This window comes from Pseudorca crassidens, chromosome 15 (genome assembly GCF_039906515.1).
Source record: "Pseudorca crassidens isolate mPseCra1 chromosome 15, mPseCra1.hap1, whole genome shotgun sequence".
NCBI classification, from domain to species: Eukaryota; Metazoa; Chordata; class Mammalia; order Artiodactyla; family Delphinidae; genus Pseudorca; species Pseudorca crassidens.
In genome coordinates, this window is record NC_090310.1 from 9,337,151 (window position 1) to 9,406,452 (window position 69,302).

At 55.0% G+C, this 69,302-nt stretch overlaps 3 protein-coding genes and 1 long non-coding RNA gene across 4 annotated transcripts; 3 read left to right on the forward strand and 1 right to left on the reverse strand.

The window, feature by feature from the left end:
- Positions 1-5,666: 5,666 nt before the first annotated feature.
- Positions 5,667-7,414, forward strand: CLDN4 (claudin 4). Its single transcript, XM_067705911.1, has one exon. It carries the CDS (start codon positions 5,949-5,951, stop codon positions 6,576-6,578), a length of 630 nt encoding a protein of 209 aa, XP_067562012.1. The 5' UTR covers positions 5,667-5,948; the 3' UTR covers positions 6,579-7,414.
- Positions 7,415-8,304: 890 nt separating this feature from the next.
- Positions 8,305-12,521, reverse strand: METTL27 (methyltransferase like 27). Its single transcript, XM_067705910.1, is given in 7 exon segments — positions 8,305-8,593; positions 8,595-8,715; positions 10,492-10,584; positions 10,957-11,092; positions 11,306-11,434; positions 11,987-12,113; positions 12,426-12,521. Coding segments are annotated over 6 exon segments (729 nt in total). The 5' UTR covers positions 12,110-12,113; positions 12,426-12,521; the 3' UTR covers positions 8,305-8,466.
- LOC137206809 (uncharacterized) lies at positions 11,900-25,386 on the forward strand. The gene is made up of 3 exons (XR_010934836.1): positions 11,900-11,965; positions 13,300-13,453; positions 25,252-25,386. It is a non-coding gene; the product is annotated as an uncharacterized lncRNA (long non-coding RNA).
- Positions 25,387-31,037: 5,651 nt separating this feature from the next.
- Positions 31,038-33,585, forward strand: TMEM270 (transmembrane protein 270). Its single transcript, XM_067705104.1, has 3 exons — positions 31,038-31,169; positions 32,727-33,146; positions 33,289-33,585. Exons 1-3 carry the CDS (start codon positions 31,038-31,040, stop codon positions 33,583-33,585), a joined length of 849 nt encoding a protein of 282 aa, XP_067561205.1.
- The last annotated feature ends 35,717 nt before the right edge of the window (positions 33,586-69,302 follow it).

Genomic DNA, 69,302 nt, shown 5'->3' on the forward strand with positions numbered 1-69,302 from the left:
AAAGGCCCCTAGTCTCTGCCCCTTGCCGCTCCCCTTTTTAGAGAACTCTCTCCTTTCCATAGGATTCTAAGCTTTTACTCACCTTTCACAGCTCTCCTTCCCTCTCCCTCCTCCAGGAAGCCCGCCTTGGGCCCAGGATGCTGCTGACCCTTTCCTCCGGAGCCCACACAGAGCTGCCTTCTCTGGTCTAGGGAGTTGTCTGTTTAGATCAGGGGGTCTCGAGGGCAGGCACTGGCTCAATTCCCACTGTTCTCATGATTCTCATGGCCCTGGAATGTCACATCAGTTCTCCGAGGCTTAGTTTTCTCATCTCTAGAATGGGACAGATGGTGCCCTGCATGGTTTTGTAGTGAGAAAAAATGATGTCTCATAATACTAAGGCACCTTAGCAGGCCCAACTCCTGCTGACCAGTGACCTGGCTGGGGGGTGTGGGCTGGGCAGGACTGATCCCTCCAAAAGATTAGAAGGTCCTCGGGGATCCCCTGGCCTTTAAGTCCTCTTCTTCCTCTGCCTCTGGAAAATGGATGTATCATACAATCAAGAGACAGGGGCTGCTCTGAAGTTAGGTAGGGGGAGCAGGAGGGAGGGATGGGGGGGCGGGAAGGAGTTCTCCTGTCCCTGGGATGGACCCCTCTGAGAAGCAGGGCAGTGGCTTGTGAACGGTGCACAGGAGGGTGGGCGGTGAGGATGGCTCCGGTCTTGCATAAATATGGGCTCTTTGAAACTGCCAGGCAGAAGCTGGACTCAGAAGCACTAATTTCATGGAAACTAATTAAAAACTCACTCAGTCCCATCCTGTCTTTCAGTCTCCCTCTCTTCACAGAGCCCTTCCCCCGCTGAGCCCCTCTCTCTAGCCAAGCCCATTCAGAGCACCCACATCCCCCCACCCACCTCCCGCTCCCGCTCAGCCCCTCCCTCTCTCTGAACCCAGCTCCATCCCCGCCATCCCTCCATCCCATTCCCAGAAGTGCCTGGGCCGTGGGGCTGCAGCCAGCAGCGTGGCCTCGCTTCTCTTCCTTGGAGATGCCACCCCACCCCACCTTCTCCCTCCATGTATGTGGGGAACCAGGCCTGTCATTACCCCCTCCGGGGCCAAGTGGGGAGCGTGGCCACCGGTGTGGGCTGCCAGGCTACGGGCAGGGGGCTACCCACTCAGCCCAGGGCCTGGCCTCCACTTCTGAGCCCAGGGCCCGTGGCTTTCTAGGGCCTGGACTGGGCCCGCCGGACCCCTGTCAAGGCGGCGAGAAGAATCTCAGTGGACTGAGTGGGCCTTGCTTCCGTGTTTTCACGGAGCATCCCACTGCCTCAGAGGGAGATGTTGTCCTCCTTCCCCGGATGAGGAAATTGGTTGAGAGAGTTTAATTCTATTGCCCAGTGTCGCAGAATTGGTAGTGACAGAGCTGGGATTCAACCCGGGGACGGCTGGGGTCATCTCAGAAGAGAGCCATAAAAGGACCACGACATTCTGCCCCAGATTCTGAAAGTCCCAGCCTGGGGCCCAGCCCTCCCAGCCAGGGCTGGGCCTGCCCTAGTGAAATCCCCACTGTTGCCAGAGCCAGCAGGAGGCGGCCAGTGCATACCGGCCCAGGGTCTGGAAGTGACCGCCTGTTTGCTGGAAGCATCCAGGAGATCTTCCTCCTGGGACCATCCAGGACGATGGCTCTGAAGTGACTCGAGACACAATCTTTACACTCACGGAGAATTATGACACCCCACTGCAGATTATTCACTAAAATTTAAACAAATTTTTAACTTAATGACATTGTCTCTGGTTAAAAAAGAACAGGATCTTAACTTGTGTCTGTGGGCAGAGAAGTTAGTGAACTCCTGCAGAAATAAATCGTTTTGAGCCAACTTCCAGCTAGACTGATTTCTGAGCTGAGAGTGAGGCTTCTTCCTTTTTCTTTTTTTTTTTTTCAGAAAAGCCATTTGGTTTTTTTTTTTCTCGGTACGCGGGCCTCTCACCGCTGTGGCTTCTCCCGTTGCGGAGCACAGGCTCCGGACGCACAGGCTCAGCGGCCATAGCTCACGGGCCCAGCCGCTCCGTGGCATGTGGGATCTTCCCGGACCGGGGCACGAACCCGTGTCGCCTGCATCGGCAGGCGGACTCTCAACCACTGCATGACCAGGGAAGCCCTAGCCATTTGGTTTTATACAGATCAAAACGTATGTTTGGTGGGGAAGAATAATTTTAAGTTGACACCTGGCCTTAGAGTTCCTGGTCCCAGCGGAGACGAGTGAAGGGTCCCGGGACTCGGGTCCGCTCAGCCCTCAGAGATCCCTCTGGCCGCCTCGGCAGGGGTCTGGTGGACCCGCACAGACCAGAGAAGGACAAAGAAGGCTCAGATGGCAGCAGGGTGCCTCAAGGTTGGATGCGAGACTTTATCTGCCACTTTCCCAGGGACATGCAGGGAGCTGGGCACAAGGCTGTGTGTGTGTGTATGTGTGCGTTGTGATCAAAGACTTGGCTGAGCCCCTGGGGCCCTGGGGACCAGGGTCTGAGAAGTCCCAGCTCCCCTTCGGTGCGAGGGTAGAACCAGAGCTGAGGGCCTGATGCTTTGTGACATGAACTTGGCTCTTTCCTCCTCACGGTCCCAAGCTTTTCAGCTCGCAAAGCACTTTCACATCCTCGTCTTATTTCACATCTGTCTTAGATCGGGAAATGTGCTAATGTCTTCAATTTACAGAGAGAAGTTGAGGCCCAGAGATGGAGCTGGCTTCCCCCGAGGTCACGGGGCTGGTGAGAGGGTTATGGGCGGAGATGGGTGACCTGATCTGGCTGGGGAGAGCGCTGTCCTTGATAAAAACCAGCGTGTAAGATACAATTCTATTGGCGTCAAATTAGTGTATGTTGGGAGAAAGAAAAAGAAATAAGTGCTAACCCTGCCCTCTCAGCCCCCAAAGCAAAAGTCATGAATGGCAGACACACTAGTAAAGTGTCACAGTGAAAGACTGTCTAAGCTGTTGGGAGGACCAGGCCCAGGGAGCCAGAGTGGGTGTAGGAAAATTGTTCCGGCTTTGCCGGTGTTTTTCCTGCAGCAGGTGCGTGGGACCCAGCCAGTGTCTCCTGGTGTAAACGAATCCTCAGCAAATATTTCTCCAGCTCCACTCATGTGCAGAGGGCTCACAGCTCCCCCAGGACTGGCTCCTGTTTCTCCTTCACACCTGAGCACCTCGAGCTCCACCTGAGCTCCCCGAGCTCCACCTGAGCTCCCCTGCCCTGGGCCTGCCCTTTGCCTTGGGCCCTCTTGCACCTGTCCTCCCCCTAGCTTTCAGCCCCTCCCCTGCCTCTGAAGTGCTTGGCTGAGCTGGGCAGGGAAGGACAGCTTCTTAGTCACTTCTGTTGGGCCACAGGTGGAAAGCTCTAGGGCCTGTGTGCTCCCCCTCCCCCACTGCTGCTTCTCCAAGTGCCAGTCGGCTGTGTCCCAGAACAAGAGCAGGAAGTTGAGGGAGGGGCGTGTAGGGGGTGAGTGAGGGTCTCTGTAGGCAGAAACCTTACTGAAGGGCTGGAATGACCAGCCCACCCCGTTCTGGGCAAGCCCCACACGGCCCTCCCTGGGCCTCAGTTCACCCATCTGTGCAAAGGCAGTAAGAGTCCTTGCCCTGCTTAATGATAGGCAGGCTGTGATGAGGTCACTGCAGGGAAGCACTTATCGTCCCTCTGGAAGGGCAGTATCTCCGTTGCTCAGTCCACAGGCCTGTTTGCGTGCTGTTCCTCGAAGCCTGGTAAGGAGAACGCCAGGGAGGCGTGGTCCTGGCAGGAACTATTCCTGTTTGTGTTGGTGTGTGTGTCTGGGGCTGAGGGGGAGTGGGGGAGGGCAGCTGGGAACCGGGATAATGCCTCCTGCCTTGTTGAGCACCTAGTAGGTGTCAACCCCTGCGCTGAGCTCTGAGGCTGAGTATCTATCCTTCAGGAGCCCCCAGCCTTGTAGGGGAGACCGAAGTGTTTACAGTCAACCACAGTACAAGGACCTCAGTTTCCCCATCGCGCTAGCTTATTCCTGCCAGCCCTATGGTTCCACAGGCTGTCAGCACGTTTTAAATAGCTCACAGAAAGCTTCTACCCAAATCACCCACACAGGATAGCTCTCTTTCTCGGGAAGCTCAGGGACCACTGCCAGGGTCAGATTAGACACCCAGCTGCCCCAGGGCACCAGGCACGGGGCTGGACAATGCTGGGGGCTCAGGGATGAGCTCCCCAGCACGTGGGGAAGAAAGGGGGTGGGGTTCCCTTGATCCAGCCAGGATGAGCCTGGCCATTCTCTCTCCCCACCACAGTGACTCCTTCCTTTAGGTTCCCAAAGCCCCTGCCCTGAATCAGGCCCTTCCTAATCCTTGCCCTCTGCCCGGCTTTCACCTCCATCCTGTTTCCAGAGACCCCTTTCTCAACCTGGCATCCGATGCCCTTGCTGGTCTCACAGCCTCTGTGCACAGCCCAGGGCTCCGAGATGCCTGAGGCAGAAATTTCTGGCTCTTTTCCTCTGGCCCCTCCCCCACTACCCCGTCTCTGGTCAGACTGGATTCCTCTGAATCTGTTCTGGTTCCCAGAACTAGCTGCATCTCCCCACCTTGGGCACCTTGGCGCTCGCCGTTCCCTCTCCCTGAAGCTCTCCTTCACCTAGTCCTGCTGTCTTGCCCAACTCCAGAGGGCCCCGTCCATGGCGATTTCTGTCATCAGTGCCTCTGCAGCACAACCCAGTTGCCTGGAGTTATGCCAGGCAACTCCCCTTCCCTGTCAGGCCCCCTCCCAGGCACCACCCCCAACACCCCAGCTGAGTTTTTCCTCCCCTTCCGAGTCTCATGGGACTTTGCTCCCATTCTGGCTTTATCAGAGGACGGTTCTGTGTATCTTCACTAAGTAAACACCTGTTTGCTGGACTGATGTCCCCAGGGTCTGGCCCATGGCTTTCTCTTGGTGACCTCCCCGACCTAATTCTGGCCAAGCCGGCTTTGCCCCAGCAGAAACTGGCTGAAACTTCTGAGGTTGGGGGCAGGCTTCCTTCTCTCTTTGGCCAAAAGGGCATCACCTCCGAGACCCCTCCTCCGGCAGGGCTGGGAAGCCAGGTGATGGTGGTGACAGATGGGGAGGGCACGTGATGGACCCAGGAGTCCGGGCCCCCCAGCTCCTTGGTCCTTAAAACTGGACCACATCAGGCCAATGTCCAGACGCGGGTAATGCAGATGCATGGATGGCGAGACGCTTAACAGTAATTGTCAGGCCAGTGATGCAGCTGATGAGGACTCTGACATCAGTAATCATGGTGGGGCTGCTCTTTGATGTTCCCAGGACTCTATCCTCAGACCCTCTCCCTGAAGGTAGCCACCTTCCATCCAACCACCCAAGCCTGGAATGAGGGAGCCCTGGGGTGTGGGGACCCTGGTCTTCAGGCCCCAAACCTGGCTGGGCCCGGCTCCCCGCTCCGGCCCCCCAGGTATGTCCAGGTGTTTGCAGGCTGTGACTCAGTGTCTATCTCCCGGATGACCTCAGCACGGGCCTGGGGGCAGGGGGAAAGGGCAGTTTCCTCTGAGACTGGCTCTCCAGCGTGGTGACTCAGGGGCCGAGGGCTGGGGCCTGAAAGTTCTTTTGTTGGCAGGCTCAGGAATCTAGAGAAACTGGTCAGGGGGCGGCTCCAGGGACTGAAACCCCTCCCTCGGCCCCCGCCCCTCCCGCGGAGCCCTATAACCGCTCCAGTCTTTAGCCTGAGAGCTTGCGGCAGCTGTTGGCAGGAAGGAACTGGTTGTGTTACACTCTGACTCTCGCTGGGTTTGTGCCTTTGACCCTCAGGAAAGGCACCCGGAGCTGCTCCAACTGGCTTTGCCTCTGGACTTGCCGTGAAAGACCTCCCTGCGAACGCTGAGTGTTCATCCTCGGCACTTGGACTCCTACAGCCTCCAGGGCCGGATCCCCACAGCCTTCCAGGTCCTAGACCCCAGCAGACGCTAAGCTATGGCTTCCATGGGGCTGCAGGTGATGGGTATCGCTTTGGCCGTGCTGGGCTGGCTGGGCGCCATACTGAGCTGCGCACTGCCCATGTGGCGCGTGACGGCCTTCATCGGCAGCAACATCGTCACGTCCCAGACCATCTGGGAGGGCCTGTGGATGAACTGCGTGGTGCAGAGCACGGGCCAAATGCAGTGCAAGGTGTACGACTCGCTGCTGGCGCTGCCGCAGGACCTGCAGGCGGCCCGCGCCCTCATCGTCATCTGCATCATCTTGGCCGTGCTCGGTGTGCTGCTCTCGGTGGTGGGCGGCAAGTGCACCAACTGCGTGGAGGATGAGAGCGCCAAGGCCAAGACCATGATTGTGGCCGGCGTGGTGTTCCTGCTGGCCGGCTTGCTGGTGATGGTGCCCGTGTCCTGGACGGCCCACAATATCATCCGCGACTTCTATAACCCACTGGTGGCCTCGGGCCAGAAGCGGGAGATGGGTGCCTCGCTCTACATTGGCTGGGCCGCCTCTGGCCTGCTGATGCTCGGTGGGGCCTTGCTTTGCTGCAACTGCCCACCCCGTACCGACAAGCCCTACTCTGCCAAGTACTCTGCCGCCCGCTCCGCTCCAGCCAGCAACTACGTGTAAGGCGCTACCGTTGACTCTTTTCCTTTCAGCTTTGTTTCTCCCTGGACTGAGCTTACTGTGACCCCAGGATGGCCTGCCAAGCAGAGACTGAGCCAGGCCGTTGGCCAGCAGCCCTCAGCCCCTCCTGGCCCTGTCGGACATTTTCTCAAGGTCACCTCCAACACTAGCAAGGATGGATGGAAAGAGACTCCTGTACCACCCTCCTCAGAATGGCTGTGGATACGGGGGGCTGGCTCCTGCTGGCCCGGACAGCTCAGCCCTGACTTTGCTTGGGCTCTGCCTCTGAGTGGGTGTTCAGCGGACCATGGGACTATGCCCGTGTTGATCACGGCCCCCTTCTTTGATCCTCCCCACTCCATCTGCCAGCATCCTCTGGGTGGGTCAGCGAGCGCTTGGGCTGCGCCTTGCCCATGGAAACCTGTGGCCACGAGAACGGCCGCCTTGCTCACCCACCTGCCCTTGGAGCATAGTTGCCGAGCAGAGAGTGGACGGACAGGTTTAGAGGGGAGGGGCAGAGGTGCTACAAACTGGTTTGGGTAGTGGTGGGGGAGGGGGCTACATGTGGCCCAGGCTGCCCACACCCCTTCCAGCCCCTGTCCTGCAGGCTCCGAAGAAGGACCCCGGGCCCCTTGAGACTGGCCACCTCTGGATCCTCACCCCTGCCAAGGTCACTGGAGAGCCTGGGAGAGGCAGGGGGAATGCTCTTTCTCTGGTCCTAACCCCAGGAAGTCCTGGGGCTTTCCCCTGCTGCTACGTGGTTTCTGTTTTGTAATTTAAACTATTTGTCACGGTAATTGCTATTATTTTCTACAATAAATGGGACCTGTGCACAGGAAGACTGTATCGTTTCTGATTTCAGCTGCGGAGGTGGAGGGGAGGGCAGGGTTGGAAGCCTGGGCAGGGGGGTGGTGAGGGGCAGGACGACCGTGTGGTGGCCAGGACCAGAAGACTTACAAAACTGGTTCTGGGGAATTGTGAGACGTCGAAACTGGCCCCGAGCTTTGGAGTCACCTTGCTCAAGCCCTCCATTTGTCAGAGCGTAAAGCCCAGGACCTTAGGAAAGTGCTGGGGACTGTAGGAGGGAGGAAAGATGAGAACAGCCAGCCCTGGGGGATGGGCCACCTGCCCTCCCCTCCTTTTGTTCCAGCTCCGTCTGGGCCTCCAGGCTGGTCTGCTCACCCCCCAGGTCCCTTCTCCCAGGCTTTGCTCAGGCTGTCTCTGCCCTCAGCCTGGAACGTCCCTCTTCCTTTCTCCACCCTTCTGAATTCTAGTCCCAAAGGCTCAGCTCTGCGCCTCCTCCTCCATGAAGCCTTCCCTGGCTCCTGTCTGGAGGCATTATCATCAGCCCTGTTCACATCCCCACCTGGTGCTGGTGCGGACAGTCACCGAGGCCCTTTCACCTGCCCAGCTCTGGGGCAGCCTCCAAGCTACGCCCTGAGCCCCTCGGCTCCGCGTTCCGATCCCTTTAGAGATGAGGAAACCGAATCCTGGACACGTGAAAGTGTTTGGCCAAGGCCCAGATGCGTGAGCACGGGTTCCTGGTCTGTGAGTTAGAGGGAGAGGGCCCTCCACCCCGGGAGGGGTCAGAGTCACATCTGTGGCCCTATCGTGCCTGGCACAGGGACAGCCAGGGATGGGGCCCCTCTCTGTCCTGTTTCTTCTCTTCTGTCCTCCATAGGGACAGATGTCACTCTTTGCAGGGGTGAGAAAACCGCCGAGCCAGAGCTCTGCTGCCGCTTCTGGGACTCATTTAATAGGCATAGCTCTCCTGAGGGGCAGGGCTGGTGCAGCGGCCTCGTTTTACAGGCAAAGCAGAGGAGGCCCAGCCATGGGCCTGGCCAAGGCCTCATGGAGGCTCGGAGGCCAGCTGGGGGCTAGGCACTGGGCCTCACTCCCTCAGCCTGGGCTGCCTCCTGCTTTCGGTACAGGTAGACGATGCCGGAGATGAAGCCGTCGCTGTCAGAGGTGCCAGGCCCCACCTCGAGCTCGGAGGTGGCCAGTTCCCACTGGTCCACAGGCCAGGCCACCAGGCGTTCCCAAGCCCTGGCCTGCTCCAGCCTGGCCAGGGTGGCCTCCAGCGCCTCTTTGTAACGCAGGTTGGATGGGTTGGTCCTGGTGGTCAGACACAGCAGCCCACCTGGGGAGGGGTGGGGAAGGAGCAGGCGAGTGAGGGAGGGGCAGGAGCCAGGGACAGGAAGGTTGTCCCCTTCCTGCTCACATCCTCAAGGGAGGAAGTTCTCCCAGCTTTGCCCCCGGGCCAGCCTTTCCCACCTCCAAGCCCCTGGTGCTCACTGATCCCTCCCCCAGGAATACCCTCTGCTTCCTCAGCTTACCAGCCTCCTACACACCTTTCAAGGCTTGAGTGTCCTTTATGCTGGGAATTTTTGGCTGAATTCCCTTGACAGAGGGGGCTCCCTTCTCACTGTTCACCCAGCCCCTCTCCTGGAGGATATGGCTGTGTCTGAATGCTCATGGGCTTTGGACCTTGGGCAACTCCCTTCACCTCTTGGAGCCTCAGTTTCCTAGCTTGCAGGCATGGTTACCCTGTCTCACAGGAAGGCCAGCACAGTCAGTAAGCACTGGCTGAATGAATGAACGACCTTGTCACTCCAGGTCTTCTCCAGGCACCTAGCGTATGCGGGCTCAGATATACTCAGGAGAGACAGGAGTCTGGAAGGCTTCCTGGAGGAGGAGGTAAGGAGAAGCAGGGTGCTACCGGCAGAGAGGGGCTTCGTGAGAGGAAAGGCTCTGAAGCAAGGAGGCTGTGACATGTGGGCGGGCAGTCTGGCCGGCTGAGGGGACTGGGAAGCACAGGCTGGGCGAGGAGGTCTGGTCCTTACTTGTTCAGGTGATGGGAGTTTCCTGCCCTCCCGAGCCTGATCACTACCTCTCTCTCTGATGCCACCAATGTCCCTGCAACTGTCAGCCTCTGCGGTTCCCTGAGGATGAGGCCTGCCTAGACCTGTCTTGACTTAGCCAGAGCCCCTGCTGAGCCCAGCAGGGGTGAAGGGGCAGGGACCAGATGCAATCTTGCTGTGATGGGGCACCCTCGGGGCTTCCAGATCCTGTCCTGCAGCCAGGTCTGAGCCTCGTGGTCCTCACACGCCACCACTCTCCTTCCTACCTGGGACTTCACTTAGGCTGTGTTCCTGCGTGGACTGCCCCTCACTCCCCATCCCAGCTGTCCCAAATGCCTCTCTTGTCTGAATTCTCAGGGCATTGAGCACCCACAGCCTGTGGGCCCACCTCGGGCTTGGTCTTTTTCCCCTGGCCCCTTTCCGGGGCATGTGGGTTGGGTGTGTACCTTCTCCCCAGGGCAGAAGCAAGCACGGGGCAAGGCACACAGTAGCAGCACAGTAAACACAACCCTCACCTGCACATCAGCCCCACTTGTGGAGTTTATAGAAAAGCACTCACATCTATCATCTCACCTGAGCAGCCCCATTTCACAGATGAGGAAACTGAGGTCACGAAAGAGAAAGAGACTCCCCCTAGGTTAGTGGGGAAGCTGGAAGATGAGGGAACTCAACGGAGCCCCTACTATGTGCCAGGATTGAAACACAGGCCTTACAGACACTACTTGACCCAATTCTCACTGTAATCCTACGGGGAAGGGACTGTGCCACTCTGCTTACTGATGAGGAAATAGAGGCTGGAGAGGAGAGTGGAGTTGCTTCCGGTTTCCCAGTGGATAAGAGGCAAGCTGGCAACCTGCCCGCCCTGCCTGTTTGCCTGGGTCTGTTGATGGTGACGGCTGCAGCCGAGCCTGGGACGGCAGCTGTGGCTGGGATGCCAGGCTGTGTGACCCTGGGCATAACCCTACTCTCGCTTGGCCTGAGGCTTTCTGAGGCTTGCGTCTGTGGGTGTGGAGAAGGGAAGGTGCCTGCGTGTGGCTGGATGGGCTGCTTCTCACCTGGCTTGGTAACCCGCAGGAGCTCAGATAGGGCACTGCAGGGCACCTGGCCGTCACTGAGGGCGCCCACCACCAGCACCGCGTCGAAGGTCCCTGTGTGGAGGTGCGGACATGGTGTGGTGGTTTGTCTTCAGTGTGGCCTCAGACCACCCTGGGGGAGGGTGCGCATGACAGGGCCTGGGGAGGGACCAGGCCTGCCACTGGTGTCTGTGGGACCCAGATCCCGTGGGGGATATGGCAGATGTGGCCCAGTCCTGGACTGAGGTCAGATCATGGGACGGAAGTTTCGGAGAAAGCGTCTCAGTGAGGGATTGGGGGGCTCGAAAAGAGAATAGGACTCAGTGTGGGAGGGGGCTTGTGGAGGGCTAGGCAAGGGGGATGGAGTCTTGGCAAAAGAAAGGGGCTACGTCAGGTGGGCTTGGTCAGAGGGTGTGCCTTCGGGTGCTGAAGGGGGTAGGGGAGTACCTTCAGAGCTGGGTAGAGGCTCCTGACCCAGGGTGCAGAGGCTGAGGCGCTGGTAGAGGCCACGGGCCCGGGCCTGTTCCAGCATCCCTGGGCTCCCATCCACCCCATGCAGCTGGAGGAAGCCCCGAGCCTGCAGCTGGGGTGGGGGGACCCAGTCACAATTCATACCTGCCGCCTCCCACTTAGGTCCCTGCACCTCGGGGAGGACAGTGGTCCCCGCAGTGGATGTAGCCCAAGTGTTTGGAACCAGTGAGTCTGAGCAGGGAGGCGGGGATCTGGGGCCTGGGGTAGTAGGAATTTTGAGTAAGTGGGGGCTGAAGGGAGGGCAGGGGATCTAGGGTGGTCTCACCTCTGCAGCCACTAGGCCAGTACCACAGGCCACGTCCAGGATCAGGGCAGCGTGGGGTGGACCTGGAAGGGCTTGGGTGAGGCAGTCCACTGCGAGCTGGGGAGCGCGGTACTGCAGGGCGGCCACATCCTGGGGACAGAGTGCTGCACCAAGAGCCACCCCGTGCCCCAGTGTTTGGGGGACCTCCTTTTGGGTGGTCTAGGAGTCAGCCCGGCCTAGCTGTGTGCATCGGGGGCCCAGGGCCTGCTGGGACTACAGTGAGGGGAGAACCAGGTATGAGGTGCTTTCCTCTGTCAAGGGGCGGGGACTGGAGAGTAGCCCTCAGCCCACGGCTGGGGTCTTTTCTGTGGGCCTTGGCATGGCTCTCTGCTTAGTTCATACTGACCCCTCAGTGGCACCTCTGCCTGGACTGCAGTCCCAGGGTGGGGATGTCTTGGCCCCTGATCTCTAGGGTCTGCCAGTCTGGAAGATGGGGCTGGTGAGAGGGCAGGGCCCCTGTGGATGCGCTGAAGAGGAGCCAGTCCCAGAAGAGACAGGACTGCAGGGCTGCACCCAGGTCTTCCTTCCCTCTCACATTCGTTGCCCTGCGATGATGCAAGGCTCACTATTCCGGCTTTACAGACACGCAAACTGAGGCCGGGCAAGCAGATGGAAGCAGAGGTGAGGACCCGGCCGGTTTACCTGGTCATAATCCGGAGCCCATTGGTCATAGAAGTGAAGCTTGTGGGCCAGGTCGGTGATGCCATGCGAAGCCCCCACTCGCGCCCGCACCTCGGGCAGGCTCCGGCCCTCTTCCAGAGCCATCCTCCTGTGGGACACGGCTTCCGTGTCCTGAGGCCCACCTCAGTCTCACCTCCCTCCCACCCATCATGCCCAGCAGAGGAGGCTGTCAGGAGGGGGCCTCTCCCGGCCACCGGCACAATGCAATCCTATTTCACTGGGGGTGGGGGTGGGGACACTGAGCGCAGGGAGGGCGAGGCTGGACACCTGGGGACTCAAGGCTGCTGGAAGGGGTGTTCCCCTCGGCGGGAGGGAGGACCTGCCCCACCTCCTTGTCGGCCAACGCGAGCGGGATTCCAGGGTGGAAGGGCCCCTTAGGTGGTAGGGGTTCAGAACTCACCACCAATCTGACACGCCAGCGGGGTGGGTGGGCGCTGGAACTCGCGGAAGGGCCTGTAGGCGAGCCTGGCCACGCCCCCACCTCCCTCGATGATTGGTTTTCTGCTAAGAGAAAATGTCCAATCAGAGGAAAGCGCTGGCAACTCGCCCACCCCTCCACCACCAGCCAATGAGCTCAAAGTTCTTGGTCCGCCTTCAGTCCGGGAAGATCCCAGAATCTTGCTGAGAAGTTTGGAAGGTATCTGGGTTGAGTAATGTTCTCTGTGCCCTCCCGACTCCCGACGTCCTTTATGCTTCTCCAAAGCATCAGCTTTTAGGCAGTAGGAGCCTCAGAATTCTTGCGGACCAAAGAGGGACCTAGGATTAGCCTTCATTTTTAGAACAGTCACCAAGATCCATGCAAGGCTGTCCAGTAGAACTTTCTTTGGTGATGGAAATGTTTTATAAATACACGCTGTTCAAGTGGCTGTTGAGCGCTTGAAATGTGCCTAGTGCTGCTGAAAACAAACACTATAGGTTGGGACTTGAAGCCAGTCGCACTTCAGATGGGACTTGAACCCACAATCTCTGGCTTAGGAGGGGACTTGAACTCACAATCTCCCTGGTGAAATCACATACCTGGTCTCAGGACTTAATGAAGCTCAGGTTCTTTATGTGTTGTTGCGGAAGGAATTCAGCAAGAGGCAAAGTGATCGGTAAGAAGTGGACTTACTGAGAGTGATACATACTCCATAGACAGAGTGTGGGCCATCTCAGAAAGTGACAGGTTGCCCTGAAATATGGGGAGGTTAGTTTTTCTTGTTTTTTGTTTGTTTGTTTGTTTGTTTTTTTTGCGGTACGCGGGCCTCTCACTGTTGTGGCCTCTCCCGTTGCAGAGCACAGGCTCCGGACATGCAGGCTCAGCGGCCATGGCTCACGGGCGCAGCCGCTCCGCAGCATGTGGGATCCTCCCGGACCGGGGCACGAACCCGTGTCCCCTGCATCGGCAGGCGGACTCTCAACCACTGCGCCACCAGGGAAGCCCGGGAGGTTAGTTTTTATGGGCTGGATAATTTCATACGCTGATGAGTGGGGGGGATATTCTGACTATCTTGGAGGAGGGGTGGGGATTTAATGGTTGTGCCCTGCCCCCTTCCTGCCTGTTTCAGCACTGAGGAATGAATTTTAAAATTTATTTAAATAATTTAAACAGCCATCTGTGGCTAGTGGCCTCTGAGTTGGACAGAGCAGGGAGCCTTGCTACTCAAAGTATGGTCCACAGACTTGCAGCACCTGCATCAGCATCATTAGCTTGGGTTGCTCCAGGGGAGGACCTTAGGGGAAATGCAATTGTTAGAAAAGCAAATTTGTTAGAAATGCAAATTCTTGAGTCTTATCCCAGGCCTATCGAATGGGGTGGTCGTAGGGCCCAGGGATCTGCTTTTTAACAAACTCTCCGGGTGATTTCTATGCAGATGAATTTTCAGAGGCACTAGCCTAGAGAACCCTTGTAGGGGATTGAAGTGTGGTCAGGCAGTTTGGGAGACTGTTGCAGTTAGCCAGGCAGGAGGTTGATGTCCAGGGTTGATGGTGCCATTCGTAGTGGGGGAACCCAGGAAGAGGAGTAGGTTTGGGGTGAAGAGGATACTAACAGTTTGGGAGTGTTGACTTTGAGATGCGTACTTGAAGATGTCTACTTGATGCCAGAGTCTTGAGCTCAGGAGAGAAGCCAGGCTGGAGACAGATTCAAGGTCATGAGTACAACCTGTGGTGAGTGAAGCATCTGGCACAGGTGAGATTGCTCAGAGAAGAGAAAGGGGAGGGGAGAGCCCTCAGGATCCAGCTTGAGGACCTCCAACACTTCAGTGTTTCAGAGTGTAAGCAGATCGGTTAGGGGGTCCCCAGAGAAACAGAACCAGGAATGGTTTTCTGGACAGAAGAGAAGCCATTTTGTGGTCTAAGCCTGGCCACAGTGCTTGCCCTTGAACAGGTCTCAGTAACCAGTGATCTTAAAGGAACAAAGGAATGCAGGAACAGAGAAAAAGCAGTCAGACAATAGTGCAGTGATAAAGCAGAGTCCTAGTTCATCCTCAAAGCATGTACATAATAATATATCTTTGAGTTCTATGGGAACTAAGGCCCCCACCCAAGTGGAGGACAACAATGACCCTCTAAATGACCAACTAAATGACCAACTAAAGCCTGGACTCTGTGGGCCTTTGCTCCAATTCTGTGCTGAATTCTCCTCTGCTCAGGCCCCTTCACGAATATGCGTATACCGTTAGCTTAAAACTCCCCCAATTTTGCCATTCAGGGAGACGCTGCTTTGGGAAAGATCCCAGGTGTCCTCCTTACTTGCTGCAGGTAATGAATCCTTCCTTCTTCCTGTCTTTGGCTTGGTTGTGTCTTTTGTCTCAACACCCACCAAGAGGTGAATCCAGTTTTCAGGTAACAAGAGGAGCGTCTAGCAGTGTTGAAGAAAACCCCGAGAAAGTAAGGATGCCAAGAGCAGAGTGTTTCAAAAAGATGGGGGAAAAAAAAAAGAAAAAGGACTTTCCTGGTGGTCCAGTGGTTAAGACTCGGCATTCCCAATGCAGGGAGCAGAGGTTCGACCCCCGGTCAAGGAACTAAGATCCCACATGCCACATGGTGTTGTCAAAAAAAAAAAAAAAAAAAATCTGCAAAACAAAAAGATGGGGGATGGCCAACGTTGCCCGATGTGCTGGTAGGTGGTGTAAAATGAGGCTGAAGAACTGAGCACTGGATGTAGGGACATGGAGACCTTTGGTGGCTGAGGTAGACCCTGATAGCGCACACTAGTTACCAAGTTTGCCTCTTCTCCCTGAGTTAGACTACACATCCCAGCTTCCCTTACCTGTAGGTGTGGCCGAGTGGCCAAATTCAGGCCAATAGACTGTGGGTGGTGGTGAAGTGCTCCATTTACAGACCTGGACCATAAACGCCTCCCATAGGACCCTCTATGGAGTGGGCTTCAAGCACCCAGAGGAGAGTGGGTCTGTAGACGGAGGAGTCTGGAGCCCTAAATGATTGTGGGGAGCCATGCCCTCCCCACCAACCTGCACTGCACGGTAACATGGGCAAAAATAAACCCATAGTGTTAGGCTACTGAGATTTTAGGATTTGTCTGTTACAATAGCTATTGTCATTTCCCTTAATGACCTTGGCAAGAGCAGTTTGGGGGGAGTAGGAGTGGGGGAGACCCAGATTTCAGCTGTTATCTGTGTAGGGGAGCAAAACTTGCCACCCCAAAATGTCTCTTTGGCATGTAGATTATGTTGAGCTGGAAATGATGATGGCCAAAAAGACTCAGAAAGAAACTTTTTTTAAAAAATCTGTTTTGTTGTAGTTGATTTACAATGTTGCGTTAATGTCTGCTGTACATCAAAGTGATTCAGTTATATGTGTATACACACACACACACACACACACACACATATTCTTTTCCAGATTCTTTTCCATTATGGTTTATCACAGGATATTGAATATAGTTCCCTGTGCTATAGATTGTGGGTGGTGGTGAAGTGCTCCATTTACAGACCTGTAAACACCTCCTATAAGATCCTCTATGGAGTGGACTCCAAGGATCTTGTTGTTTATCCATTCTATATATAATAGTTTACATCTGCAAATCCCAAACTCCCAACCCATGCCTCCCCTCCCCCCGTCCCCCCTGGCAACCACAAGTCTGTTCTCTATGTCTGTGAGTCTGTTTCTGTTTCATAGATAAGTTCATTTGTGTCATATTTTAGATTCCACATATAAGTGATAGCATATGGTATTTGTCTTTCCCTTAATGAAACAGGAGGGAAGGGGGCAGGGCACAACCTTTAAAAGAATGACATAGCCGTTGAGGATATGACACAAACTGGTTAGAACCAACTAGGTTCAAGATGGCAGAAGATTCGACCACCAATAGAACTTGAGTCTCACTATATACTCATTGTAATTCATTAGCATATGCTAAATGACACATCCACAGGCACCATGACAGTTCTGAGACCAACCATAAAAGGCCAAAAGTGAGTGGGGCCCAATGCCTGGAAGTCTCCTCCCCTTCTCCAAAATAGTTGGAATAATCTTCCCCTTGTGAAATTACCCAGCCCATAAAAACTAAGCACCCCAGGGCTTCCCTGGTGGCGCAGTTGTTGAGAGTCCGCCTGCCTATGCAGGGGACATGGGTTCGTGCCCCGGTCCGGGAAGATCCCACATGCCACGGAGTGGCTGGGCCCATGAGCCATGGTCGCTGAGCCTGCGCGTCCGGAGCCTGCGTTCCGCAACAGGAGAGGCCACAACAGTGAGAGGCCCGCGTACCGCCAAAAAAAAAAACAAACAAAGAAAACGAAAAAAAACCCTAAGCACCCCATATTTCGGGGCTCTTGCCTTCTGAGATAGCCGACACTCTGTCTATGGAGTGTGTTTCTCTCTAAATAAATCCACTTCTTACCTATCACTTTGTCTCTCACTGAATTCTTTCTGCAATGAGACATCAAGAACCTGAGCGTCATTAAGTCCTGAAACCAGGTGTGTGATCTCAGTTAAAAGACAGTGGGTTCTGGCTGGGTTAGAGTCCCAGCCCATGGGTTCAAGTTCCAATCTGAGTTTAGGCTGGGTTTGAGTCCAGGCACGTGGGTTCAAGTCCCAATCCGAGGTGCACAGTTTCATTGACTCAGAAAGAAACTTTGACCTTCCCCCTTACTGCCTAAATCATTTAGATAGAGGGGCTGTTCCTGGAATAGAGCTATCACCAGAGGTATCTGCAAAGAATGTGGGCTAGGTGTGGTGGGAGGAAATTCTAGGAGGGGTCTAGAGATCAGAGTCCACTCTGCATCCCATTGTCTCTGCCTGGTTCATGAACATTTGTTTACCAAACATTTACTTTTTTATCTGTGTCAACTGCCTTCCTCCTTTCTGAAATTCCAACCCCCCACCCTAACATCCTCCTTTGTCTTTAGCTGAAGATGATATTTAAGGTGAGTGTTTCTGCCATTTTGGCAAGTTAATCAGTCTTCCTGGGTCTCTTCCATGCATACATGTTATTACATTTTGTTTGGTTTTCTCCTGTTAATCTGTCTCATGTCAATTTAATCCTTAGGTCAGCCAGGAGAACCTAGAAGGGTAGAGGAAATTTCTTCCTCCCCTGAAACCGAATCCCCCTGAAACCGAGCTCTCCCACCAAGTTTATGATTAACCTCTATCCAAAACGTTATTCTCTTTCTTGTCCTGTACCTGTCCCCCTCAGGATTGAGGAGTATCAAAGAAAAGGGGGGAATGAAACCCTCCTGAGTACAAAAGCCTCTCCGTGTTGCCCATTTCCTGTTTATAGAAAATGGCTTTTGTCTCTCAGGCCGCCTCTGAGTTCCAAAGAGCAGGCACGAGCATTGCTTATTAGGGAAGTGAGGGAATGCTGAAACAAAGAAAAAGCAGTTAAGTGAGAAAAAAATGACAATAATTCAGTGATAAAACAGAGTCCTAGTTCCTCTTCAAGGGATATATTGACATAACCGTCTGACACATAATTTGGTGTTGTTCTGCAGGAAGTAAGGCCCTCACCAAGGTGGAGGATGGTGACTACATGCTGAGTATAATCAGTAGATCCCAAACCAGTTGGTCAGAACCAGAAGGTTGATGATGTCCCTGGGACACCATCCTGTTATCTCACTACCAACCAACCAGAAGAAAATCATGTACTCTGCAGCCCTCAACGCAAGTGTTGCCTTTAAAAACCCTTCCCTGAGGACCGTCGGGGAAGTTCAGGTCTTTTGAGCACAAGCCACCCATTCTCCTTGCTGGGCTCTGCAATACACGCTGTACTTTCCTTGACAACAACCCCTTGTCAGTAAATTGGTTTTGCTTCACATGGGTGAGCAAACCCAAGTTTGGTTCGATAACACCCTGACACCAGCCAAGATCCAAACCCCAGTCTATCTTAGTCTAAAGCTGTACCAAGAACATGCTGTGAACCCACTGTGTTCAGCTGCAAATAACAGAACACCTGTATAGCTGTGGCTTAAACAGAGAGGGGTTTGCAGGTCTCAGAGAGGAAGCTGAGACTGGGCAGCATGGTCTGGGGCTCGGTTATGCCATCAGGGACCCAGGCTCTTATCCTCTTTCCTCTTCTGCCACCTTTTACATGGAGACCTTTGTCCTCATGTCTGTCATCTTGTCACAGCTGCTACACCTCCCAGTAGGACAAAGGAGAAAGTGCAAAAACCTAGGCCATCTGAGCTTACTCTGTTTATGACAATAAACAAAAGCTTTATTGGAAGCCCCTCCCCATGACTTCTGCATCATCTTATTGGCCAGACTGGGTCACACGGCCACCCCTGAATCATCGCTGGAAGGTGAGTGGGAAGGGGGGCTGGAGATGGGGGCTAGTTCAACCAGCTGATGTCTGGGCCCCATCTCTGCAGCCTCATGTTCCATTTAGGTCAATAAATATTTATTGTGCACCTTCTGTTTGCCAGGTCCTGTGCAGGACACTGGAGGCAGTCATAGAGATGAATCAGAAGTAGCCACCACTCCACCCTGTTCTAGTGGAGGAGGTGAGGCTGGGGTGTCTTCTCCTGTCCAGGCTCTGGTCACCCACACCCTCCACATCCAGAGCCACTGCTTTGTCTGGGGTGGGGGTGGATGGGTGCTATGATGTTGAGGAATGTCACTGTGGGGAGTGACCCTTCAAGTAAGGTGGATACCCCAGTAAAGGCAGTCCTGTTGGACCATCTGAGGGTGGCTTGGGTTGTCCCAGGAGAGGCCCTGGTTGGGGGGAGGGTCCCGGGGGGACCTGCCTATCCGATCTGTCCTCGTAGGCCCTCAGTGGTGTCCTGCTCACCGACCAGGGCATGCAAGGTGTGTGGGCACCTGTAGCTAAGGCTCCTGATGGAGGACGAGACTTGCCGTGTAAGACACTGGTAGGGGTGCTGGTGGCCTCTGGACACTGCTTTGCACCCCCCAGACGTGGACCCCAGGCCCCACAGACTTCTCTCTCCACAACCCACTACATTCCTTCCCCTCCGGAGCCCAGGAAGCTGTCCCAGCCTCGGGGTGAGAGGCCTTTCTCTGACCTATCACATTTCTGTCTCCTCTAAGTCAGTCTTCTCAAGTTTCTGTAACTGTTGCCAGAAACCATCTTCCCCCCGGGCAGTGGATAACACTGGGTCCCGCAGCTGTCAAAATGGGGGAAAGGGTCAGGTAACAGAAAATAGTTTTGGGGTGAGGAAGGGGTCACAATGATCTCGGGTGGCCTCGGCCTGCAGCGGCTTGAAGCAGGGTTTCGGTTCCTGGCCGGAGACTGAGGTCTGGCCACGGCAGTAAGAAAGCTGAATCCAAGCCACTAGACCACCAGGGACCAGGGGCCAGTGACAAGGCCCTGGCCCATCAGCTGCGTAGAGATGAATTTCCACATAGAGATGGAAAGTAGTGAAACAAGTAAAGTGTTTATTAGGAGGAAATAGGGTACATGTGGATAGACACACAGGTGGGCTCAGAGAGCGAGTCACACACTCATGGCAGTTTGAATCACTCTTACGGGGCATTTCTTCTGGGTTTCCTTTGGCCAATCATCTTGCTTTGCCTGGTTCTGAGTCCATATTTGGTATATCTCAGGGTCCTCTCCTGTGTGCACACACATCTCTTAGCCAAGATGGATTCCAGCGGAGAGGCTTATGGGTAGGTTGACATCACTTATTATGAGGTGACGCCCCCTCCCTTTCGACCTCTGAGGAGCCTTTCTGTGCACGTGTAGTCGGGAAGGTCTCCTTGACCTCGAGAATGAGAAGTATGTGGTCTCTGTCTTTTATCTGGGCGGAATCCAGCTCTCCTCTCTTGCTATTTTGGACAGACTCTAGCTGCTCAGCCTGGGGCCCCATCTATCTCCTGCCCCAGTCATAGCAGCTATTCATGTTTCAAAGCTATTGTCGGATCTCAGATGTACAAAGGCCAAGGGTTGCCGGTGGTGGAGGAGAGGGCAGAGTCATCCTGTGGCCAGAAGGAGTGGACAACGGCGAGGGCATGACGGGGCAAGACCCGGCAACGCCAACGGGCATGAGTTCTGGTGGGAGGCACGACTTTCAGGGCATCAGGCGTGCGAGGGTGGGGTGTGCGCATGTGTGAGTATATGGGGGTCAGTTGGGATGTTTCTGAATGCAATTGTCAGAAACCCAAAGCCACCCGAGGCGGTGTTAACAGTAGGGGTTGCTGTTTCCTCTTACAGGAAGTCCGGCGGTCACCAGAACCAAGTCTGAGCCTACCAATTTCACTAAGGACCCAAACTCTATTCTCTGGTTTGCCATGCTGTACGTTTGCTCTGTTGGCCCCTTCTGGTCAGAAGATGGTGACAGCAGCTCAGGCAATCATGTGTCCTCACAGACAAAGCCCCAAGGCACACTAGGGTTGGCCTTGTCTCCTGGTCTCTCTCTTTTCCTTCGGGGATGGAGGATATTTTCCCGGAAGTCCCAGAGGCTGGGAAAGCGAGGTCTGGTACTTCCAGGCTCAGGTGTGGGAGGTGAGCATGGTCTCCAGGAAGGAGGGAGAGGCGAATGGCTGTTGGTACAAGCTGCAGCACCTGCTCCTTGGGTGTATGCAGACGTGTGCAGAGGGGTGGGAGCGTCTGCAGGTGTAGCTGCTGCCTTGGGCAGGACCCGGGCCACAGGGAGTGTGGTCACCAGGCTGTGGACTTGGTTTCTTACCCTGAATGAGCTACGGGGAGTTACAGCATCAGATCTGCATTTTACAAAGATGGTGAGAGTGGACCCGGTGGACTGCAAGGGCAGAGCCTGTTGCAATCATTTAGGCAAGAGCTGGAGCCCTGAGCAGTGTCAGGGGCTGCCCTGGGGTTAAGGCTGTGGCGTTTTGAGGGATGAGGAGAGAGCAACTCCCCTTCTGCTGAGCTTCCTCCTGCCCCAGGAGCTGCTCATTTTGATCTCCTTTGCCGCCTCCTTCTCCTTTCCTCTCCTTCACCTGTACCCAAAGGCGGGCCCCCGGGCTCAGTCCTGGGTCCTCTTTCTTCTCCATCAACGCCCACTTCCCAGGTGATCTCATCCAGTCCCGTGGTTTTAAATGCTATTTATATGCCAGTGATTCCCAAATGGGTGACCAGCCCTGATTCTTCCCTGAACTCTGGACTTGTTCGCCTGACATCTCCCCTCGGAGGCCACTCCCAAACCCCTTCCCGTCTCCACGGTCCTCTGAACCACTAGGCATCCGGAGGCTCAGCCCGAGCTAATTTTCTCCCATCCCTCGTTCTGTCCACGGGCAAATCCCATGGCTGCTCCACTCCACCCCTGACACTCTGGTTCCGCTCACCTTCCCCTCTCGCCCAGACCCCTGTGGTGGCCCCCAAACTGGCCTCCCTGCCTCCCCCCATTGTCCCCACACCCAGTCCGTTTCCCTCACAGCAGCCAGGGATCATATTATTGTTTTTTTAAACTTCTTATGGGAAATTTCAAACACACCCAAAAAAAGAGATTAGTACAATAACCTTAGTGTTTGTTTATCACTCAATTTTAGTTGTTAATAAAACATGCCCAGCCAGAATGATGTCTTTACAGTATAAGTTTGGTGGGTTTACCCTCCTGCTTTAAACCTAAAATCCAATTCCTTACCAACCTCATCCTTAACCTCTCTCCTCCTCGCTCTGGCCTCCTGGCCTCTGCTGATCCTGGAACGTGCCACGGTGACCTCAGGGCCTTTGCACTGCTGTTTTCTAATGGCCTGGATCACTTCTTTCAGATCTTTGCTTGACTGACTTGTTCTCAACCTTGAGGTATCCACCATTTAGAATGAACAAATGTTAGAATTTTGCCATTATGGCTTCTTAATCTTTGAAAGTAGAAAAAAGGAAAAAGCATGACAGATGACTGACATTCTCTCTGACTTTCTCCCTCCTCCATCTGCTGCTCCAGGGAACCAGCTACCATCACAAATGGGCAGGGACCTTCTAGGTCTTGTATTTTAAGAAAGATTTTCACTGTATATGTGTTCAGAACAACATATAATATGGCTTAATGGGCTTGAAAAAATTATACAAATGCTACCATTCCACAGCTATGACTCTGTAACTTTCCCTTTTCACGTAACACCGTGTTTTTGAGATCTGTCCACATGGATACACACAGATTGCATTCATTTTAATCACTGCTTAGTCATTCCTGAGACAGATACACCCAGTTTATTTATTTCCCAATTGATGGAAAAATGCTACCACACGCAGTCTTGCACATGTTTTTTCATTCACAGGTGGATGCTTCTGGAAGGAGTGCTTTTCAGACTGGGGTTTGCAACCCATTAGGGGGTAGTGAAAACAATTCAATCAGTTGTGAAATAGAATAGATAGAGAATAAATGCACACGTTGCACGTAATAAGGGTAATTACTGTTTTGTTAACTTTGTGTTTCAGTTTCACATGTCTGAGTAGTGGGCAGCTTTGTACAGCACACTCCTTACTGTGGGTGGCTCTCAAAGTCTGAAAACCAAGTCTGAGAGCCACCCACGGTAAGATGTGCTGGGTCAGGGCATGGGCAGTGTCTGATGCTCTGGTCAACCATGAACTCATCCACGCACGCACGGTGAAGCGTCAGACTTTTTTTGTTTTCTCAAATGAGTATGAGATAGTATCTAATTGTGGTTTTAATTTGCATTTCCCTCGCTTACTAACGAAGTTGAACATCTTTTCCTACGTTCATTGGCTCTCTGGTTTTTCTCTTCTGTGAAGTGCCTTTATCTATGCGTTCTGCTGCGTCATTTGATTTTATCTTACTGATTTGTAGGTGTTCCTTAGATATTCCATGTATTCTGGCTACTGGTCCTTGGACTGTTTCATGGGTTGCATACATTTCTTCCAGGCTGTCACTACCTTTTGGCTTTGCTCCTGCTGTCTCTACACCAGATTCAGCAACAAGGAGTTTACCAGTGACTTGGGCCAGGACAGTGGCCATGGAAGTGGGGAGGCAGGGGCTGAAGCTGTATGGCCAGTGGCTGGTGACTGCATGACTTCTTTCAACAATATCGTTTAAATGGTCAAGTGAAGGGGCATTGAGGAACTTTTTTTTTCTTTTAATAAAAATTGTATACATTTTTTTGGGCTGTACCTTGCGGCTTGGGGTATCTCAGTTCCCCGACCAGGGATTGAACCCCAGCCACGGCAGTGAAAGCGCCAAATCCTAACCACTAGGCCACCAGGGAACTCCCCACGTTGTATACATTTAATGTGTACAACTTGATGTTTTGATACACATATACGTTGTGAAATGATCGCCAAAAACCAGTTAAACAACAATTTCTGTCACCTCTACATAGTTACCGTGTGTGTGTGTGTGTGTGTGTGTGTTGAGAAGATTTAATAAAACCTATCCTCTTAGCATATTTCAAGTATACAGTGCAGCACTGTCAGCTGTCATCACCATGCTGTACATTAGATCTTTATACCTTATTCATCCTGTATAACTGAAACTTTGTACCCTTTGATCACTATCACCCAACTTCCTGAGCCTCTGACCACCACCATACTACTTTCTGTTTCTAAGGGTTCAACTTTTTTTTAGATTCCACATATAACTGAGGTCATGCGGTATTTCTCTTTCTGTGTTTTGCTTATTCCACTGAGCCTAATGTCCTCCAGCTCCATCCATGTTGTTACATCTCACGTGTGGGAATGTAAATTAGTACAGCCATTATGGAAAACAGAGTGGAAATTCCTCAAAAAATTACAAATAGAACTACCTTAGGATCCAGCAAGCCCACTTCTGGGTATATATTCAAAGGAATTGAAATCAGTATCTTGAAGAGCTATTGGCACTCCCATGTTCACTGCAGCATTATTCACAGAAGCCAAGATATGGAAACACCCTAAATGTCCTTTGATGGGTGGAGGAACGTTTTCTTTAGGACACAAGGAACAAGCAGGAAGAGGAGTAGTTGAGGATGGGTGTGGGTGTGGGTGTGTGGAAGATCCCAGAGGGAGGTATAAGTGAGCTGGCAGAAAACAAACGCATGAAACACATTGGTTTTGAACAAACTGATCAGTAAATGAATTGGTGAAAATTATTTGCCATGGTTGTTTTTCACACATTGATTTTTGTACCACGCAGCTGTGACTTCGCAATCTGTTGCAGGTGTTGACGTGTTTTTTCCCATTTATCCAAACTTTTTTTTTGGGGGGGGTGAATGTTTTTGAACAATGGGATGGTTTGGCAACTTTGTATCCTTTTAAAGAACACTTTTTAAAGCATTTTCATTCATTTTTGTGTAAAAAATCTTTTTTGAATTACTTTTAAGGCAACAATGACCCTTTTCTCTATGGTCGGGACTTTTTTTGGAATTTCACGATCTAGTCTTGGGCTCCAGGTGAATTGCTTGAAAGTGGTTTGGTTGCAATGAATATTTCCACAGATTGGTTTATGAATTAACAAAATGCGTGCCCCTGGGGGTGATTTCTTTTTAGAAATTTGCACATATTTGAAAGCACTTTTGTCCAATTTGTAGCTTATTTTGTTTTTAAAAAATTCTTGCGTTCCTTCTCATCTGCTGACGCTGACTTCACTCACCCACCAACCCCCAAGCACTGGTGTGCGGTCAGGTACTGCGCAAAGCACTTTACAGCCACTATTTCATCGACTCCTCCCCATGACCTCACCTGGCAGATTCTATATATAAACTATATCCCAGTTTTACAGATAAAGAAATTTGGGGCGGGAGCATAGACTTGTGATTAAGCGGCAGAGGTCAGTTCAATTCCAAGTCTGTCTGACTCCGAAACCTTTTTCCTTAAATCAGGATAAGTGCTCGAGCTTTCATCCGTTTGTAATGATTTTTTTTTTTTTTTTGCATTTAAGTGGTTTCAATCAAGCCATCTTTAGAAAGAAAAAAAAAAGACAAATTCCAATAAGTTTGAAGGCATATTTTATCATTTTTGCGTCCTTTTGGGAATAAAAATGAAGATTTGAAATAAAGTGAAGTTTTAATATTAGAACGAGAAAGAAAGGAGGATGTCCTGAACATTTCTCGGTGGTTTCGCCTCCAGCAACCCAGGCAGGACGGGACCTGCACCGGGCGAGCTCCTCGGAATGACGCAAGGTTGTTGTCGCAGGCTGAGAAGGGACAAAATCAGCGACGGAAAACTTTGCATCAATTTGCGCAGCACGCTCGGGATCGGCGGGCCCCCGCGCCCCTGGTGTTTGCTGCCCCCGTGCGGTCGCGCCGCCGTCCTGCACCTGCAGGGAGCGCACCTGAGAGCTCCTGGGACTGCGAGAAGTCGAAGGCGGGCTTCCTGCCTCTCTCGGCCTCGGTCCTGGGCCGGGGAGGAAAATCGCCGCGGAGACGGGCAGGGACTGGGGAATGGCGTCCCCTGGCGTTAGGCAAGGCAGCGGCCACTGATAATTCGGTTATCCCACCAGGTCCATCCCATTAGGGAGTGGAGGTATTACCCGACACCACATAGCACAATAGTACATGGATAGCCTTGAACCTAAGTGATGAGTAGGAAAGAGAAAGGAGTGGAGGGATCCCTACTGAAGGATCCAAGCGGGGGGGCTCCTTCTGCAGCAGCTCCTGCTGCTTTCATTCCAGCCTGGCAGGTGGGGATCTCCGAGGCCATTACTCATTCATTCATTTATTAATTCAACAAATATTTATGGAGTTCCTGCTATGCACCCGGCGCTGTTCTAGACATAGGGCACAGTAGTGAACAAGATTCATGGTCCCGGCCTTCAGAGGTGGCTTGATATGAAGATTAGGAGGGAAGGTGATGGGGTGACTCTGACTCTGGGGTTTCTGGCCCGTGGGACGGCATGGCTGGGACTGCCCTTCCCTGAGCTAGGTTAGGAGGAGGTCCTGTGTTGGTTTTACACTCCAGGGGCGATCTCTGACCTCTGTTACTAGATTTCCAGCCCTCTGTGTTCCTCCCTCCTGTGGTCTGAGAGCCTTAGAGAAGCCTTGCTATAATCTAGCTTGGGGACCAAGATGAGGGACCTGGTGAGGGTGGGGGACAGTTGATTGGAGCTGAGACTGAGGCCCGGGCCTGGCATCCTAAAGGAGCTTGAGAGGTACCTTGAGGTGCAGCCCTGGGGGCAGTGGGGCAGAATGAGGTCTCCAGCTCCTGCCTGGACCACATGGTCCAGGGAGTTTGGTCAAGATGATGTAAAGGATGATCAACTCAGCCTTAGTGACAGTGGAATTCTGGGTATGGTGATGCCAAGTGTTAAAAAACCAAAAGTCAACTAAGAAAATTGAAGATCTAATTGGCCTTATTCAAAAATTCGTGAGTAGGGTAGCATCCCACCTAGCAAGTAGATAGGTGCTCTGAGGAGCTGTACAAAATGGAAGGCTTTTACAGGCAGAAGGAGGGTGGGGCAAGAAAGTAAAGACAGTGGATTAATTTAGGCAGGGTCATCTTCCTTTAGGGGAAGGCAGAGGGTCTTAGGCAGATTACCTCACTGGTGTTGACCAGGTAATTCCAGACTAATTGGTTTAAAACACCGCTCCTGAGAGAGGCTGAAATTGCAATTAGGTTAGGCATTAAGTCTTGGTGGGGCTTAGCACAAGTGACTCCATTTTGGGCCTGTAGTTTCTTTCTAACAACTCCCCCCCCCACTTTGATCAAACTCTCAACCTAACTGAGAGATGTGATCAAAATTTTAAGCATCAGTACCACTCACCTACTGCTGTGTAGTTCTCAGTTTTTGGTGATGCTGCTTTGTTGCTGAATCTGTGTAGTATTGACAGGTTGCACAACTCCAGACTCACAATTTTTTAGTCAATCATTCTCTTTGTTCCTTTTTTGAGGTCCAGTCTTAGGGAGATTTGCTTGGTGATTAGCAGCTGTAAATATGCATTTAAAGCTTTAGAGAGAATGAAATGCACCAGGGATATTATTATAACTATAAGCGGGATAATTCCCAATGTTAAGAGTGCACTTGGGAGCCATGGGTCTCCAAGACCCAAACCAATCAAAATCAAATTAATCAAAGAAAGACTCCATTGAAGGAGTCACCTTTTTAAGCCAAGTCGTTTGCTCAGTGATCTTATGTAATTGAGTTTCAGCTTCCCCAGAAGTGTTCATTCTAGGTACAGCAGGTGGTGTTGGCCACAGAACAGCTCAGCTAAAAGATAATCCTGTTGTAAAGAACAACTTTGGCCAGAGAGTCTAAGGATCTTTGCTGGGTAGCTAGTGTCTTAGCAACGGAATCGGCAATGTTTCAAGAGTTAAGGAGAGGTTTCCGATCATACTCCCATTGGATTTACTCCTAAGCCAGGGGTCATTCAGGTTTTTAGTGCATATGGGGTGAGAATCTTCTAGCCTGAAATAAAAAATTGTTCTAAATTCCAGAGCTTACAGCCCCTAGCAATGGCCTGGGAGATATGGGTGACGACGTTATCTTTCCAGGCCAACGGCAGGGTAAAGGAGGGGGAGAAGAGAGAGTTTCATGTTTAGTTAAAGTGTAAGATCTTGATCCAGTGTCCTGAGTGGAAACAGTCTACTTTGATGCTAGCTCCTTCTCTTCCTAGCCAATTTGATTTGGATGTCTCCAGTGTTTGCAGAGCACCCACCAAGTTTTGCAACTTTTTGGCTTCTGAGATTCCTGTTAGCAATAGTCTTTACTGGACCCAGTCCAGCTCAAGTTGGACCCAGTCCAACTCCAGCTGGTAACTACCAACAATTCCTGGGGAACTTTGGACTGGGGGAAAGCATTGAACCAGCAGACCTCAGCAAATGAAGACGGCAGCCTGATTCCAGACAGATGGGGGAACTACTGTAGCCGTGGCAGCTCCCAATGTGGAATTTGGGGAAAGATTCCAAACAAATGGGGAACTAACTGGAAAGCCAATTAGACCAGGAGCTTGACGCAAAGAGAGCAGAGCTCACAGTCATGAGGAACTTCCCCTGGCTTCAGAAATGCTGAGAAAGACAGTGAACTCAAAAAGGGGTGTCCGGGTACCACACTTGTCTTTCTCATTGTCCCCAAAAGCCATCAGAAGTTCACTTTGGATCCCACCACTGCCACCAAATCTGTTAAAAGCCAAAATTCAACTGAGTACATTTGAAGATCTAATTGGCTTTATTCAATAATTCCTGAACAGTCAGCATCCCATCTAGCAAGTAGAAAAGTGCTCTGAGGAGGTATACAAAACGGAAGGCTTTCATAGGCAGAAGGAGGGCGGGAAAAGGAAATTAAGAAGGTGGATTATTTCGAGCCAGGTCACCTTCCCCTAGAGGAAGGCAAGGGGTCTTAGGCAGATTACCTCATTAGTGCTGACCAGGAAATTCCAGATGGATTGGCTTAAAATTCCACTCCTGGGGGCTGAAATTGCAATTAGGTTAAATATTAAGACCTGGCGGGGCTTAGCACAAGTGACTCCATTTGGGGCCTGTTGTTTCTTTTTAACAGGGGTCATGGTTGGGGGCAAGCCAAAGAGGGGAGGAGAGACAGGATGGAAAACAAATTGCAAAGGCTAGTTTCAGCCCCCATCATCTGACTCCCAGCAATCAGGCTCTTCCCAAAACCCGCTCCTCCTCCAACCCCCACCTTAGTGGGCAGTACCTCCATCTACCCTTTGCCCAAGCCTTCTGAGGAGGACCCCCTGACCCCTGCCTCGCTTTACCTTTCTTTCCTCAAACTTCTGCTGGGAAACAATTCCCCACAGATCTCCTGTGTTTCTGCAGAGGAATCGGTTGCTTTTTGTTCTGAGCGATCTTTTCCAGCATGGCTTGGAATACGTAACTTCTTCTCAAAGCACAGGCATGGTCCAGCATGATAAAAATAATGTCTCTCTCAGGAGCAAAGGGCAGGCTTGCTTATTGCCCATCAGAAGAGATTGGGGTTCCCTAAGCTCAGGGTTTCTCTTCTGTGATTCACCCACTCAGTGTACAGGTACCATCTGCCCCTTTTCATGTCACCCTGTGGGATTTGGGACTCAAAGAGCCAAAGCAAAATAGTTATACTCCAGGTTACTGCTAGTGCTGTAATACATTGTCCATCCTCTCTGACCCATGAGTCTTGTGCCTTCTACCAGCATCCAAGAAACCCCAGCAGGCCAACTGGTAGCTTGCAAGTAGGGTACCATCTTGGACCTTTCACCATTCTTGACAGCTTCTAACTCTGTCAGTTCCACCTTCCACATGTTTCTGGCATCTGGCCACTTCAGCCCCCGTCCTGGCTGCCATCATCTCTTGCCTGGAGAGCTTGTTGTTGTGGGTTCCTATAAGATCTCCCCCTTTCCCCCCAAGAGCCCTTCTCTGCCCTAGTCTAGCCTCCTCATGCAGCTGGAGGGACTGTTGTAAAGCCCCCATTGATGTCCAGTGCCTTGCTGCCTTGGCTTTTCCATGGCTCCTATCATTTGATAGAATATTCTATGACCCATGTGGTCCTTGCCGACCTCACCATCTACCTCGTGCTCCTCCCACCTCCTACTTTATGCTCTAGTAATACTGAATTGTTGGAATCATCCTGTCCCCTCTGCCCGGACCATCGTTCATACTTTCTTCTCTGGAAAACTCCTACCCATCCTTCAAAACTTAGCTCAAGGTGGCCTTTCTGAAGCCTCAGCGACCCCTCAGGGACATAGCGTTGGAGACATAGAGGGTGGGTAGGGGAGGGGCAAGGGCAGAGGACAGAGTGGAGGGACTTTGCACGCTTTACCCTCTGGGCCCCTGCTGTTGCCCCGTGGGGAGGAAACAAATGGGTGAACAGGACTTGCCCTGGGCAAAGGTTGTCTTTGACCTTCCAGGGACTCATTATGGCAGGTTGCCATGTACAGCTGGGCGGGTCGTATACTGCACAAGGGTCCTGGCCGAGGAGGGTAGCGAGACTGAAATCGCGCTGTGTGCCAGGGCAGAGGGGCCCTCTGCTCACGGTGCCCTGCACTCACAGGATCCTGCCACCAGAGGGCGTCTTTAAAAAATTTCTAAAAGGTGTGAGAGCCTCATCTTGCAGCATCTTGGGGCATCTGCTGGGACCCAGACAGGAAAACAATGCAGGAAACGCTGTGATCAAGGTTCTGGATTCTCCCAGATTTCTAAGCCTTTGACCCTGATCCATGGCTCCAGAAACCTCTCTGAGATGCTCCAGGCAGCCTGTGGCCCTGAGGGGTTTCACTCAGACAAGTGCCCCTTTTCCCTCTGAGAATGCCTCTCTCCAGGATCCTCTGGGCACATTTTCTCTCTCCTGCCCTCCTCTAACTGAATCTCAGAACCCACTGACACATCACTAACATCGTAGAATAAAGGTCACAGCCGCACGTCTCTGCTTCTGTGACTGGGGACCAACCTTTAGCAAAATGCAAGAAGGATGGATGGGGGGGGTTAGGTAGGAGATTTCAGATTTGGGTGGCTGAGGCTTCCATCTGCCTCCAAACATTTTGTCACCTGAGGCCCTGGGGGTGAAGATTTCTGTATCCCAGGCGTTTGCTCCTTCGGGATTTGGAAGGACGTGGGAAGGCACAGCGCCCATACGCTGCCTTGGCCGCCCATGCTGGGTGGACGGGAGGTTCGTGGAGTTGATGTCCCTGGGAGCAGTCTCCAATTAGGAAGTCGACAGGATGTGGAAGACAAATACCCCAGTTTCCGTTCAGCAATGGGATGGGAGGCAGGTAAAGGAGAGCCTTTTGCGGCAGCTGGGTCCCCATGGTAACTTGGCCCCCACCCTGCAGTATCTGTGAGGTCACCCTGCCTCTCCCACCTGGAGGGGGGGTAGGAGGGACAGACATGGAGTCCGCCCCTCCGGTCAGATCCAGCCTTTGGGGACTCTCCGCACTGGTGAGTGGGGTTTGGGGGGCAGGGGGTGAGGGCCACCTCAGAGCTGCTGGACTCCGCAGGTGAAACAAGGTGGCTGCCTCCCTCCCGGAGTAATCCGACGGTTCTCAGAAGCCCCACCCACAAGCCACAGTGCTCGAATTTTCTCTATAGAGGGTCACTCCTGTGGGTTAAGTTTCGCCCGTCCCATCTGTCTTTTTCAAACAAGCAAATGCTGACCATTGGGGTCACGTCTCCAAATCACAACTCCTCAGTGGGCTGAGTTATCAGAAAAGGGTCTCCTGTGGCAGAGAAAGGGGAGATTACACAGGGCAGTAGAGAGACAGACATGGCTGGATTGGAATCTCAGCTGCTCTACTCTTTAGCTGTGTGACTTGGGGCAAATTGCTCCACCTCTTTGAGCCTCTGTTTCCTCTCCTGTAGCCTATCTTATAGGATCATGTGGGATATGACAGGTTTCTCTCCTTCCTGGTTTCTACCTCACGAGCTGAGGGGTGGAGGTGCAGCTCCTGTTTCCATCTTGATTCCCCTCCTAGCTGGACCCCTGGACCTCCTTCCTTTCTCAGCATTGCTCCACCCCCTTGGCTCTGCTGATCCCGCCCACAGTGGGGCACACAGCCAACCCCGGGTGACTGCCTTCCACACCACTGTACCCTAGGGCCCCAGGTGGTCCTCTGGACCAGAGCATGTGGGGTCCGGATTGGTGGGTTGGCGATGCTTTGGGGTTGGAGGCTTTAGGGCTCTGATGAGGGGCTGTTCAGCTCCAGGACTCCAGTGAGTCTCATTTCCAGCCTCTTTCCCCATCCAGGCCCACTCTTTCTCCCAGTGGATGGGAGACATCACATCTACCTTGTCACCCAGGACAGGAATCTGGACATCTTCTTGTGTTCCCCCTCCTTAGCCCTCACAGTAGGTCAGTCATTCATTCTGTCACTGTCCCTGTGCCTCACAACTGTCTACCCCTAATGGCACAGCCTTTGTCCCCAGCTGCCCTCATGACACCAAGAGGCAACTGATAAGAAGGAATCCCAGGTGCTCGGGAGAAGGAAATGCCCTGGGTTCAAATCCTGCAGGATTAGAGGGCTGAGGGCAATCGTCATTCCTTATATAATGATGATGATGATAATAGATCAACCTCCTTCAGTCTGGAGGTTTGTAAATAACCATTTAAACCCAAAGGAAAGGGAATTCCTCGGTGGTCCAGTTGTTAGGGCTCAGCGCTTTCACTGCCATCAGCCTGGGTTCGATCCCTGGTCAGGGAACTAAGATCCCGCAAGCCGCCTAGTGCTACAAAAACAAAATGCAAAACACAAAACAAACAAAAACAACCCAAAGGAAAGAAAATCAAATATAATATGAAACACCTCTAAAGCTCCCTCCTGAGAATGGAGTCCTTCCAAGTGACAAATAAAGATCGTTCTTGGGGGGGGTCGGGATTGAGGAGGGAGGGCACGGCCCAGGGCGGCCTGGCATCCCCACCCCCACAATAAAACTTGGGACAGGGAGGGCTCCTGCCGCAGGTGAGTGGCAACGGGTGGTGATTGTCTCCTCCTCCTGCAGCTGGCCCAGAACCGGGCCCACCTCTGCAATTTCCTGCCCCTCAAGACCACCCTCTTTAACCACTGGCTGTCAGGGCTGACCCAGGAGGCCCAGGGGTCCCACCCACCCGCCAAGATCTCAGCCTGCCCCGTGGGCCGGGTTCTACAGGCTGGGCTGACACTGATAGAAGTCCCTGTGTGGCTGGTGCGTTGGGCGCCCAGGCTGGTGTGGGCAGGCGTGCTGGGCTGTGCCTGGGCCTCGGGCCTGGCCCTGAAGCGGCTGGGTGCCTGGGAGCAGCTGGGCCTCTCTGTGGCCACCTGGACAGACCTGCTCTTGTCATATCTGCACGGCCTGATGCTGGCTGCCGGGCTGCTGCTACTGCCGACCTGGAGACTGTGCCAGAAAGCCCACTGCTGCAGCCTGGGCCGGCTGCCCAGGAAGGTGGGTGGGGTGGGTGTGGGACAGGCTGGGGAGGGCAGGCCTGGGGCACTGGGCCTGGGCTGGGCGGGGGCGGAGGCTGGCAGCAGGTAGTACAGCGTGTGAGCTCCTGGCCGTCACCTGCCCATCCACCTGCCCCTCCCAGGCTCTGCTGGAGAACCGCGTAGTGCTGGGGACACCGGCACTGCTGAAGCGTCTGCACTGCGGTGTGGAGAGCATGGCGGCACTCACCTCCTGGCACCTGGCCTACTTTGTCACCTGGACCACCTGCCTCGCCTCCCACCTGCTGCAGGCTGCCTTTGAGCACACAGCCCAGCTGGCCCAGGCCCAGAAGGCTGAGCCCCAGAAGGCCTTGGGGCTCTTGTGTGAGTCCCCGCTCCCTGAGCCCCTGGCCCCCGAGGCTGGGCCAGTTCTGCCAGAGCCTGGAGCTCCTGTGGAATAAACGTGTGCCCATCTGCCTCTCCCGTCTGATCCGGCCTCGGGTCTCACTCTCTGTCCCTCTTCCGTACTGGGCTGGGTGTGTGTGTATGTGTGTGCGTGAGCGCTCGGGCGTGTGTGTGGGTGCATGCGTGTCCTAGGGCTGCCTCTGGGAAGGAAGTTACCTCCGGTGAGCACCTGGTATGTGCCAGGTTACCCTTGCAGACACTTTCCACACATAATTTTGTTTAAACCACTGACCAGCACAGGTATCCAGATGAGAAAACGGAGCCTCAGAAGGTTGAAACTTCCCAAGGTCCCAGAGTAAGTCAGGGGAAGGGCCTGCACTGGACCCAAGGTTTCTTCATTTCCTAGAACCCCTAATTTCATCGAGGTCCATGTCCCTGCTTCTCAAAGACTTGGTGCTCAAGGCTTTAGGGATGATGGGTAGTTAGAGACTCTGGCCTCTGGGGGGTGCCAGGGCCTCACATTTCAGAGATTTAGAAAATTCCTTTGAGGAGTAGTTACTCCTGGGCCAGTCTGAAACTAGCCCATGCATCCACTCACATACTTGGCCACTCATTTTCCCACCCACCCATCCAACCATCCGTCCATCCGTCCACCCACACACACACCTACGCACCCATCCACCCACTCACCCACAAATCCATCCGCAGATCCAGCTCCTCCAGGGAGGGGGAAACACCCGGTATCTCAGCACTCAGCCCTAGCTGCTCAGGTGCCACTGAAGGGGTGCTGACGTAGCCAATGCAAGCTCAGGCTGCAGTGGGTCAGATCCCCCTGACGGCGCTCTTAGGTGAGTGATTCTGTGAGAGGAGGGGAGGGACGGTTTCTTGGGAGTTAGTGATCACCGCTTACTCATTCCCAAGCCTGACGGCGGTGTGAGTGTGGGAAGACATTCTAGAGAGCTCTGCCCTGCTTTCTCCTTCTCCATTCTGGTTCCCAGGGAAGTTAGGGCTCGATTCCTGCCCTGCCTCTCATGTAAACCTGCAGATGGCCCAGGGTGGGTGTGGGGTGAACTTCCAGGCCCTTCTTCTGAGTCCGAGGGGGCAGGCCTGGCCTGCCCCCGTGGGGAGACTCTGAAGGGCTCCCAGCTGGCCGACCAGGCAGAGCACCTGCTGGGGAAGGCCCTGCAAGGTCCTGGTGAAGGGGTCAGCACAACTGGGATTCCAGAACCCACACACAGCACGCAGGGAAAGCTGAGGGCAGAAGTGTGTGACATTGGCCCACTGCTGAAGGTGGGGACGGGGGGGATGGGAAGGAGGCCCCAGAGCAGGCCTGTGGAGCTGAATGGCCTTTGAGCTGCCAGGGACCAAGATGGTCCTTGACAGCGCTGTGGCCTGGGGGTGGGGTGGGGGGCGGGGGAGGTGGGAGGCAGCGAGCAGGTGGAGAGGGGCCTCAAAGGCCAAGAATGGAGGGAGGTGGCAAGTACCTGTGCCACCTGGGAGAGAGGACAAGATCCGGGATGGAGCTGGGAACCAGTGATGAGACTCGTACAGCCCTTGGCAGTGGACGGGGGTGGAGGGTCATGGGGGGTGAAGGGGAGGGGGGGTATTTTTTCCTTCTACTAAAAAAATGTTGTTGTTGTTTTAATTACCCGAAGTACAGAGATGTTAAGGTAAAACTCTTTCCTCTTCTCTGGTTCTAAACTTCTGAGAAACAGGGTCGGCTGTGTGTGGACTATCTCTCCAGTCACAACATAGATGCAAACCTGCGTGCATGCACTCAATGCGCCTATAGATTGTACTGACAGGGATCCAGTCACACTATACATATCGTTAGGCCTCCCCTCCGGGCCTCAGTTTCCATGTCTGTGCAATGTCGGTGACCTGGTGATCCCTGATGAGACAGCCAGCGTTCAGGGGACCCCAATATCCTGGACGCCCCAGCTGGGAGTTAGTTGGTCGCCAGCTGGACAGGAGGGGCCGGCCTGCGCCGCTCCGTTGGGCTCTTAACGTGAGCTGAGATCTGGCTGTATGAAGCTTACAGCTCCAGGCCCTGAACATAAGTCCTCCCGGGCCTTCCAGGGGCCCTGGCATCAGGGGGCCAGGGCTTGGGAAGACGGGAGGAAGGTGTGAATCTGCCCTTGGCTTTTCCTCACAGGCAGTGGGAAGATCAGAGGCCTCTTGGGGTCAGGCAGCCTCAGGTTTGAATCCTGGACCCACCACTTCGTCTGTGTGACCTTGGGCAAGTCCTTAATCACGCGAGCCTCAGTTTCCCCACCTGGGAACAGGTACAACTGTAGCCTTGGGCCTCACTGGGCTGTGCTGGGCCTCTGCACGAACTGTACCAGGCCTGGTGCGGGAGACGCTGGGAACCGCAGCTCCCTCTCTTGGGCATGCGGCCTTCCCAGGGGCCACGGGGACCTTGTTCTGAGGTCGAGAGGGCGGGCGATCAGTCCATCTGTCTCAGGCCTGAGAGTGTGGAGGGGCCCTGGCCTGATGGAGGAAAACAAGTGGGGGACGGTGGGCGGGAGGTGCAGGCAGGGTGGGGGGACTGGCTGCAGGGCTGGCCAGCAGCTCCACGCAATCTGTCTGCTATGCAGTCCCAGGCCTGGCCTGTATTTATTTATGCTGAGCGTGTATTTATATCAGCCCCTTTCTCATTAATAGGGCAGGAAATGGCTGGAATTGTTACATACCTGGCGGCCCAGGGGTCCCACTGAGCCAAGACACACAGGCCCTGGACGCCCAGCCGTGCTTGTGAGGGACCCTCCTGCTCAGCCCCAGGCCTAGGTCCCTGGCCTTTCATTGACCCCCCCCCCGCCCCGTGCACTGAGCACCCATCTACTTCCTTGGGATCCTAGTCACCCCCTGAGCCCACAGCCCTCAGAGCGGGGCTCATTTCAGGTCTGTCCCTGTCCTCCAGCTCCTGACCCCATCTGAACCCCGGGAGGGCCAGTGGTGTCAAGGTGCATCTCGGAGGATGGGGGAGTACTGGGCAGACCCTGGGCAGAACAGCGAGAGTATGGGATGAGAAGTCAGGGGATGGGATCCTGGAGTCCCGGCGTGGGGCTCTGGGCAGAGGAGGAAGTGAGGGGATGTGAGAGGACCCGCCTGAGGCTTGGGGGTCATCCCAGGGCTCTGTTCCCCACCAAGCTTGGACAGACCCTGCAGCCCACGGAGGGTGTGTCTGTGTTTACCACCCAGCAGGGGTCCGACAGGGGGTGTGGCTCATCCGTGTCTTGCCTTCTGGGCAACCATGGCTAAATGAGGCTTCTCCACTCAGGGCCCAGCAGCCCCCTCCTGGGCTCTCACGCTGCACGCAGAGTCAAGCCAACATCGCTCTCCAGGCCCCAGCTCTTGGGCGCAGGCCCCAGGTGGGGCTGCCAGAGCTGCGAGGCGCGGCCCCCTCTCCAGAGCTCTCGCCTGACATAACCTATTAGTGCATCTCGCCTCGGGGCAGCTGGGCCTGCCCACCCCTCTCCTCGGTTGGGCCCAGAGGCCTCCTCTAGGCTGGGATTCCCAGCAGCTGCTGGGGTCAGGTGGGCCTGACCTCCAACCTCTGCCCACTGTGGCCGCCATGCCCTCCTGGTTCAAGAGTCCAGAGCTGGGGCCACTGTGCAGACGTGGGGACTGAAGCTTGAAGAGGGTGAGGGGCTTTCTGAAGGCCTGCCCTCGGCCTCCAGCCTTGCCCTCTCGGCCGCACGGCTGGGGTCTGCTGGAAGGCGTGGGGGAGGGCGGCTCCGGACACTGAGGAGGGGCTGCCGCAGGGGCCTCTGGGCTCCTCTAGGCTGTCCCATCATAAGGACAGATGTGCTATGTGGGGAGAGGAGGGCCAGGCCAGGGACGGTACCCCCTCGGGGCTCCCTTAGGACGGCTTTCCTCAGACACTGTGTTGATCCCCCAGCCTGCAGACCCCCAAGCCCGGGCCACGGGCTGGTCCCTGGTCCTCCAGCCCTGCCTGGCCTAGCCCGGGCTCCTCCGGGAGCTCCCATCTCCGAGATGGGGACACCGCACCCGCACAGGAGCTGTGGGGAACCTGGGTGGCAGGTAAGGAGTTTGCACGCGGCTTGCATACAGTGGTGCTCAGTGAGCAGAAGCACTCTTTTTTTTTTTTTTTGGGCGCTGCCACGTGGCATGCAGGATCCTTAGTTCCCGGACCAGGGATCGAACCCGTGCCCCCTGCAGGGGAAGCAGGGAGGCTTGTCCACTGGACCGCTAGGGAAGTCCCCAGAAGCACCTCTTTCCAGCTTGGTGGCTGAGAGCCTGGGGTCAGGGGCAGAGGGGCGCAGTGGTCTGGGGTCTCTTGCCTAGCTGGGCTCCTGTCCCTCCAGTCCCCAGGGGAGCACCACTGTTTGGAGGAGGAGGCTGAGGGACGGGGCCTCCAGAGCAAGGTTTCATCCTCTGAGATTCTCCTGGGGCTGCACTGTGTCCCCGCACCCCAGGGACGCTGCCTCAATGGGCAGGGCAGCGTCCCCTCCCACTGCTGCCCCAGCAAAGCCCTAGGTCACCTAAGTCTGTGGCTGGGAGTGTCTGGGTAGGGGTGGGGAGAGGCAGACATCCAGCCCTGGAAGCTGCACCCCCCAACAAGCTGCCTGTAGTCTGAGGGACTTCAGACCCTTTGTTCCCATTGGGGTCCTGCCTGTCCCTGACTTGCATGACCCTGGGCAGGTCCCTGGGCCCTGTCCCTGCTCATGAAATGAGGCAGGGGCCTCTGGGCGCTGTGGCTCCTGGGTCAAAGTTCTAGTGAATCCTGAATCCCTCTCGGCCCCGAGGCCTGTGGGCTAGGGTTCGGGGTGCTGGAGAGGGTGTGAGGAGGGAGGCCCTTTGGCCCAGGCCTCAAAGCCCCAGGGCCCTCCTGCTGTGACCGCACACATCTGGAGCTGCGTCCCGTCCCCACCCCAGGCCCACATCTGGAGCCCAAAGCAGGCTAGCGGCTAAACATGGAGCGTTTGGGCCCCGAAGAGCCTGCTCCCAGGTTAACGCAGCGCATCTGGCCCCTGGCTGCTGCTCTGCTGTGTCTCCACAGCGGAATGCTGGCTGCACATCTGGAGGCCGGAGCCCTGTGGCCATCCCGCCTCACCCCACGCCCAGAGGGAGTGGAGTTGGTGCTGCCTGGAGTGCCCTGCCCTGAGGTGGGGTTCCGGTGTGTCGAGGGCTCCCTCTTCCCTTCTGATGTCATAGCTCACAGGGCTTCTCCTGGGGGCTGCCTTGGGAATAGCTGAGTTTGGACATAATGTAGACACATGTCCCCTGATGGGAGTGGTGACAGCTGCCGCTCTGCACCAACTCAACCGGCAGCCACGTGGCATTGTTTGAAAGAGCCTGTAGGGCCTCCAGGATTGCCTGCCTGCCCACCCCCTCCTGGGGTGCCTAGGGTGCTGCAGGGTGAACCACCCATGGGCTGACAGTGGGACTTCACTGGGTCCCTGTCACGGAGCACACCTCACATGTGCCCACCTGTCACTTCCTTTCTACCCCCTTCTCTGCCAATACATGTGCTTGGCAGGATGGGGTTAGAAGTTTCCAGAGGCCCCAGACTCAGAGAAGAGAGCCTGGAAAAGCAGGTGGCCTGAGGGAACTGGGGCTGGTATGTGGGACAGACCACCTCGGGGCAAGGGGCTCCTGGGGCAGAGACACAGCATGGGGTCTCCCGGGGGGAGAAGGCAGGTCTGGGTTGGAGGAAACTCTCACGCCATGGGCACTGCCCAGTGGTGGCCTGGACTGGCTCTTCCTCAATGGGGGACATGACCCTTCTGACCCCACTGGGGCCATGGGACCCTAAGGAGTGAAAGAATGTGGGATTCTCAAGTGATTGTGGTAGTGAGCTCCCTGTCACAGGGGGATCCAAGCTGGCAGGGCTGCTTACCGTCAGGAAGATGGCAGAGGCTGTTCTCACAAAGAGCCCAAAGCTGCGTTAGATAGCTTTCTATCACTGTACTCCAACCCTATAATTCCAAGCATCTAGAATTCTGAGACTCCTTGCCTTCTACGACAGGAGGCACAAACTACCATGGGGTGGAGGCCAGATATTTGGCATGGAGGGTGGGGTGGGGGGAAGCAGAGGAGAGAGGCACTGGGAATGCAGAGAAGCGTTGCCAGCCTGTGGCCCGGGGCTGAGGGCTTCGCTGCCTCCCCGCCCAGAATGGCCTCCGCTCTGGTGCTGGCCCAGCCTCCGGGGCCTGGGATGTGAGCACAGAGCCGCCGGTTCTGCATCCTGTGGTCAAGTTTTATTGGAGCATCACTGGCCCCAGTTGAAAGGAATCCTTCATTTGCCGTCGCCTCCAGCCTGGAGGCCCAGGGAGCAACACGCAGTTTAGACCACAGAGCTTCATCCCTCCTCGTGCACCTCCGGACTCATGGAAAATCTGAGTCAACAAACATGCAAGACGGAGACACAAATAAAAAATAACGAGGGCAAACATTTACTGAGTATTCACCAGGGGCCAGATACAGTTCTGAGGCCTTTACTTGTATTAACTCCTTCCAGCCTCCCTGGAATGGGGTACCGTTGTTGTCATTAATCCATTTTACAGACGGGAGCCCGAGGCTTAAGGTCCTCTCAGCCGTTGGGTGGCAGACCTGGGGTTCAAACCGGGTGGTCTGCCTCCAAAGTCTGTGTCCTTAACCACTGCTCCTCCCTGCCACTCTGCAAGTGGGGTGGGTGGGGAAGACAGAGAGCAGAGGTAGAGATGGATGGGGTTGGGGCGTGGGGCGCTGAGGGCTCTGAGGCCCTGAGAAGGGATGCTGCCATGCCCAGCCCAGGAGGGGAAGCAGACCAGCTCAGTTACAGGGGTCATCCTGTCCTGTCCCCCAGGCCTTCAGATGAGGTGTCGGGCATCCAAGGGTGGTCCCCTGCCTTGTCAAGCCTTCCAAAGTCAGAGGCAGGCTTTGCCAGTGTTGGAGCTGGTTCCCCGGGCTCTCCTGGAAGGCAAGAACCTGGGGCTGCTAGGGTCAGCCCTGAGCCTACCTGCTCTGTGGCCAGTGTCCCGGGGGGACACCTGCTCCTGAGGTGGGGGCAGTTTCTGGAAGGTCACTCAGAGCTTCCAGGGCTGGGGCTGGCGTTCTGCATGGATGTGAACATGTGTAGGGGGCTTCCCTCTGTCCACCTCTGCTGCCATCTGACCTGCCAGAGGAACTAGGCAGACAGCAGGAAGAGAGGGCATTCTGGGGCCGTGGGCCTCATCTGCGGACAACTCAGACAGACCTTCCTTGTCCCACTGGTACCTTCTTCTTCTTCTTGTTTTCTTTTGGCCGCACTGAGCAGGTTGCCGGGTCTTGGTTCCCCGACCAGGGATTGAACCCGGGCCAGACAGTGAAAGCTCAGAGTCCTAATCACTGGACCTCCAGGGAAGTCCCCACTGGTACCTTCTAATAACGTCTCTCACCCAGAGCGCCTGCCCGTCTTAGACACGAACAAAGCAGCCATCCTCACTGGGTACTTCCTTTGTTCCAGTCACCACTGTGAGGACTTGGCCATAATGGAATATCTCACTTCATCCCCACAACTGTGTCCGGAAGGGGTTATTATCACCCCCATTTTACAGATGAAGAGACTGAGGCTCGGAGAAGGGAAATCACTTCTCCACACAGCTAAGTGATTCACATCTAGGGCTGTCTGACACCCCCACCCCTCACTGAGCCCCTAATTCCCGCCCCTGCCACGAGGGCTGGGAAGAAACCTACCCAGGCCAGGTTTCCCAGAGCCCCAGACCGATGCCCCCTGTACCCTAGCTGGGCTGGCCGGGGGCCGAGGAGGAAAACAATGGGAGAGAAAGGGAGCGGAAACCCTCTGGAAGTGAGCGGGGAGGGAAGCCAGGCTGCCAGGGGGTTCTGGACAGGCTGGGTCCCTGAGTCCATGGGGCAGGGGGCAGTGGCAGGGCTCAGGGTGCCCAGACCATGCTTCCTGTGTGCGTTTGAGGTGCCCTGGCCCAACCCTGAATGGGGAGACCAAGGCAACAAGGACCTACGTGGGTCCCATCCTGTGGTCTTAGGGGTCTCGGCTTTCTCTGGGGGACCCCTAGCCTGAGCAAGTGGAGGAGACCCTGGAAAGACGCAGATTCACTTGCCTCTACACTGCTGAGTCTGGCAAGAGGAGAAAGCTGCTGGTTCAACCTTGACAGCATCTCCTCTGCCCCCGGGCAGGCTGAGAATGTTGGGAGAAGGGCAGGTGGGCTCAGGGCCCCTGACTTGGGCTGCACAGAAGGCCCTCGCCTGACCTCCCAGCTGGCCCAGCTCTCCCCACAGGCTCACCAGGTGGGCTTCCAGTGGCCCCTCCTGGCCCCTCGTCCCTTCCCCAAACCCTGGGGTGCTGTCCTTTGACATCCATTATGGTATTAACCTGGGGGGGAGTACAGGTCACTCTGAACCCAGGGCCCTTCTGTGGCTGCTTGCCGAGGTCCCAGTGCCTGGACCACCTGCTCTGTATCCATCCTGGTGCCCAGGACCAGGTCTCTCTTAGCCTCGGTGCTCTGGTCAGTGACCTGAGTGCTCAGGATAGGAGACTGGTCCTCAGAGTGGCCTTTGAATGCTGTGACCCTGCAGCCTCGCTCACTCAGGGCCATCACCTTGACCCCCAGGATGGCAGGGTCCAGCCCTGGTCTAGGCGTCCGGGCTGAGCCCAGGTTTCCATATGTGACTCTGGACTGGCAGGTTGGTTGGCCTGAGGGACACCGTGGCTGAGGGCTCTGTCTCCAGCCCCTCACCTGTGGGCGTCCCTGTCTTGCTCCCATGCCAGCAGCCCCTGGCCTCACCTCAGATGCATCTCTCTCCCTCTAGGAGCTGCAGTCCTCTGGGCCCTGCTCCTTCCTAGCCCTGGGAGGGGCCCTCAGGGGCAGCTGTCACCATTCATATGGGGTGGGGGGGAAGGAGAGTACGGTGAACAGGCGCTCAGGGTGGTGGGGGCCTGCCCTCCTTCTCCATCTGCCCAGGGGCCCAGCTTCCCCTCTGTTTCCTCCCTCTGAGTTGAGAATTGGGATGAAGGGCTTTGACCATGCTCTCAATCCACCAACACTGTTGGAGGCCTCCTTGGTGCTAGGTGCTTGGGGTGAACTCTGGTTGTGCCGTTAACAGGTTCTGGTGCCTTGGATCACTTACTTCCTGCTTCTGGCCTCAGTTTTCCCCTCTGAGGAATGAGGTTGGACTTGAGATGTTGACGTGGCCTTCCAGCTCTTGCTGGGGTGAAGCTCACCTCTCGCCCTTGTGTGCAGGCCCCCTGACACACACACACACACACACACACACACACACACACACACACACACACACACACACACACACACACACTTCTAAGGCCACAGGGCTCCCTGACCAGTCCCCGAGCTGTGACCATGGCAGTCTTTCCAGTCTCCAGCCTGGTGGGCCTTGTCACCAACAGTGAGAGGGTGGGGGTTGGGGGTGGAGGTCTCCCTTCCTCCCCCTCAGCCCCTCTTCAGGGCCAAGCAGCAGGGAGCTTGTCAGGGAGTGAATCCTCCCAGACAAACCAGGCCAGTCAACAAACAGACGACCAAAATAACAAGGAAAGATTATGAAACCCAGATTCAGGGAAAGAGGCCACTCCAAGCCTCTCTCCAGGACAGGGGGCAGTGAAATCGGGCCAGCCCTGTGGGTCAGAGCCGGCCTGGCCCAGACTATCTTTGTACTGTCTGGGGGATGGGGGCTGATGAAATCCCAGCTGTGTTTCACCAAAGCACTTACCCCTTAAGCCCGGGCTCCATGTGGTGCAAATTCATTGTCACTTAACTCATCACTCAAGGCTCTGAGCCGCACCCCTCCCCCTTCCCAAGAAAGACAAAAACACACAGTCTCTGGCACAAGGGGGAGGTGGGCGTAAGGGGCCGTGACAGGCAGGCTGGCTGTCTTGACCTGAGCCGCCCCCAGCGGGCAGCTGGCCCCTGCATCTTCCCACCTCCTTCCATCCAGCCCAGGCTTCCTCAAAGGCAGGCTGCCGTGCAAGCCCCGCTGAGGTCAGGTTGGGAGCCTGGGGTCACTGACATCCTCCCCACACCCCCAGCCAGCGCTGGAAACAGGAACCTGATGAGCCCCGAAGCGTGTGCGCAGGAACGCCTGGAGGTCACCACGTGGCAGCGTGACACGCGGATGTGTCCGCGCCAACGACACAGGCAATTTCCATCTGCTTTATGTCCTTGTTGCTTTTCACGTTTGTCGGTTTGTACCTGGTATTCTGCACCTCAGGGCTGTGCTGGGGTTGGTGAAGGGAGAATCAGACTGGATGGGAAGTGCTTCTGCCGGGGCATTTAGTCTTTATCAGATGCGGGGACGGAGACCACTGCTTTTACAAACTGCACTTACCCTCCTGTGGCTTCCTGAGCCGGGTGGCCACGGCCGAGGGCGCGTTCGGTGCTGGGCTCCCCCAGCCCGCCCCACCTGCGTGGGCACCGATCCCTCAAGCCCTTATTTTAGCCGACACCAGAATGGCTTTTCTCAGGAGGGCTTCAACTGGGACAGAGCAGGCCCCCGACTGCCGTCTTATCCCATGTTGGGTGCCTCTCTCTCCCCCTAGACCGTGGGAGGCAGGGTGGGGGTGACCCACCCTGGATCCTCAATGCCTGGCAGGGGGTTCGGCCTAGAACCCAAGTGCGGCAAATGCTTGTTGAATGAATTAATACATTTCTCAAGTGACCTCAGAGTGCTATTTGCATTATCTACGCGCCAGATTTATCCAGAGCGGCGGCTCCCCAGATAAATATTGACAATCTGGCTTTTGTATGTTCTGCAGTCAGGGACAAAGCTCCCTTTCTGATCTGGGCAGGAAGGAAAGCTCCAGTCCCTAGAGACAGATGACCCCTGAACCCTCCTCTCACCACATCGGGGATGCCTGTGACCCCCTTTGCTCTCGTGACCTCTCTGCTGGGCCGCCCCGTTAGCTTTGGTTTCTGGTCCCCGGAGCGGGGGGCGGTGGGGGGGGCAGCAGGGTGGAGCTGCAGGATTTTGCTTTCCTGGGCAGGGCCAGGCAGTTCCCGAAGCAGCGGAGTTGTTTGGGTGCAAACATTTCCCTGCATTGTCTGGTTTCAGAAGGCAGCCAAAAGTCTAGGCAGGAGGGAGGGAGCGGCAACAGGATTTTTCTCCCCTCCATCCCTAAGAAGACAGGAGGCTCAAAGCACACATGTGGGGCTTGGGAGGTCATGTCAGGCCCAGGGGGATACAGAGGAACGAGGAGCAGACAGAATAGGGGCTCAGCTGGGCAGGGCTGGGGAGGCAGGTGGATTGATCTTTGATTCAAGTCCAGCCAAAGGATGAGGCTGTACCTGCCCCAGGGGATGCCTGGAGATGCTGTCATTTCCTTGCAGCCTGGGTTTTCCAGACCAGCCATGGTTTTCTCTTCTGATGCAGCAGAGAGCCGACCTCCCCTCTCGGCTAAACTTGCCCCTCCTCTGAGGCTTCTGCTCTTTGACACCTTTTCCAGGGTAGGTGGCTGTGAAGATGGGGCCTCCAGGAGGTTGAGAGAGGGACGTCCAAGCAGTATGTTATTTAGGTCTCAAAAAATGCCTGAGTTACAGATGGGGAAGCTGTGGCTCAGCAAGTAGCTGGGACGGGAGAGCCCAGAGCCCTCCGCTGCTGTAAGGTCCCGATGCCCAGACCACCCGCCCCTGTGGATCTCCAAGGTCCCTGCTCTCTCTGTCTTGGGGCCTTTTAACAAGATGCTCCCCTGACTTCTGCTTTTCCTCCCTGGAATTCCAGAAAGACGCTCCTCTGTGTCAAGATGGCAGTGGGCAATGCCACTTTGCATTTTGAGTGTGTTTCCCAAGTGATGCTTCATGGAATGTTGTTTTGGGAGAGAAAAAAAGATTCTGGACCCAATAAGCTGGGGAAACACTGGATCTGACAAAGTCAGACAGGCTTCTCTCTTGCGGGACTTCTCAGAGCCTTTAAGTGTCTACTTTGCTCTACTAAGAAGGAGACCCGGTGTGCAGTGTTTCCCATACTTATTTGATACTGGTGCCATTTTTCCTCCTGAAATCTTTCCTGGGAAAAGTGGGACATACTTTGGGCCATGCAGGTTTTGAGGACACCTCAGGAGTTCTTGGACTTGAAATGTCAAGTCACCCAGCAGAGATGGTGGCTGTGGGTAAAGATGCTTCTTTTATCATGTCGAGTGGGAAATTATCCTTTCGACATCGGAGGAAGTTGGCCAGTGGAGGTTCCCTGGTGTCAAGCAAGTGTGGAGATCTGGCCACAGAATTTGCCTTCTTTTCCTTGGCACTGAATGGAGAAGAGCTGGCAGGTGGACAGAACAAGGAGGTAAGGACAGACCTTGTTCGTCTCTCTAATTTATTTTGAAAGTATGAGTCATGATTCTGTCATCTGTGACCAAGACTGGGCAAGACCCAGGCAGTTGGGAAGTTGGATTTCACTCATCAAGTTGGCGTGAAGTTCTGGAAAGGGTGATCCCAGCTTCGGGAGAGATCTGATTCCAAGACCAGATTTGGGGGTGAGTTACCAGGACTCAGGACATGCTGGGTTCTTACCATGTAGCTCCCTGTCCCCTCCTGACAGCTGGAGTCCCCGGACCCCACTGGCAGGCTCAGTTCTGCCCCAAACTCTGGGGCCAGGCCTGACCTCAGCTAGGACATTTCTGAAGGAGCCAAGTTCAATGCCCAATCTTATGTCCTGGTTCTAATAACGGAGGCTCAACTTTGCTTCCAGGGCCTCTCTCACCAATTCTTCCCCAGCATAAGAGTCCTGAACCCCAGCTGTGTGCTGGGGACCTTCTTGCCTGCTACTGGATGTCCCCCACTCGGCCCTCCTGCTTGGTTCCCAGGTCCCAGATTCCTGACACTAAATCCCACTGACCTGCTGGACCCCCTTCCTCCCATCAACTCTGGCTCCTCTTTGCATCTGCCTGGGCCCCAGGCCCGCTGGATGGGCTTTTTGCAGGTGATGTTGTGTGAGAGTCCACGCCACCTCAGAGGGAGTCCAGCTGCAAAGCCCAGAACTCTTCCGGTCTGCAGCTTTCTTGGACGCCAGCCAGGCAAGAAGGAACCATTCAACTCAAGCCTGGGGATAAGACCAGGCCTCTTGAAACTCATTCACTCACTTGTTCATTCATTCAGTTACTTATTATTTCTATCAGCATTTGTAGACTCAAGCAAGATCACACTCTAAGTCAGTGGTGCTCAAACTTGAATGGGCAGCATAGGGCCCTGCAGAGCTTATTAAAACACAGACCATTGATTTAGTAGGTCTGTGGTGGGGCCGATCATTTGCATTTCTAACAAGCTTCCAGGTGATGTTGATGCTACGCGTCTGGGGACCGCAAAGCAGGGAGAGGTCAAAGCTATTATCAAATAATAAAAGCCCACTTATGGACTATCTTACCAGGCCATTGAAACCAGAAGCTTCCACAAGACAGATCTGGATGGAGTGAGGCTGTGGAAGGGCCTGGACCTGAGCAGGGAGAGGGGAGATGAACCGAAAGACAGACAGAGACCCAGAAGGCTGGTTGGGGACACAGAGGACAAGTCTGCCTGTTTCCTTGGCTGGGCCAGCCCTGGAGGTCAAGGTCTGGGGCAGGAGGGAGGCAGGCAGGCCTAGGAAGTCTGGGGCCACGCAGAGCGGAGGCTGGGATTTGGCCTCTGGCCCAATGCACCTGACCCGTAGGTCTGGGAACAATGGCTAGGCCAGTGCTGCCTGGCCTGCTGCCGGGCACATCTCTGTTTTCCTTCCCGGCTCCCATCTCCCCGACCTCTCCTCGCTCACTCTCTCTCTGGCAGGCCCATGCTGTCCGCTGGACCCTGGACAGCACATTCCTTCGTGCTGATCTCTTCCCAGCGGCTGCAAGCACACGTTCTCACAGTGAGGCTAGAAGAGAGGCCAGGGGCTGCGGCGATGCGGACGGGGGCTCAGGCCGGCCCCCCTGGGGCCCTGGACCCTCATTCAGAGACCAGAGGGCACGCAGGAGGAGGAAGGGGTTCCCTAGTACCCAGCCAGCCCTGGGAACTTGGACCGCTTCCTCCCCAACCTTGTGTTTCCTGCTGTTAGGTGAGCAGCAGACATTGCGGGCCCCATGCACAGCGCCCTCTGTAGAGGGTGGCCCTGGTCCAGTTGGCGCCAGGCATGATCTGTCCGCCTTGGAGGAAGGCTCAACGCCATAGAGGAATGGTCCCTTCTGGAACAGGACCTCCCCCTGGGTCAGGCCACCATTCCTGGGAGTCCTGTACTGCCTCTCTCTTCCCCATACCTGCACGGCCCCGACATTCAGAGGGACCTGCTGTCCAGGCTGGCAGCAGAGAGGTTAGGGGCTTATGTCCTGGTCCCCCTGGAGTCTTTCCTGAGCCGTTTATGCTGGGCCAGGTCTCTGCCTTGGGGTCAGGTTCAAGGTTCAATTTGGGGTTGGGGTCAGGATCAAGGTTTCATTTGGGATTGGGATTAACGTCAGAGTTCAGCCTGGGCTGGGCTCAGGTGTCAGCCTACATTTCAGGTTAGAGTTCAGTCTGAGAGTGGAGTTGGGGTTCAATTTGGTGTCAGGCTCAGTCTGGGGTCATGCTGGGGCTTCGCCTAGGGGGGGTGTTGGGCACTCTGGGTTTGGGGTCAAGGCTTGGACCCCAACACAGACTAGGTCCTCAGAGTGTGGACTGGACCCCGTGTGGAGCTGACTGAGGCACGTATGTGTTAAAGGTGGTCCCTGTGCTCTCCCCACTGTCTTCCTGCCCCCAGTGACACCGCCCCCCCCCAGCCCCTCAAGCTGCTCCCTGACTCCTGAAGCCTTATAACAGGGCCAGAGGCAGAATGAGGCCTGGGGCTGGGCTTGACGGCTGGAGAGAGTGTCCACTTCAGCTCTTTCTTCAGCAAAATGTGTCCTGATACCTGGGCTGGGCCCAGGGACACAGCGGGTACCACAGAGTCCCTCAGCCCTCTCTGGGCCGTTTCCCTGTCTCAGAAGCTCAGTGCTGGCGAGCTGGGCTGACCCGCAGAAACGTGGGTCTGCAAGAGGATTGGAGGGGGGACGGCGGGTGGGGGCCACTTCTAGAGCTCTGGCCTGGAGGGAGGGGCTGCCCTGGGCAGGGGAGGGAGGAGGGGCAGGCAGGACAGACCTTCCTGGGAGCCCGCTGGGGGAAGGTCTGTAGCCAAGGAGGCATCTATTGTCCCTTAGTGGCTGACGGTGCCACCTCCGTAAGCAGAGGGCCTCCTTCTGTGGCGTGGAGCCTCCCACATGACAAACGTGGCTTAAATGTTAGGTCAGTAAGAGGTCCCAATCCTGGCACTGGACTCCAGAGGCCCTGACACCTGCTCATCAGCAGGGCCCCAGAACACCCCAAAAAGCCCCCTGCACGCAGGAGGGCAGGTCAGAAGCCCGAGGCTGCCCTTGGCCTCTGATCCTTCTCTTGTTCTCTTAGCTCGGCCCCCTAATCTGGCCTCCTCCTGTCAAAGCCGCAGACACAAAGAGAAGCCCAAACTGACGTCAGGCGAAGCGTCCACAGGGCCCCTGTCTCTCCCAGAAATTTGACTCCGGTGCCCAGCGTGGATGTCTGTGGTTTTTAAAAGGTGAAAATGGCCCATAACCCTGCTCTGTGTCTCCACCGAAACCTGGCAAGATGCGTAGCTTGGGAGAAGATGGGCTCCAGGGTTCTGGTCCTAGACCAGAGCTGGGCTGGACTGGTGAGCCCCTTCCCCTCTCTGAGGTCCCCCCGACCCCTCTCCCCTGTTCCAGCTCCCTGGCAGACCCCAGCATCCCACGCTCTCCGCTGTCCCTAGCAGCTCCTGTCCCCAACCCTCCTGCCCCTTCTTCCTCCCAGCTCCTCTCCACGGCTAAGGCCCTGACCTTCTCGGCCCTTCCCATGCTGAGGCCCATTGCCCAGTCCCCCTGGGGGCTACCTGGTTCATGGACCTCTGGGTGCCCCTCCACGCTGAGACCCCCGCCACCCCAGCCCTGAGCCTGGACGCAGAAGGTGCCCAGTGAGCCTTTGCTGGCTCAGGATGGATAAATTCCTCCTCGAATCTGCCTTTGCTCATGCTTTGCCCTGCTTCCATGTGGACATTTGAACCACGGATTTCTGGGAACCATTCTGTGCCACGAGCAGGGGCTGCTGGGAGGAGCCCAGGGAGCCAGATGGCCATTGTGCCCTCGGTCAGCATGACCTGGTCCAGCCCAGGGGTGTCCCCTCCAGGCAGCGGGCTGTGATGGCCAGGCTCTTTCAGGGTGAGCACACGGTCATCAGGCCAGTCCTGCTTCCTGATGCCTGCCCTGGGCATTAGAGCCCCTCCCTTGACATCAAGGGGCCCACAGTCCAGGATGTGTGTGGAGAGGAAAAATCCTCAGTCTCTGATTCTTGCTCCAAGCCGTCTCGATTTCTGCTGCAGCCTCATGGCCACTGCCAGGCTGTACGATGACTCCTGTGGGCCAGGGTCCCCCACACCATGGTCAACCTGACCATGACCTTGCCTTACTTAATCCCCTTGCTTTCCTGTCATTTATGGAATATGGTCCAACCTGCTGACGTCAGCTACCCACACCCATACTTTCTCTTCCCTGTCCATTCATCACTTCTCTGGCTCCTGCCAGGACTGTTCCTATCTCTGAGGCTTTACCTGGTCCCTCCTCAGGCCTCACGTCTCAGCTAAGGCAGGGGTAACCTGCACCCCTGCCTACCCAGGTGCCCCACTAGAACTTGAGGGCCCCTAAGTGTGGTCGGTGTCTGGGAGCCCTGGGCTTGTCCTCAGAGCACTGTGCCATGAGTGTCTGTGCTGCTGAGTCACTGTATGATCCGGCAGGAGCCAGTATCCTTTGCCCCCTTGTATTTGTGAGACACTGAGGCCTAGAGAGGGGAAGTGACCATCCTAAGGTCACACGGGCATTATAGCTCACCCTCTGATTCATCTTTGCAATTTTCCTTTTGTCGATCTATTGTTGTCTCTACCTGTGCTCCCCTGAATGGGCTTCACAGAAGACTGGACTGTTGGGGAAAACACCTCTTCCAGGAGGCTTTCCCCCAACTCCCCAACCTTCCAAGGCATGGACACAGGCTGCTGACCAGATACCTTGGCAACAGCTGCCTGGCGTGGTACCCGTGAGCATCCTCATCAGAATCTCACCTTCACCTCTGTTGCCCTCTGACCATGGGCAAGTCCTCGTCTTTTCTTTTTAAACCCCAATTTACCTTTTTTATAGAACGAAGGCCTTGAACTTGCTGAATTCTGAGGCTCTGCTTTGGAACTAGGGGTTGGTCAGGCGCGCAGAGCCCAGGGTCTTGGTGGCTTCCTGCCGTCAGGACAAAGTGTAACGGGAAGACCTCGGAGCGGGAGGCAGCAGTCCTGGGTGAGAGTCTGCATCGACCTCTCAATAACTGTGTGGTCTCAAGCAAATTCCACTCCGGGCCTTCATTTCCGAAGAAACGGGGAAACCTGCCAGGCTTGGCTTCCTTCAAGGGTAATTAAGCGCGACCGTGGCTTTGAAGGTGTTTGCTGAGTTGAACAGCACCGTGCAGGTGGATGTGCCGGCTCCGCGGCCCACAGCGCTCCTCCCAGGGCCCGGCTCAGAGAGCCTGGGCGGATGATCCCCACGTGGCACCCTGCCGAGGGAACGTGGCAGGTGACTGGGCGCTGCGTCCCCAGGCGACTTGTACGGGCAGCATTCCCGGCAGTGCATGCTCTGTTCCCAGCTGGTCCCACTGCTGGGCAGCGCAACACCCCCCCCGCCCCCCCATGGGAGGGAATGGGGGAGCCACCTGGCACTGACCCAGCCTGGCTGGCCTCCCACCCCATGTTTTGTTCGCAGAGTTTGGAATGTCCTGGGACGCGGAGCCAGGCTCTCTGGGGGGACACTGGTGCCATCTCCTTGATCTCATTGCTGGACAGGTTTCTCCCTCATTGCAGCTTGGGACGCGGCAGGCTCCCAGCCCCAGCTGCTGCCAGTTCCACTCCGTCTGTGTCTGTCCCAGCACTGGCAGCCAGCAACCATGCAGCTGGGAGCTGGGGGGCTTCCTGGAAGGTGTGGGGGGGCAGTTCTCCCAGGCCGTCTGCCGTGGGCCCCGGGCACGCCTTGAACAGGCTCCCTACAAACCCTTTCCATCTGTTCTTATTCACAAAGTCCTTTGCCCGTGAACCTCTGATACTGGGGGTCTGTTTGAAACGATGTTCTCAGGACCTAAGGGACTTGGGAGGGGCAGAGTGGGCTAACTGCTCGGATTTCTGGTCTCCTTAGAGGGACAGTCTGTGCACAGAGTGAAAAGACACGTGTATGTGTGTGTGTGTGTGTGTGTGCGTGCGCGCGCGTGCGTTTGCACGTGCATGGAGTCTTTTTTTGAGCTCCTAGTTTTTAGTATCCCTAGACTTGATTCATTGCAGGAAGTGGTTGGGGGGAAGGGCTAGGGAGGTCAGGGGTTTAGTTCAGGAAAGAGTCCATCCTCTCCTGGACAGCACTTGCCTCTGGGTGGCTGGATGCTCCGTACCCCGACTTGGGCCCACCTGGCTTGAGAGAGGTATGGTGCGGCTAATCCTGTTGTCAGAAATGTGCAAATGTGCGTGTGTGCGCGTGTGCGTGTGCACCCACACGCACACGCACACACACGAGTCATTCCTGAGCCCCCAGGTCAGGAAGGAGATTGATTCATCCTCCCCTAGCTACGGGACACTCCTGGTGTACGTAGCTCACACCTGGCTGGGGCGTGGGGCCTGGGCGTCCTGGCAGTAGAAGAGGGAATCCTCTCTGGGGGTGCAGATCCCTGGAGGGACCCTGTGGTCTGTCCTCAGCTTGGGCAATCCCTGCTCTGATGTAGGTCAACACCCGCCCCAGGCTCGGGTAAACGCTCTTCTTTCCACATCATTAATGAGGAGACTAAGTAAGTCAGCGCCTCTGGCAGGCCCCCCAGCCCCCCGGCAGCCTGGCTGGAGCTATTAATATTGCTGCGTTTATGACGCCCCTGGCCCCGCCGAAAGGCTCCTCTCTCTCTTCGCTATTGGAATGAATTTTGTGAATCAGAAGGGGCGGGGGTGGAGAGGCAGCCTGTTGGAATCCAGGACGATGACATCTCCACCTCCTCCTGCGGCGGGTCTCACTCACTAATTCTATAAAACAGTCACCGTGTCCAGCCCAGCCAGGGGCCTCTTGCCTAGCCGGGCTGCCTCATACCTCTGCTATGCTCTACCTCCCCGGGGGGCGGGGGGGCGGTGCTGGCCCCGGCGCCAATGATTCAGGCCCCCTGACACCTTGCACTGATGTCAGTGGGAACCGAGGCCTCGGGCCCCGGGACCTTCTGGCCTGTTGCCTGGGCCCCCGCCCTGCACAGGGCTTGGCCTCTGTTAGTGCCTCTCGTGACCTTCCCATGGACGAGGCCTGGCTGGGGGAGGAGGCCACGCCAGACAGCCTCTCCCTCACGCTGTCCCTTTTCTGAAAGCTGCCCGCACTGGCGCCCGGCCGTCCCCGGCCTCCTCGGGTTTCGAGGACTGTTCTAAATTTAATATGGGGGAATTCGGGGAATTTGTGAGCAAGTCCCCAGAGAACTGTGGCTGCCCTGAGGGCAAGGGTCCCTGCTTCTTCCCACCCTCCCCTAATTCTCATTTCTCTAATTGTCTATGTGGGCAGATCCCCACTGGGCACACTCACTCCCTGAAGGGCTGGGCAGGTTGCCTGCACTTCTTACCTTTGGAGAAGGGTTTTCCCCCTCCACACCCCTGCCAGGGAGGAGCCTTTTATACAACATATTCTCTTGTCATTTGAAAAATGGTTTGCAAATATTTTCTCCCATTCTATGAGTTGTCTTTTCACTTTCTTGATAGTATTATTTGAAGCACAAAAGTTATTAGTTATGATGAAGTCCAATTTATCTATTTTTTTCCTCGTGCTTTTCGTTTCATATCCAAGAAACCATTGCCAAATTCAAGGTCATGAAGATTTATCTCTATGTTTTCTTCTAAGAGTTTGAAAGTTTTAGCTTTTACATTCAGGTCTTCAATCTATTTGAAGTTAATTTTTGTTTATGGTGTGAGGTAGGGGGTCCAGCTTTATTCTTTTGCTGTGGCTATCCAGTTGTCCCAGCACCATTTGTTGAAAAGACTATTCTTTCCTCATTGAATGGTCTTGGCACCCATGTCAAAAATCAATTAACTGTAGGGACTTCCCTGGTGGTCCAGTGGCTAAGACTCCACACTCCCAGTGCAGGGGGTCGGGTTTCATCCCTGGGCAGGCAACTAGATCCCACACGCACGCCACAACTAAAGATCCCGCTTGCCGCAACAATGATCTTGCACGAGGCAACGAAGATCCCGTGTGCTGCAACTAAGACCCGGCACAGCCAAATAAGTAAATAAATAAATAAATAAAAATTTGAAAAAGTCAATTAACTGTAAACATAATGGTTTATTTCTCAATTCTATTCTACTGGTCTCTATGTCTATCTTTATGGCAGTACAACAAGGTCTCGATTACTATAGCTTTGTAGTCAGTTTTGAAATCAGGAATTGCGAGTCCTCTGACTTTGTTCTTCTTTTTCAAGATTGTTTTGACTATTTGAGATTCATTGCGTTTACATTTGAATTTAAGATGAGTTTTTCCATTTCTGCAGAAAACACCATTGGGATTTTGATAGGGATTGCACTGAATCTATTTTTGGAAACATTGTCATCTTAACAATATTAAGTCTTCCAATCCATAGGCGTGGGATATCTGCTCATTTATTTAGATATTTAATTTCTTTCCATGATGTTGTGTAGTTTTGGGTGTACAAGGCTTGTGCTTCTTTTGTTAAATATATTTAAGCATTTTATTCTCTTTCGTGCTATTGTAAATGAAATTGTTTTTCTAATTTCATTTTTGAATCGAGTCACTTAAAATAGGATTTGACATAAAGCACCAGCCTAAGCATCATTTACCACCCAGCTTGTCAAGAACTTATGGGGACGTCCCTGGTGGTCCAGCGGCTAAGACTCTCCATTCCCAACGCAGGGGGCCCGGGTTTGATCTCTGATCAGGGAACTAGATCCCACATGCCACAACTAAGAGTTCGCATGGCGCACCTAAAGATCCCTCATGCCACAACGAAGATCCTGCACGTGGCCATGAAGATCCCACATGCTGCAGCTAAGACCCGGCACAGCCAAATAAATAAAAAAATATTTTTTTAAGAAAAGAACTTATGTAAAAAGTGAGATCAACATGTGACCCTTAAGCCTAGGTCAGTGGCTTCCCAGTGCCTGCTCTAGGACCCACTGCTGGGGCCCTGGCCTCTAGGGGGACATTTCACCCTCATCCTAGGTCTCCCTGCCTCTGATCTCTCTTTGCCCACACCAGCCTCCTCCCCACTGCCCAAATGATTCTTCTAAATCTGATGCTGTCACTTCCCTGCTTAAAACATCTGGTGGCTCCCCATCTGGTCCATGGGAGAATTTTGAGCTCTTTGGCCTTCTGTTTAAGACCCTTCATCCTTCATTGCCAGCTCTGTGCTGATAGCCCTTGTGGGTCTTCTCTACGGAGTTGTCCCAGAGGCTGCAAAGCTGTCAGATTCAACGGAGGCTCAGCGATGCAACCAGATCAGCTGTTCCTCTGCTGTCCCCATCTCTACCTGAGGCAGGTCCAACCTCCTGACTTCCTAGACACATCTTCCTCCCCCACCTCGATTCCCTACATGCTGTTACCAAATCCTATAGATATCACCTACTAAGTTCCCCTTGTGTCCCTCTTATTCATGGCCACCAAATTTGGCCTTTATCCTGGCCTGCTCATAGACTATCAGAATGATCTTTCTACGGCATTGATCGTCCCTCCTTCAAACCTTTGATAACCCCCCATGACCTCCAGGGACAAAGCCTGGGTGCTGACGTTCTGACCTTGCCCACATCTGCCCTCTCCTCAGGCCTGCCTCACGCCCTCTGTGGGGCCCCCTGTGGACCCCCCGACCGTCCCCCCTCCCCAGCTCCATGCCCTTGACAGCTCTTCACCCAGGCCTGCCTGGCAAACTCCGGCCCCTTATGCCAGACTTGCCTCTTTAACACGGCATCCCCACCTCCCAGGTGGAGGGAATCCCTCCTCCCAGATGGCAACCATGGCAACCGGGACACTCCGTCTGTCCCTCTCCCTCAGCCAGGACCACACTTGGTTTTCTTCCATACCACAGAGCCTGGCATGGGCCTGGAAGAAAGCGGCCATCGGCCAATATTTGCTGAACAATGACGCCACGAGACGCTTTGGAAAAGGCTGAGTTCACTGAGCCACAGTCATGCTCAGTTCTTTCTTTTTTTTAAATAAATAAAATTATTTATTTATTTATTTTTGGCTGTGTTGGGTCTTTGTTGCTGAGTGCCGACTTTCTCTAGTTGCAACGAACGGGGGCTACTCTTCGTTGTGGTGCGCGGGCTTCTCACTGTGGTGGCTTCTCTTGTTGCGGAGCATGGGGCTCTAGGTGCGCAGGCTTTAGTAGTTGTGGCACGCAGGCTCAGTAGTTGTGGCTTGCGGGCTCTAGAGCGCAGGCTCAGTAGCTGTGGCGCACGGGCTTAGTTGCTCCGTGGTATGTGGGATCTTCCCGGACCAGGGCTCGAACCCGTGTCCCCTGCACTGGCAGGCAGATTCCTAACCACTGCGCCACCAGGGAAGCCCTCGTGCTCAGGTTTGAGTGCTGTGATGAGTTGAGGAGTGGCTGGTGGGTCTCCAGGAGGCAGCGGCCTGCAGGAGCCAGCGGCCTGCAGGAGCCAGCATTCTTTGCCCCCTTTGGATTCGTGAGACCACTGAGGCCTGGAGAGGGGGAAGGGACAGTCCCAACGTGGCTCTAGCTGCCACGCAGGGCTCTGAGCCCTGCGTCCTGAGAGGGCCTCTGCCTGGGTGTTCCCCACCTTCCCAGCACCTCCCGATCAGGACTCCCCCCGCCAGTCATGTCCCTGTCCCCGCGGCAGCTGGGCTCTGGTCACCTCCACTTCCTGTCCTTGTCCTCACCCCTCTGCCTGCTCCACTTTGGCCCCCACCCTGCTGCTCCCTGGCGACCAGGGGCCTCTTTGCTCATTAATCTCAGGGCCTGAACCAGTGGGATGGAGCCCCCCCGGCCCCCGGCTCCTCCTGGCTTCCCTCATCCTCACCATCTCTCCAGGACCAGGCCTGGCTCTCTGCAGCCCCCACCTCACAGCCTCCCTGTCCTGCGTGCTGCCACGCAAGCTCTGCTGGACTGTTCTCAGGCACTCTGCTGCTTCTCCATGTCCATGGGTCTCCCCTGCTTGACCAGACATTTATTTATTTATTTATTTATTTTGTGGTACGCGGGCCTCTCACTGCTGCAGCCTCTCCCGTTGCGGAGCACAGGCTCCGGACGCGCAGGCTCAGCGGCCACGGCTCACGGGCCCAGCCACTCCACGGCATGTGGGATCTTCCCGGACCGGGGCACGAACCCGTGTCCCCTGCATCGGCAGGCGGACTCTCAACCACTGCGCCACCAGGGAAGCCCCGAACATTTCTTAAGGGCAGGGACTCTGTGAGTTTTCTCAGAATCCCCAGAACCCAGCACAGGTCTGGCCCAGGAGGGGCTCGATCAATGGTTTTAAATGGAATTCTGGAATTCTTTGGAAAATGTCTTTATTCTCTGCTTTCCCCTTGCCCAGAGATGAGATATGATTTGAGGGACACAAGAGTAGCCTTCCGAGGGGGGAGTATATGATTGGATTTGGGGGGGTGGTTTGCGTTACCACTGGGGGAGGTCCTAGGACCTCTGGGAGCGGGGAGAGGCTATAAGGGGCAGGTACCAAGAAACTTCCCTCCTCTGGACAGCAAGTATTATGGAGCTAATAGCAGAAGGCCCCCCACCCTGTGTCCCATGCCTCTCCCCTGTCCTGGGGTCCTCTCTCTTCCCTGGGGGTCCTGCCTCTGGCCTCCTGGTCCCCAGCACATGAACCTGCTACACAGCCTTGTCTCCAGACACTCACAGCAGCCCCAGGCCCGTGGCGACTGTGTAGCTGGGAGGAAGCTGCCCGCTGGGGTCTGAGCTCCGAGCCCTCACGCTCGGTTCCCGTCTCCGCCCCACTACACCTCCCGCCAGCGCCTAATCACTTCCATCTGCCCCACTAACTAACGGAGCTCCAGCTGTCAAGGTTCTAAAAATTTCCAAATTCCTCCCCACCCTGTCCTTCCAGGCTGTTTCTCCAGTGCTGGCCCCCTGCTGGCACCCCCATGTACCCAACAAGCTGCTCTTCCCCACGCCACACCCCGTAGGGCAGCGGGTGGCAGAGGGGGGCTTCTGCAAGGGGCTGGACAGGAAGGGCCTCTGGACCCCTCTCCCCCTGGGGAAGGCCCTGACAGCAGCAGAGAATATGGGAGCTGGGAAGCCAGGGTCGAAGGAGCCATCAGGACAACGCTTCCATTTTACAGATCAGGGAAACCGAGGTCCAGAGCCAGCAGCAGAGCTGGGTGTAGAATGCGGCCCTTGGGACCCTGGCCCAGGGCTCTCCTACCTCTGCTGTCACTCTTCCTGCTACCTCTAGCTTTCCCTCTGGGCTGCGGGAAAGGCAGCTTCAGCCCTGGCCGCACCTGCCCCAGGGACCAGGGCTACTTGGTGACCAGGAGGGGGTCTCTCCATGCCCCTCAACCCCTGGCCTCTTCCCAGCTGGCCTGCTCCTTCCCCCTCCCTCCCCAGGGTAGCTCCTGAAGAAGTGTTTGTAGCTAAAGAGTATTAGCTACAAAAGAAGCATCAAGGAGGGCAACTTGCCTTCCTGGCGTGTGTGTGTGTGTGTGTGTGTGTGTGTGTGTGTGTGTGGTGAGAAGGGGAGGGGAGGAGCGGGTTCAGCTATGACACCCTCACCCCCCGTGACCCACAGCCCCTCTGGGTTTATAGGACTTGGGCCCTGGGAGCCTTGATCTTGGACAGAGCCTGAGGATGTCTGCATGAACCACCCATCCTCCCTTTTATAGGACATCCTCCGTGGATGAACTGTGGGAAGGGGCGCAGAGTCCAGTTCCCTCGGCCTAAGGAGGCAGAGGGGTAACCCTACGGTGAATAGCTCCCAGGGGACCCCTCTTCCTTCTTCTGCTCCTCAGAGGACCCTCTCCCAGGAAGTCCCTGACTACACACCTCTGTATGGCCCCCCATCTTCTAAGATGAAATCCTACCCACATGGCAACACTTGCCAGGCTGTGCGTGGCAGCGCCTGTCCACTTCTGCGGCCCCAACTTGCCCTTCTCCCTGCCACGCCTGCCACATACCTGCCCCTGCACGGCCCTCCACTCCCCACGGCCAGTCCTCTTTACCTGGCTTCCTCCTCCTTCAAGCCCAGCTTGAGGGTCATGCCTCCTCCTCCAGGCAGGCTTCCTTGGGCTGCCAGAGAGAGCCGACCACTGCTCCATGGGCTAGCTCACACCTGGAGCTGACCCACAGTAGCTCGGGTCTCCGTGTGTGTGGTGACCTGGTTCTCAGCCCATGTCCCCTCCAACCACAGAGCAATGCCAGGGAGGGGTCCCTGTGCCTCTGCACTATGGCCTCAGAGCTTGAGCAGGGCCTGGAGCCTGAATTCTTCCCTGCCTGGACTGCCCAGGCCTTTGCAGAGATGTCTGGACAGGGCCCAGACCTTGGGCTGTTCTGTCTTGGACTTCATTGAGGCCGCAGATGGAGAGGGACATGGCAGGGTGGTCAGGGCCAGGCAGGCAGGAGGACAGAGGTACGGCCTAGAGTGGGTGGCCCAGTAACAGCTGCGTGGCAGAGCCAGGCAAGACTAGGGTGATGTGGCGGGAGGGAGGGAGGGAGGGAGGGTCTGGGTCTCTTGCTGAGCACGCCCCACGTGAACCTCTTCCCCCATCACTAAGTCCCTTCTCCTCTGTCTGACCCCCTTCCCCTCCCTGTCCCCCTCCCTCTGATTAAGTCCTATCTTAACTGCACCCTCTCCCCCCCATTTCCCCCCCTCCGCCCACGCTGGGGCTGGCTTTGCCAGGCATGTTCAGTGGAGCCCCAAGCTGCCGGGCAGCAAGCAGCCGGGCTGCTCCAGGTCCTGGTGCTGTGGCCTCTTCCCAGGATCTGGCCTGGAGCTAGGCGCTTTCTGGGGAGACCTCCGGCTGCCTCCCCCTCCATGGCATGCGGGGAATGCAGCCCCTGCCCATGTCGGCCCCCTCCGCTGCGGGAGAGGAGCTCAGTCCGGTGGACTTTTAAGGACTAAACAGGGAGCGAGCTCTGTCCCTGGCCTGGCTGAGCTGTCCTCGTGTCTGATCCCGTCTTGGAAGGGCTTGGCCGGGTGCCCTGGTGGGGAGAGGTCTCAGCGCTTAGATCAGGAATAGACCAGGGCTGGAATCGTGCCGGCTCTAGCTGGGCCTCTGTCCCTTCTTTGTCCCCACTTGGGTGGTGCTGAGGGCTGAGGACCCCTGCCCCTGTCTAGCAGGGGCTCCAGACCTGGAACTTATGGCCTCTGGTTTGGACCGCCCGCCCTGAGCTGGGGCCTCTGGGTTCTTCTCAGAGGGGACTGGAAATGATGAATGTTACAGTGCCGGGGACCACAGCTACCATTTCCCAGTGCCGGGTCCTTTCTTGACTCAGCCAATGGCCCTTAGTTTTATCATCACTCCCATTTTATAGATGAGAAAACTGAGGCTCTGACACATTATCTTGTCCAATGCCTTACAGCTGGTCTATGGAACAGTCAGGATTTAGACCCAGTCCTTTGTCTCCCAGTCTCGGGGGACAGAAGATGAGGCAGAGGAAGAGTAACACCTCCCTTTCTGTGTCCCCTGTGATCTTTCCTTTTTCACTGCAGTTTTGGGTAATTCTAGCCACCCTCCGATTGTGAGGTAGTTCCTTGCCCGTCTGTGCACACGACTCCTGAGCCCTGTGCTCTGTCCCCTAGGCCCAGAGGCTCTGGCCAACATGATATGCTACTTGGGGCCTTGCGCCCAAACTTTGGGCCTCCCATCCCCAACAGGCCCAGCCTCTCCCCAGAGGCTGGGAATGGCCTGCCCTGCCCTCATCCGTCCTAGGCTGGTATTGGGTCCCTCGTTCCCAGGCGTGACTTTCAGACACTCCACTGCCCAGTTCTGCCCCGTTGCACTGTGGGCTTTGACTTCTCCTTGGGTCCCAGGGCTCCAGGAGGGACGACCAAGTCTGGATCAACGCTGGCGTTGCCTTGTGTAGGGAGGCCTTGACCAGGCGCTTGGCCAGAGTCTGGGGAGAGAACGGACTCATGAGAAAGCCCCGAGGTGCCAGGGATTGCAATTCCTGCTGGAGGGTGCCCGGCCTCTCCCTCGGCCACCGAGGCTGTCCCTCCCAAGGCCAGCCAGCTCTCTCCCCACCCTGCCACTCTGCTTTGTCTCAGCCACTTCCTGGAGAACCTGCAGCTGGACGTGGGATGAGGGACAGGCCGGACTCGCATCCATTGTTTGCTGTGTCTTGGCCCCGTTGTCACCTGGAGTTACCTGTGGCCAACCGAGGGAAAAAACCACGGTGGGTTTCGGGCCAGCTGTGTGTTTGCCAGGAGTTTCACAAATGTTGCCTGTTGACCTCAAGGACTCCCAGGGTAGGGGTTACTCTCTCTGTTTTCCAGATGAGCGAAGCTGACCTCAGAAAGGTCGAATCGTGTAAGAGTGGGTCCAGGAGTTAGATTCAGGTGGGTCTGACCCAAAGCTTGAGCCCTCTCCTCTGCCCCCAGGGCGTCTCAGAGCCCCAGGTCAGGGATGAAGACTGCTCGGGGACAGCCCCGCTGAGCCCTGGAGAAGGACGAGGAGGCGTTTTCACCCCAGCCTGCAAGGGGTGGGGGGCTTCCCCTCATTGGATGCAAAACAGCTGCTAGCTGCCCCCGCTCAGCCTTCCCTGCCCACAGACCCTTCTCCAGAGTCGCCTCCCCAGGACGCCTCCCCTCCCTAACCGGTCCAGCCCAGGCCTCCTGCCCCGAGTCGGGAACTGTTTATACCTGTCCTTGGCACAGAGATTCCTCAGGGGACCAGGTGAGCCCGAGGGTGGTCGGGGACCTAGCAACCTCCTTCATCTCTCTTCTCTGGGCAGCTCGTGGTCCCCGACCCCACCCTCTACTGTCACCACTGAGGGAGGGATGAGACTTGGGAATGCTAGTCTGTTGGGGGAGGTATAACCCTGGTCTAGGATGATGGTCTGATAGGGGCAAGGCCCTGTCCTAGGACACTGTCTCAACGTGTGTGTGTGTGTGTGTGTGTGTGTGTGTGTGTGTGTGTGTGTGTGTACATAGCCCTGACTCGGGAGGCTGACTTTTCGGGAGACACAGTCTTGGTCTGAAATGATGGTCTGAGGACGGAGGCATTGTCCTAGAAGGAGGCAGTGGGGAGGGAGACCTGCAGTTGACGCGGGGAGAGACGGGAGGCAGCTGAGCGTCTGCTCCTTGACCATCCAGGAGCAAGCCTCGGGCTCAGCCAACCGTGGGGTCCGGGCAGCAGGGTGGGGTGGGCCAGGCCGCTGCAGGGAGGGCGGGCTCTGGGGGTTGGAAGGGGCTCACGGACGGATACAGGGGCTGGGGGGTGGGGTGAGCAGCCTCGCCTGCCCCCGACTCCTGGACACGGAGCAGGTGGCAGGCAGCCTTCCTTGAACGTCCCCACCCCAGCCCCGCCGTCTGGGTCCCAGACGTGGCCTCGGCTGATGGGGCCGTGTTCCCTCCCTGGCCAGCTTGGCGGCCACTTCAGACACGCTTGTGCCTGGATGCCCCCCCTACCCCGCCTCGCCGAGGACAGAGAACACAGTCTGCCTCCCCCGGCTGCCCCTGCCCTGCTAATCCCCAGCAAACGGCCGAGCCAAGAATGTCTTGCATACTCTGGCGGGCGGGCTCTAGCCACGAAGCCTGCTGGAGGGGCATGAATCACAGCCCCCGCCTGCCAAGTGCTCACATGGGACGTGTTCGAGGCTGGCCGTGCCCAGAGTTGATGGGGAAAAGGGAGGGAAGGAGAGCTGGCAGCTGGGATGGGCAGACAGAGCAATTTTGAGGGGAGAGATGTCTGCTGGACCCATCCCTGGTGGCAACACAGAAATTATGTTATAGAATTTTAGAAGCCTGGAATTATGCGGTATTGACTTCTTGGAATTCCACAGGTCTGAAATGCGAGATTCAAGGAATGTCACATTGCACTCCTCCGACAGCACGTCGATGCCAAGGCCCCGTTCTGCAGGTGGGGAAGCGGAGGCTCCAAGGGGGCAGAGGGCTCTGCTCCAGGTCACGTGTGGAGTCAGAGCTGGGCTGGGCTGAACCCTGGCCCCCTGCCTTCGGTCTGAGCCCCTTCCAGTCTCACGCGGCAACGGCAGGCAGTGTCCGTTCCAGCCCCCCTCCCACCATGTCTGTGTGCTCCCGGCCGATGGAGAGGGGGGAGCGTTGGGGGTACGGGTGCTGGAGGACCTCCTTCTCCTCCTGCCCTGGCCTTACTCCAAGCACAGAAACCACCACGTGGAGACTCCTGCTTCCCTGTCTGCAAAATCCCCCTGCCCAGCCTTCCCTTCCCTTCCGTTCCCAACACGAAGGGAGCCTGCCTGATGCCCAAGCCTGCTCCTCCCGTCTGTACCCGCTCACGCACTTGTCCCAAAACTGCCCACTGAGTGCCGGGTGTCCTCCGGGCACAGAGCCCTCCCCACCCCAGAAATCTCCCTGCTCTCCCGTGTCTGCAAATGCTTCCTAGCGCTACACATCACCACTCCCAGTTCTCCCTCATCTTCAAATGAAAAAAGTCCCTCTGGGTACCACCTTCCCTCACCTTCGCCCCCGAGTTTTCTCCATCAATCCATCCACAGTTAAGTTTCTTCACAGGGCTGTCTATACTTCCCATCCCCCACTTCCTTACTGTCCACCCTCTCCAGAACCCTCTCCAGTCTGGTTTCTATCCCCAGTCCTCCACGGATGGAGGGATGGATGCTGGAATCTTGTGATTAAGTGCCACTGCTCCCCAACCCCGCTGCGCCCCAGCCCCGCCTGTCATAAACCCCCGCCAACCCCGGTCTCTCCCTGCCTCCCCAGACCCTCCCTCTGAGCTCCTCCTCGTGCCGGCGGTCAGCGCAGACCCCCTTCTTGCCTCACCGTCCTCTTCCCTGGGGCCAGCAGCCTGATTATCAAAGAGTAAGGGCTGACGACTGGATCGGATGGCCAGCTCGGCTCTCCCCAGGGCTCCAGACCAGGACGTCCAGAACCAAGCCGATGCACCCACCAGGGTGACACACAGGCCCTCGGACTCAGCTGGCTGGACTCCCCCTTTCAGGGAAGCTACCCCGACCACCACCTACCTGATTCTTGGGCAGAGATGCGGGCATCACCCGAGACTCATCCTTCTCCCTCACCCCAGTCGACGCAATCCCATAACTTTGTTCTCTCCCCGCTGCCATCGCCTTCATTCTGAGCTCATCTGATCTGGGCCGGACTATTGCAACACCTGCATCGCTGGTCTCTGGCCCTCCACGGGGAGCCAGAGGGAGCTTCTGCACAAGCAAGCTTGACCCTGCCACTCCCCAGTGCAACGTCCTTCACTGGCTCCCCACTGCCCACAGGCCCCATGGGACCCTCTGTGGCCAGGTCCTTGACCATCCCTCCAGCCTGACCCAACACCCCCGCTCTGTATTCCATCCACCTCCAAGCGCCCATCACCCTCGACCAGGCCCTACTGATTCTTGCTTCTAGTCTTTCACCTCCCATTCCTTCCCTTTCTCGACAAACTCTCTGTCCAAGTTGAAAGTGCCCTCCTGGTGGTTCCCGTGCTCCTGCAGCACCTGCACTTACCACACTGTATATGTTATCACCGCCTGGCCGCGTTCCTCGCTCAAGGGTAAGCTCTGAGAGCAGGGCTCTACCCATCCTTCTGGAGTCTCCACGGCCTGGACCAGAGGGTGTGCTCACCACGAACTTACTGAACAAATGAATGAATGAGCCCAGGGGGGCATTCTCCTTGGGGACCCTGCTGAGATGTTGCAATCTGAGTCCCCAGCTGCACTTGCGGCTCTGGTAGGTCTGAGTTCTGAGCATTTTTGCCATGGGCTGATGGCTGGTGTGTGGAAACTTATTCTCCTCTGGGATTTCTAACCCCATGGGAGAGGGGCAGGGCTGGGTGAGTGCCTGGGAACCGGGAGGGCTGGCAGCAGTGGAAGGCAGGAGTAGGTGGTCAGGGGGTCACGGGTTCGTGCCTGGACTGGTACTTGGCTCTGACTCTGGAGGACCAGGGCCTTTGAGGATTTGGCTGGGGAGGGGGCATGAGACCTGTCCCCCAACCTGTTCCAGGCCTGCCCTGGAAGCCCAGGCTGGAAGACCAGTGGGTGGAGGAGCCAGTGGAGAAATGGAGTTTGTGCAACAGCATTCAATATGTTTGCAATAATGGGGAATGGACAAAAATGTTAATTTAATTTTGACAGGGGACAACATCCATGGCTCAGAGCTCTCCGACTGCCACCCTGTCCAGCCTTGCTGCGGAGACTCAGGGAGGGAATGTGGCGGTTGAAGGGTGAGGTAGTCGGGTCTCCCTGTCCCCGGATGTCCCCCTGCTCCCGATCACTGTGCCGTCCTCCATAGAGAAGCCCGCTTAGGGCTTTGAGAGCTGTGCGCCTTCAGGCCGAATGAAGGTGGCTCACCAGGCAAGGGGAGACCTGCTGCTCACTGCATGTGCCTCCCAGAGGAGGGCCTGGGGCTCTGAAAAAGACCCCCAGCTGGGGAGTGCCAGCATCTTCTGCCTTGAGCCTGCATCACCCAAACTATGATCCCCGTGTCTGCCCCAGAGCCCCGGGGGTGGCGTTGGGGTACAGTGAGGGCCAGGGTCCCAGGAGACCTGGCTTTGGGAGCCAGCTCAGCTCTTCAGCAGCCGTGTGGCCTTCTCAGAATCACCTCCCCTCTCTAAGCCTCTGGGTCCTCATTAGGAATGTACAGGTTCCCCTAGAGGGGAACGCTCACCCCTGAGCCACTGGTTTGCAGTGCCTAAGTTCCCAGCTGCAGGCAGTGCAGGGGACCTTTGGGTGGGACTGGGGTGAAGGGACTACCAGGGGCTCCGACCCCCACTGCCACCACTTAGAGTACAAGGGGCTGGGATGCTCACCCCCAGATCTCAGGGCTATTGATCTCCCTGCACGTTGGTTTCTGTGTGTCCCTCCCCGTGTCACCTTCGGAGACATGGGGGTGGGGGAAGGACAGGGGTTAGGAACACGGCCCCTCAGGTCCTTCTGGGGCTCTCAGGTGGTGGCGGCTGAGTCACCCCCACTGCCCTCATACCGATGTCACAGGTGCGTTGACGTAGGTTCTCCAGAAAGCAGACCTTGGGACAATGTGTTGGGTGCAGGTCTTTTATTTGGGAGAAGCTTCCAGGAAGCACGGGTAAGGTTGCAGGAGGGGAGACAGGGAAGAGAGAAAAGTCAACATGAGCCGGCAGCTGGGGCTCCATCCCCCTGCGGACCCTCAGACACTGCTGCCCAGTAGAACGCTCTGTCACGTTGGGGATATTCTAAGTCTACCCTGAGCTGTATGATAGCCAGTGGCCGCATGCAGGCTACTGGGTACTAGAACTGTGGCTATGTATTTCTGAGGAATGTATTTCTGAGGAATGTATTTCTGAGGAAATGTATTTCTACTTTTAATTAACTGTAGAGCATTTCTAGGGAGGCTGGGGCACTTATCTGCTCTTTGGGGGCATCAAGCCCCCTGCATTTCTGGGTGGCACCCAGCAAGCTTTCTGGTGTCAGAGAGCCAGCAGGCAGAGAAGAAGAAAGAGGGAAGAGCTTGAAGACATCCTCATGCCAGGAACTCGCCAGCAGCAGACGGACTCAGGTGGGCAGAGGGGTCTAGGTAGGGCGTCCACGGACACGTTTCGTTGGCTGATTGCTGACAGCCCATGATGCGAGGGCAATTGTTGCAGCCTCTGACCTGCCCCCTTCCTCTCAGGCTGGGTAGTCTGTTGGGCAGAGGGAGCAGGTAGTTCCTTTTCCTCTGGAATCTGCTCCATCTGAGGGGCCCTCAGCAGGGCTGCCAGGGCCCAAGGCTGTGGCTAGTAAGGTGGCTTTTTGCTCCTGCCATGGCTGTATTCTTCTCAGGATGACCCAGGCACTGCATGGGTGGCGGCTACCAGGAGCTGTGTGTCCTGTGAGCCAATTCCTTAAAATTGATCTCTCTCTGTTTCTGCCTCTCTCTGTCTCTCTCTGGTTTTGTTCCTCTGGAGAAATCTGACTGATACATTGCCTAAAAGTTAATTTATTAAGCAAGGCATCTTTGTATTCCTAATCATTTATCAAGCACCTGCTCTGGGCCAGAACCAGTGATGGGCCCTGCAGAACCAGCAGTGGGGAGGCCCCCCCGCTGACACTTCTCCTCTCTGGGCTTTGGTGTAAATTGTCACCTCTTCAGAGGAGCCCTTGGACCTTCTGGAAACCAATTGTCCCACCCCTTTTACACAGTATTCTGTTTCAACACCTTCAAATCACGTTTTAAAATTATTTTATTAATATCCTTTTTCAGGAAGAAGATCTGGTTTTGTTTACTTAATAGAGAACCTAAGTGCCAGGAGGCACTTAGCGCCCAGTAGACCACAAATGTGTGTTGAACGAACACATGAATGAATGTACCGGAAATGTCACTTTTTACTGCCAAGGCCCTCACACCCAGTGGGCATTTGGGGGTGGGAGATGGGGCCCAGGGTCCCAGGCATCTGTAGGAGCCTTAGAGGAGGATCTGAGGAGATGTGTGTCAGGAAAGTCTTCACATGTGGCCCAAACTCCACATGTAGATGTCACGCATGAACTTCACATGTGGCCTGGACTCCAACCTGTACCCCAGCCCGTCAGCCAACTTTCTCTCTGTCTCTCTTTTTAAACTAATTTATTTAAATTTTTAAAATTAAAAAAAACCCCTCACCTTTACTGAGGTTTAATTGACACACAATAAACTGCACCCATTTCAAGTTGCATAAGTTTTGACAAATTGTATAGACTCACGTGACCACCACTACAATCAAGATTGCAGAGCATTTCTACCACCCTAGAAAGTTCCCTCCTGCCCCTTTATGATCTGACCCCAGACGAACACTGACCTGCTTTTTGTCACTATTGGCCACTTTTGCCTTTGTAAGAGTTTTATATGTAGCATGTACTCCTTTCTCTATGGCTTTCTTCACTCCGCATGCTTTGAGATTCATCCATGTTGCCGAGTATATCAGTAACGAATTCCTTTTCCTTGCCAAGTAGTATTCCATTGGATATGCCATTTGTTTATCCACTCACTTGTTGATGGACATTAGGGAAATTCCCAGTCTTTGACTGTTCTGAATGAAGCTGTCATGAACATAGGTGTAAAATCCTTTGCGTGGACATATGTTTCCATTTCTCTTGGAAATCTACTTAGAAGTGGGATCACTGGGTCATATGGTAAGGGTGCGTTCAACTTTATAAGAAGGTGCCAAATTGTTTTCCAAAGCACCTGCACCATTTTACACGCTCATCTGCAATGTATGAAAGCTCCAAATACTCGCTGACACTTGGTATTGGAAAACCTTTTAAAAAATTTATTTTCATTGTGATATAATTTACCTACAGTGACGTGATCCAATCTTAAGTATATCATTCTTTTTTTTTTTTTTTGGATTATTGTAGCTTTGTAATATGTTTTGAAATTGAAATTGGGAAGTGTGTGGCCTCCAACCTTGTTTTCCTTTTTCAAAATTGTTTTGGCTATTTGTGGTCTTTGAAATGCCATAAGAATTTTAGGATGCATTTTTTCATTTCTGCAAACCACATAATTGGGCCTTTGAAAGAGATTGCATTGAATCTGTTTGGGGTAGTATTGTCATCTGTTTTGGGTAGTATTGTCATCTTAATAATATCAAGTCTTCCAATTCATGAACATGGGATATCTTTCCACTTATTTTGGTCTTTTAAGATTTCTTTCATCAATGTTTTGTAGTTTTTTGTGTATAGGAATTGCACCTCCTTGATTAAATTTATCCCTAAGAGGTCTTTGGGGTTTTTTTGATGTTACTGTAAGTGGAATTGTTCTTTAAATGTCTTTTTGCATTGTTCATTGCTAGTGTATAGAAAGACAACTGATTTTCGTGAGTTGATTTTATATCCTGCAACTTTGCCAAATTTATTAGCTTTTATAGTTGTGTGTGTGCACGTGTGTATGAATTCTTTAGGATTTTTAACATATAAGACCATATCATCTGTGACTAGAGATAGTTTTTCCCCTTCCTTCCCAATTTGGATGCCTGTTATTTCAGTTTCCTGCCTAGTTGTTCTGGCTTGAACTTCTAGTACTATGCTATGAAGCGGCAAAAGTGGGCACCCTTGTCTTGTTCCCAATCTTAGGGAAAAATCTTTCAGCCTTTCAGCCTTGAGCTCTGAGTTTTACATACATGGCCTTTATCTTGTTGAGGGAGTTCACTTCTATTTCTAGTTTATTGAGTGGTTTTTTTTTTTAATCATAAAAGGTGTTGGATTTTGGCAGATGCTCTTTCTGCATCAGTTGAAATAATCATGTTTTAGAAATTCATTCTATTAATGTGGTATTTTACTTGGTTTGATTATCATATGTTGAACCATTCTTGCATTCTGGGGAGAAATCACATTTGGTCATGATGTATAATTTTTTAATATGCTGCTGAATTCAGTTTGCTAGTAATTTATTGAGGTTTTTTGCATCTATATCCATAAGGGATATTAGTCTGTAGTTTTCTTCTAGTGTCTATAGCTTCTAGAGCGCAGGCTCAGTAGTTGTGGTGCATGGGCTTAGTTGCTCCGTGGCATGTGGGATCTTCCTGGACCAGGGCTCAAACCTGTGTCCCCTGCATTGACAGGCGGATTCCTAACCACTGCCACCAGAGAAGCCCCCTACTTTTTTTCTTAGTCAAGTTAGCTAAAGATTTGTTAATTTCATTGATGTTTTCAAAGAACCAACTTTCGGGTTTGTTGAT

Excerpts from the sequence above, each read along its gene's own strand:
- CLDN4 (XM_067705911.1), top strand. The coding sequence starts at position 5,949 with ATGGCTTCCATGGGGCTGCAGGTGATGGGTATCGCTTTGGCCGTGCTG.
- TMEM270 (XM_067705104.1), top strand. The coding sequence starts at position 31,038 with ATGGTAACTTGGCCCCCACCCTGCAGTATCTGTGAGGTCACCCTGCCT. Across the intron at positions 31,170-32,726 it reads TTTGGGGACTCTCCGCACTG|CTGGCCCAGAACCGGGCCCA; the intron begins GTGAGTGGGGTT and ends CTCCTCCTGCAG. Across the intron at positions 33,147-33,288 it reads TGGGCCGGCTGCCCAGGAAG|GCTCTGCTGGAGAACCGCGT; the intron begins GTGGGTGGGGTG and ends TGCCCCTCCCAG.